General features: G+C 42.1%; 1 long non-coding RNA gene across 1 annotated transcript; it reads left to right on the top strand.

The window, feature by feature from the left end:
• Nucleotides 1-14,250: 14,250 nt before the first annotated feature.
• LOC137471327 (uncharacterized) lies at nt 14,251-37,666 on the top strand. Its single transcript, XR_010997528.1, has 3 exons — nt 14,251-14,414; nt 17,847-18,090; nt 37,231-37,666. It is a non-coding gene; the product is annotated as an uncharacterized lncRNA (long non-coding RNA).
• The last annotated feature ends 34,423 nt before the right edge of the window (nt 37,667-72,089 follow it).

Below are 72,089 nucleotides of genomic sequence, written 5' to 3'. Positions count from 1 at the left end.
ATTATGATGATTTTGATACTTGCATTGGTCTCATTAAAGACATCACAAAACAAAACAAACCTCCCCCAAACAATTGTGTGTCTAAATCACTTACATATGTTTCTTGTTCCAAATTATGTATGGGGTTGTTTTTTAATATCACTCTTGGCATGAGAGAAACTATGCTGGTAACATTGTTGGTACTGTTAGCCTAGAATGTTTTCAATGACACCAAGTTTATTGGGACAGACTGTGAATTACTTGTCCGTTCTTGAGAAGTCAAAGCTTAGTTGCTGATCAAAAGTTTAAAATATGACTTGTATTAGCAATGGGTTTTGATACTAATTCTTTCTTGTTACCATTAGGCAAGAAGCCAAAGAACTGGCAGTGCTGCAGCTCTGCTAACAGCTGCAGTTTGGAAGTCAGCTCCAGGCTTCTATTCTGGACTGAAATTCTCGAGTTTTTCAGATTTTTTTCCTTCCATTTTGGTGGGAATAAGTGAAAATAACTTTAGGCCAATCTGAAACAGATTCCTCCCTCCCCCTTTCTATTTTTTCTGGCCAGTTATTGAGCCAGCCAATCAGTTATTATGGAATTCTCCCTATTATGTTCCATATATATCCATAGTTCCTATGAGATTGTTCTCCATCACTCCACCCTCTTTCAATAGTCATGGACAAATGGTCATTGAATCAAAATATTTTTTTGGTGAAGTTTCTGCAAAAAAGCAGACTTTTACCTGTGAAACTATAGAAGATGAGAAAGTAATCCAAAATAGAAAATTTTACTGAGTTCAGCTCCAAACATACTGTATTTTTACAGATTGATCTATCCTTCCTTCCTGTTTTTGTGGACTTCATCAGCCCATCAATACTGTTCTTCTCTTCTGACTTCTCTCTAGACAATGTGGTGTGCAAGCCTATTAACCACACTCCACTGAAGTAGTGTTTATCCAATAGATAGGTCACCACTGGGTCAGGGAAAGAGGAGGAGAAAGATGTTTGCTGTGGGAAAAGATACCAGCATTCTCCAGGAGCCCACTGGTGATGTTTTCCACTTCATCAGCACACCGAGGTCAGAATTTTCCTTATGCAGGTGTGGGTGAAAAAAAATAGTTAGCAGTTAATCCAGGATGAATGCTATCAAATTCCCTTAACACAGAGTTATGCACTCAGGATAGACGTTCCCAGGACAGCAGACCAAATAGGTCATTTATCTCTGTTCAAAGATTCTTCAGGCTCCTTGTTCAGGACCTTTTGCTTACCGTAAAAGCAGTATGTGAAACCGTCTTGTTCCAGTGCCTGACAAAGGAGCCTGACCTATGGCCTCTGTAGCTTCCCACTGCTGTTCTTAGCTTCTCAGCAGATTCCCAGCAGTAGCTGTCTGAAGGTGTGCACCAGAACAGGTCCATGCTTTGTGGCCAACAGGGTCTTTCTCCAGAACAAATTCCTTTCTCCTTTTCCTGGCTAGGTGTTCACCTGAGCTCATTTCTTTACCTATACTGTCATTGCCTGGACTTTGTCTTCACTTAATCTCTTCAGTTAATGATCCTACCCAGTCTGAAAAGCCCAAGTGCTACAATTTATTATTATTTCTTTTGTTTTCTCCCTGACACTCTCTCCAAGTCCAGATCACAGGATCTCTCTGTATGGCCACATCTCCTTCTGTAGCTTATTGTCTTGCATCCAAACAACTGGTCCCTGTTTTCAGCTCAGTTGCTGCCTGTTGAACTCCTTTGTTGCTGGAAATAATCATGGAACCAGGGAGAATTAAACATTGGTAATACATAATATCGTAAGTACAGAACTGGCTTTACGGGTGTTTGTAAAAGGCATTTTATACATGTCTGGTCCACTTCTGCACTGTGTGTGAGCATGTATCACAGTATTATCTTCTGGTAAGCAAAATCTCTCTCTTTCCTTCTTTCCAACCTAGCTGTCAGTTGGATACAGAACCCCCCCACACACATCCCCCAGTTCCTTTGTGTTTTTTCACCAGAAAATTGGAAAAAGCAGGAACATGCCAAACATGAGTGAGTTGTGGGGATATGAAATTGTGCTAAGAACTTCTATGGAGCTTGTGTGAACTGTTAAAGGAGAATTTTGCTTTTGCAGTTTTTTTTTCCCACACCCCAAGTTACCTATAATTAGGGTAACGTTTTACATGAGTTTTTACTCTTCAGATGTAAAGGCTGTGTCAAACAAATACCAGGTCATTTCTCGAGAGCATGGGGTTTGGAGTTGCTTGTGCACAGATCTTGTAAGCATAAAAACACAAACAACAGCTTCTGCTTTAGAAACAGTCCAACCATTTTGCTGAAAAAAAATTAAAAACAATTTAGGCAAGGCTGTCAGGGTTAATTCAAACCAAGTGGTTACAGTCTGGCAAAAAAAATAACATGCGAGCAGGGAGCTCTTAGTACCAGGCTTCACCGTATGAAAGAAATTGGTTATTCTGGAGTGCCTGAAAACATCCAACAGTAAGAGTCCACCATGGATAGAGAGGCAACAAAGCCCCTGCTCTTCTGTGGTAGCTTTGCTTCCTGAAGGACAGATCTATTTCCAACTGTGATGAGTTCAAGTAAACTGCTTTTGTGGTATCCAATGTAATACTTTTAGTGGGTGCAAATCAGTCTGGTTGCAACTGCCCAAATTTTCTTTCCTGTATTCATTGTGGCTGGCGCTGGTGACACTCCATATTAAGGGGGAAGACCCAGTGAAGCATAGCATGGCCTTGCTTGTGTTATAAATGAATGCTCCAATTTATTAATTAAAGAAAATTTATTTAATGGTCCAAATATAAATTTAGAGAATAACAACAAAATGCCACTATCAAAAAAAGGTCAGTGCCAAGCCAGGGATTGGTGCTGGGTGAGACACAGGTTTGACTACTACAGCATAGGGTCCCCTATATTCAACCCGATTGTTCTGTCCGAGCGATTTTTATACGGTTTTTCTTGCCTGAGGCAAATTCCCTTTCTTCTTTTCTGGGCTGCACCTCTACATGGAGTTCTTTCACTGTGGCAAGTTGAACAGAAACTGTCCGATTGTGTTCCTGGAGTTCGGTATTCAGATGTATCTCCCTGATGGTTCTGGTTATCTCACTCTCAGCTACTTATCGCGTGTTCATAGTCCAGGCGTTCCTTGGACCACCTTGGAGAAGCACCGATTTCTGAGCTGGCAAATTAGGTCCTTTTCTCCCTGCTGCTAGCTGCTGTTTCGAAACACTGTGAAGCAACCTTCCCGTCCCCGGCTGGGGTGCTTAAAAAAACTTACAGGAATATTTCCTACCAATATAACATATTTCATACATCTATTTCTCACAAGCATGAATTATCTAAAATACACATAACACTTGTTTTCCTCATCTCTTAATTTTCCAGGCTGATAAATGTGGTAGACAAAATGCACACAATTACTGTTAAGATTTGCATCTGGAGCAGCTTAGAAACAGAATTTCCCTGCAACCATGAGGACTCAAGTCACTCATGAAAACCCAAGGCAGCCTCTGTGTTGGTCTTTGAGGCAGCACAGGTCAGCTTGGGGAAGTGCTCCTCTCTGGTACTGTGGTATCCTGGGTTGATCCCTCTCTAAATGCTAGTTTACCAGCACAGCTCTCGGCTGTCAGGCCCCCAACCAACACCTGTGAATATTGCACTTGCAAGGACATATCTCAGGATACTCTCGATGTGTCTAACAGCCTGCACTCCTGTCATCTTTTTTTCTTCCATATCAGACATTACCTTTTTTCTGACCATCACATTTCTTGCTTCTCTCCAATCTATCGAAACTCTCCATTTCACTTTCCCCTCTTTGTTCTTCTCCATGACCAGATGCTGCTTATACTTGTTTTGTTGTCCTATGGAGGAAGACAACACAGGACAAAAGGGCCGTTAAACTGTGAGATATGCTGTCATATTGTTAACCAGGCTGTGAACTCATCAGGTTTCAGAAGACAATGAAGCACTTTGAATATGATGCTTGGATAGCTTGGGGGAGAACAGTAGCTTTATGGAGGCTTTTGACTTTATTTCAGGTAGTTTACTTGGCTCTCAGCTGTTGCTTTTCCATTCCCAGCAACTCCCACCTCTGACTTCATCCTTGTAATGAACATAATTTCCGGGTGTTCCCCAGAGACATGGGCAGGGTCTTCCTAGTTTCCACGGCAACACTGGAATGGCTGCTGGCTCTAGCTGAGTACCGATATTGAAATGTTAATTAGCTAATTGCTCTGTTTGTTTTCTCTAAACTACCTGGAGATAACCTGCCTCCCCCCACCACACCTACATTCTGGGACTAAAATGCAAATAAGAAAACCCCCTGGAATAATGGGAGTATTTTTAGGGGATAAACACACCCCTAAATAAAGAACTAAACACAGTAGAGGGGGATAGACAAATGCTCTAGCTGAGGAAGAGGGAAACAAATCCCCTAATCAACTTTTGTCCGTCATCATCACCTAAAAAAGACCAGACTAGAATAGGCTGTGCAAGGTGGAGACGGAAAAGGCAGAGCCCCCAGGTGCTGCCACAAGGGAAGGAGGGGGGACAGCTGTTGTTCTGGACTTCAACAACAGACTCTGCACGCCACGCCTCCTCACCCTTTGGCCACCGGTTGTGCCACAGGGAAGAAGAAGGGACAGCTGCTGCTTTGGACTTCAGCACCTCCTTCAGACTCTGCACACTCGGCCACCTGGGAAAAGCTACAGCAGTGGGGGCAAGCTCCGTTCGGACCCCCTGCCCAGCTGTTCTTTTTAATAAAGAGCTGAACATTAATACAGGCATTAGCCCTGTTCATTTCAATTCTCAAACTTTCCTGTTTCACCCATGCTGTTTGCTTGCTGAGTTGCTTAGGCTGTTTGTATTAACACTGGTTGGACAAGTTTGGTTTTTTCCAGGACATATGCCAGTTGTGACAGAATTCTCTAACCCCCCCGAGTTAAAAATCAAAAGCCCTTCAAAGTTAGTAAACACAGTGGCCTTATGCCACCCCCAGACCCTTCTGCACACATTGGACTTCAGTGAAATAGTCTGTTGTCAGACCAGTCATCCAGCCTGCCCATGTTTCTTTTCCACAAACTTCACTTGTGGCCTTTTTCCTCAGGGGCACAGCACAACAAGCTCTCAAGACCCTCTCCAGCACAACACTCCTGCCCTGCTGAATCTACTCACACCCATGAGCTGGCAGCTGCTCAGAAATTCAAACTTCGGCTTTAATGAAAATTTTGAGGTGTTTTCTGGTGGGAACAAAAGCTCACTACAGCTGTTCCTTTTGGCTCAGTGACCTTTTCATCCCCTAAGTGCAGTCTTAAACCTCAAGCACCTCCAGCATTTAGGAGAGTGCTAGAAGCCACAAGAAAATGCAGTGTGGTGCCTGAAAACAACAGGAAAACAGATCAGACTATTCTTAAAAGACTGACCAAAACATCCTGGTGAGTCATGAAAGCACTAATGAGTCACACCCCAGGATGGGCTAAATAGTAGAAAAAAAGCTGCTTCTTTCAGTTCCCTGCTAGGACGAAAAAGATGATTCTTCATTACTGACTTGTTTCTTTTCCCTCTCCAATGAGTTACTAGCTGTAATTTATGATTAAACAATTCCTTTGGGAAATTATTCCTCATGGAAAAAGAATTATGAAAAGGAAAAGAGATTTCCTCTGCCTTCCCCATTCATCAAACCAATGAGAATAGCATTCAGAAAATTCTGATTTCATGAGACAGCCTAGCCTTTCCTTCTAATTTTCTTTGGCTGATTATTCTGAAAATGGATTGAGTGGCATCCCTGAGTCTTTCACACTGAACATTAGCAAAAAAGAAAGTTCTTTTACTATGAAGAACAGCTTACATTTCATGGTGACCTCTTGTCTTTGGCAAAAAGGGCTCTGCCGCAACTTTTCCAGAAGGCAGCCTTGCATTGTTTATGATAAGCAGTTTACCAGGATAGCTCTGTTTAAATGAAATTCTAGCAAAAATGTCCAGCTTCTGTGACCTGAATTCACTTCTGGCTATGCCTTATGCAGGCATATGTATAGCCAGAGTAAAGGATTGTTATTTTGGAGCAAAATGTACTGAAAGATGAGGTCAAGACAGAGTTCTAGCATCCACAGTCATGGTCTTCTACATTTCAAGAAGTGCTGAGAGGAACTTGTTTGTTCCTAACACTGTTGTGACTGTGTTCGTGGTGGTGTATATATGTGGAGGGCAGAATTAAATTGGAAGGGTGAATATTTTTACCAAAGAGCATTTAGAAAAAACATACAACAACCATAACCCTGCTGGAACTGGAGCTCCTTGGTAGGTGAAATGAACAGGGCTAATGCCTTTATTAATGTTCATCTCTTTATTAAAAAGATTAGCTGGGCAGGAGGCCCGACACGGACCTTGCCCCCGCTGTTGTAGCTTTCCCAGGTAGCCGGAAGGGAAGGAAGTGTGTGGAGTCTGTTGCTGAAGTCCAGAGCAGCAGCTGTCCTTTATTCTTTCCTTGTGGCACATCGGTAGTCGAAGAGTAAGGAGGCATGCAGAGTCTGTTGCTGAAGTCCAGAACAGCAGCTGTCCCCTCTCCTTCCCTTGTGGCAGTCCCCAGGAAGTTCTGTCTTTCTGTTTCCACTTCCCGCAACCTAGTCTAGTCTAGTTTTTTGAAGGTGATGTTGGCGGGCAAAAGTTGATTGGGGATGTGTTTCCCCTCTTCCTCATCTAGGGCATTTGTCTGGCCTCCTCTACTGTGTTTAGTTCTTTATTTAGGGGTGTCTTTATCCCCTAGAAACATTCCCATGATCCCAAGGGGTTTTTTATTTGCATTTTAGTCCCAGAATGGCAGCATGGGGGGGGGGGGGGGGGGCGGTGGGAGGCCAGTATCTCCAGGTAGTTTAGAGAAAACAAACAGAGCAATTAGCTAATTAACATTTCAATATCGGTATGGTACTCAGCTAGAGTAAGTAGTTGTTTCAGTGTTGCCATGGGAACTAGGAAGGCCCTGCCCAGGAGTATCAGGAACTTTGTTCATTACAGTAGGTAGGAATGTTATTTGTGACTTTTGTTGATATAGTCAGCCATTTGTACCTGCAAGATAAATTAGATACCTTCCTCCATCATCCAATGTTATGGGAAGCTGTTTTGCTGATCCATTGCAGAGAATGAAAACTTGGCTAACTTCAAGTCCAATGGACCAGTGTAAGAGTCTGATCAGTGATCCTGCAACTGGGCATATTTTTGTATGGTATTAGGGAAGATGAATGATGGCTGTGTTTGGGCAAATTGTTTCCATAATTTGAGAGAGAAAATCAGCTCATTGCTGATTCGGACTTTCTCATAAGCAATTTGAAAATTTTCTGTGGTTTCAACTGAAAAGCATTTGGAATCAAGGAGAAAATGCATGTTGATGCACATTGGATTTTGGTGAGCATCTGCTTAAAAAAGCAGTGATTCATAGTCATCCTGGCCCCATGGGGTCAGCTAATAAAACAGTTCACAATTTATTGGCAAGTTTGGGGCAAGTTCAATAATTCTTTTCTAGCTCATTAAAAAAAAAAAAAAAAAAACCACAAATTACAATATAATTACATGCACAGCAATAGTTCAGTCTAAGAGACTTCTTGAATGCCATTAGGAGACATATCATATCCAAATGCTGCTAATGTTAACTAAAACTTCAGAAGCCTGAGCCAAATGGAGAGACACAACTTTTCCTTCCTTCCTCCTTCTATTTTTCACTCTTTTCTTCATCACTGCAACTAAAAACAATGTGCCCTGCTTGCCTCATTTGCTAACTAAAACATGTATACCTGCTTGTTAAACTGTAATTTTAGCTTCACTTTGATTGATAGTTTGAGTAGGAAAGGTTTGAATTTTTGTCTTGTATAGACACATTCATATTGCATGGCAAGGCTGTTAAATGCTTTGCTTTTTTAGTCATCATGCAGACTGGAGCTTCCCCAGCGACTGGAAAAAGTTTAAATGAATTTAATGAATTTGGGCTTCATTCTCTTTTTTCCTAGTTTTTTAGTTAGGGCTTTAATAAAGCTGTGGCTGTTTTGGAATGGGGAGTGCATACCTTCTGAGTGAAGCAAAGCCAAAGCTGCAGCTGCAGCTTTCTTCCTATATGTGCTGCTCAGTAGGCTTGTGGGAACTTATGGAGCAGACTGCTGGGACTGCCAGGTGGGACGGCTCTGCTGTTGTTACTGGCATGGGCCCAGTTTAATACCTCATAGCTGAATGGAGGAGAGATGTTGAAGAGGTGTTACTAGAAAAACGTTTCTTTAAAATGGGAGCCCTGAAAACCAATGATTATGTTAATGTTTGTTCTAATTGTACACTCTGGAGCATCACATTAATACCCAAGGTGCAGACACTTTCTATTTTTAATTGTGTCCTGCCCACTTGTAGCCAGTTGGTCAAGTGCTTTACCTTTCTGCCAGTCCATAAAGGTTCTGGATACTTAGCCAACCACATGCACCTACTGTCTGCTGTGGGCTGGTGTACCAGGCACAGAAAGGACTTTTGTGACTTCTAATGAGGTACTAATAGTGCTGTGACAATGTTTTTTTCTTTGGTAGAAGTGGCAGGAATTGGTTTTTGAACTAGAGTTGCCTTGAGTCCGTTTTGCCTGGAGAGGTGTGGGGAACTATTTAGGTTCCTTTCTAAGAAGACTAATCAACAGCAGAGAGAGAAAGGGATAAAAGGCAATAGCCAAGTGGTCCAGAGTGAGTCTGAAGTGAGTATTCACTTACTGCTGCTTCTGAATAAGTGATGCAGAGCAGCACTGGCAGGACATAAATGGCCTTACTGGGTCAGGGTAATGGCCTGTAGGTGACTGTGGCTAGTACTGGATGCTTCAAGAAAGTGCATCTATAGATACCTTTTCAGCAGAGGCTCATACCTCAGCATCCGGACCATCGTGGCCCAGCAAACAGTGGATCTGCCATCCATCAATGTACTTCAGGAACACAGTGTAAATTTCTCACCACCACAACATTTTGTAGGCAATGAGTACTTGAACTAACCCCAATCCATTAGTCAGATACAGGAATGAGTTGTATATTTTTATAGTTGATTGTGTGAAAAATTTTCTTTGTCTTTTTTTTAGACTTGCAGACAGAAACTGTTACCAGACACTCAGTGTTTGTTTTACCAGAGGGATGTTTTTTTAAAAATCAGCTTCTCCATTAGAGACAAACTTCTACCTAGTCCTGCTGATGAGAATATCAATCCACTTGAGATAAAATTAGCTAGGATGTTGTAACCTCTTGTTAGCAATGTGGGTAGTAATATCTTCAGATCTTAAAACCAGATTTGGAACAGAATATCTGTCCAAGCCTCATACTGTGAAAAACAGTTTTTAAAATTAAAAAAGGTCTGAATGACTTTCACTGGACTGATACAGTTGAGCATCTCTCTGTTAGAAAAATGAATTTGTTGCATACTTTTTTGTATCTGACTGGGCTTTGTCCTTTTTGGGTATGCTTTTTTTTTTTTTGTCTTTCAGTACATTTTGTGTCGGAACCCAGAATGTCCCTTGGACACTCTTGGATGTTCCGGGCCCAGGTCAGAAGCATTTCAGACCCTGGAATGCAGCCACAGACCCCTGTGGCTTCGAACCTTATCCATGGAAAAATTTACCAACCTTGCAGGAAGAACAAGAAATCACAAAAGTTTAGATATTATAGTAGAAGTAGTCACAAAGTGAAGGGAAGAATTTTTGAGTGCTGTACAGGGGGTTTTAGGCCTTGTACAGAGGGGTCTGAGTTTTGTACATGGGGGTCAGAAGTTCTAAGATGGAGGGATTTGGGTGTGCCCTGTCTTTTTTCTTTCTTCTTCCTAACTTCCATGTTCTTGGTAATGTTGGCACTCACAGATTGGTTTAGAGTAGAAAGTCACTGTTCAATATAGGTGATGGGCATTGGGGAAAAACTATAAACATTTAACACGTAATGTATGATATAAAAGAAGGCACCAGCCCCCTGGGTGTCGGAGTGTGCCTTTGCCTGACTGTTGAACGTACCGCAGCAGTTCAGGAAGAAAGTCTTTTAGATAACATGCAATAAACTACCTTGAGACCAGACGACTGAAGACTACTGAAACCCTCTTTCTTTGGAGGCACGGGTTGGAAGAGAGACTTTTCCACCTTTCCAGGCCACCCCAATCAGGGAGTGATCCTGGACAATTTTGGTCCTCTCCAGCTGAACAGTTGATGTCTCCTTGAGTGTATAATTAAATGCAACAATCATGCACGTAAAGAAATCCTGGTTATAAGTGGGTGAAATCACAAGTCAGTTAATTTCCCTGCCTCCACTTCTTTGTAATCAGAAGATAATGTCACTCCAGAAAATGCAGAGGAGGCTCTGCTATCCATGGCATGTCGTGCCTACAGTTAGCACACATTTTAAATCACAGTTTTAGAGTTTATTTATACAGCTAAATGTCATATGTTTTAAAAAAATGAGTTTCTTCAGAAAGAAAAATTCTCCTCAGAGTGATTAATTAATAGAGGAAGACTCATTCCCAGAGTAACAGCCAGCTAGAATTATTCCAGGCCTTCTCTTGAAGTCAGTTACCTGTTGGAAAATCTGTTCAATCCACCAAGTTGGTCCAAGTTCAACAGCTTGAAATAATGAATGGGATATAGAAAGAAACAGTAAATTTTTCCTAATTGCTTGTGCATCTCACTGTAACATGTCAGTCACATTCAAAGACAACTAACTGTTTTGGGAGTTCAAAGGTAAAAAGAATAGGGTTTAAACAAACAGTGGCTTAGATGTTTTTCACAGCAAAACCGTTTGGTTTTTCCTAATGTGTATGAGCCTTCCCAAAAAAACAAGTGACATTGATGTTCTTAAAACATGTGGGACTTAACACTCACTATGGCATTTGTTGTCTCTTCAGCATCTTGCTTCAGATTGAATTTAACACGAAAGAAAATGGTTGTGCCATAGAGAACTATCACAAAATTGCAATTGCTGCTCTTCAGAATCCTCACCTCAGCTTGCAGGCAGCTGCAAAGCAGTCAGGCCCACCTGGATGCTCTGATCTCCCAAGAAAGCTTCCTTATTGTTTTTTTCCTGATCTTTCAGCTAATACATTTGTCTGGACCCAAAATAGCGGGATCAGTTTAACTATAGCTACGGTGAACTGCTTTGCTGGATAGTGACTACAGCTCAATATCTCTCCCAATTTAGGTTTGCTCATTGGCCCCAGCTCTCAGAGTTTCATTATGCAGCAATGGAGATATAAAAAAATAATTCACAGTGAATCTTGGCAAAGTGGCAACCAAGAAATTATTTTCCCTAGTAATTTTAAAAGCATCAACACAGTCAGTGTTAAGATAGTCTAAGAAACAGAGGGTAGAGGAAATAGCAGCATTTAAAAAGCTCAATGTCTCATGCTGGTGTTCATGGGGAGATGATATTTGTCTTTTGTTCATAAAAAGAACTGAGATTTAATAATTTCAAAATATTAATGGCATACTACATAAGCAGCAAATAAATATATTGACTAAAGCTGGGGACTGATCTTTTCCAGTGGATTCCTAACATGTTTAGTAAAAGGAAGAAATCGAACTGAAAGCATTTATGCAGTTGACAGGCCAGAAGAGCTCTGGTGGAGATGCTCTTGTCTCTGAAGTAAGTAAAATGTATTTGTAAAACTTTTTAAGTACAAACTTACACAATGAACTCTCCTGATTCTTAGGGTAAGCACGTTTGGGGCTTGTTTTGAGTTTTTTTGATTTATTTTTTGGGGAGGAGGTTATTTGGATTTGTTTGGGGTTTTTTTGGGTTTCTTTATCGTAGGTGGTGAATTTCCGACACAGAAGCAAGAAGAGTTCACCCAGGAAATTCAAAGCTATTCTTGACTATGAGTTATCAACTCATTGTCATGGTTTGTCCTTCTACTTAAAAAAGTAAAATCTATGTCAGGCACAGAGTAACTTAAAATTTTTTTGGAAGGAGCTACTTTTGGTTGTACTGTCAGGTCATTCGAAAGATGTTTTCAATATTAATTTGGGGGCAGAGGCAAATAGACTAGTTACATTTTCTAGTTTTCCTTTGGAGGAGAGAAGTTCGTAGTGCTCTTCCATCCAGTTATGATCTCTTTACTTGAGATCACATGTGTGTCCAGGGAAAATGAGGTGAAATGACACCAAAGAAGAGATGGCAGCTGAGAAGCAGCTGCTGGTTTGGAAAAGCATCAGGTGGGAGCCAGTGGGGCCAGGGCTGATGATGGGGCAATACAGGGATGAGGCAGATGTTGTGGGAGGTTCATATATATTTTATATATATATATAAAGAAAGAGAGAGAGAGAGAGAGATATTTATATCTCCAGACAACTAAAGTTCTCACTACAGCTAGGGAATGTACAGAATATTTTCTCTTCTGTGAACATACTCCTACTTCATGCTTTTCCTAAGACAAAAATCAATCCCCGTGTGACAAAGAAGTTTGTTTTGAGATATTTTTAACTTGTGGTAAAAAAAAAAAAAATCTGGTGCCATTTTTTGTTTTCTGTCTGTGCCTGTAAAATTAGAAGAACCCTATTGATTCACACAGCAGTGATGCATTTGTATTCTGAGGACGGTGAAACACAGTCACATGCTGCAGGCAGTGAGGGAAGACAAGCACACAATCAATATGATTGATAAGCAAGCTCCGGTTTAGTCAAAGATCCTGTCAGTTTATATAGTTTTCTACAAGAAAAGTCAGCAACAAGCTCTCATTGGTTATTTCATAAAGGGTCATTGTTACATGTTTCTTTTACTTGCGGTTGCAGCTGCAGCCAAGTTCTTCATCTTCTAGCTCGGTACATCTCATTTCGCTAGGTACATCTTGTTTCACATCCTGTTCTTGTACAACTCATATCTCAAGGATATGCTGTCTTTTGCTATCTGTACATGTGATGTGTGCTGTTCCCAGGCCAGGCACAGTGCTCGGTTCTGGGATCTTAAACGGGGATTGCTGGAACAATTGTTCCATTGACCCATGGCCCTGCTCCTGCAGCCATTTCCCAACAGTCACACAAAGGAAAACATATTTAATGAATCTACTTATATTAATTTGCCACCAATAGAGATTCTTTGTAACAAAATGGGTCATTGTTCACATGAAGGTTATGACTAAACCCAGCAAAATACATGTTCTATGCAGTAAGCACCAAAGGAGACAATGCTGTGCAGATTTCTGTGATTTATGGCGCTCTGTTCTATTGTCTCCAAGGTTTTACCTGATAAGAAAGGAAAATTCCAAGAGATGACAATGACCTCCTTCTGTTTCAGCTGCCCAGTTTTTTGGTATTGTTCGAAAAATGATTTCTCAGGCAGATACTACTCTGTTTTCAGTCATATAATTCTTGAAATATGCAAGAAATATTTAGGGAAGACCATAAATGAAAAGAAAAAGGACTACAGGACACACTTGAATATGCAACTAATTATTTTTGACTGCTTTTTCAAAAGGACTGTGCTTTCAGTAATAGCCTGCTTTTGTAGAGCATCTCTCAGATGGAGACTTCAAAATGTGGTAGGCAAATTGTCTCAACATGTCTATGGGCTAGGTAAGTAATATTAAACCCTTTCTACAGACAGAGAAAGCTGAACATCAGAGAGCCAAGAATATTGCTTTCCAGCTTTGGTGTTACAAAAGAACTGTCAAAGCAGAGAGTACTGTGTTAAATTTCACCCACTAGGTCCAATTTAGCCTCTTGCCTTTCCAGCAGAGGAGTCTGTTACAACTCCATCTTTGCAAGTCACAGGTTATAAGGCAGGGATGGATTGTTCTTTTCTAACATATACAACATGTATCTGAAGTTAACTGAAAGCTTCTAAGTTAAAGGTTTCATAAATATGTCAGAATGGATGTAGTCCCTCCTAAAGTTCCTCAGCTTGAGACTGTATAACCCACCATCATGTTGCTTGTGTTCACAGTGTGGGTAAACCCCCCAAGAATGTATGGCCCTACTAATGTTAGTAGTGTTTTTTACATATCACAGGCAACCTGGGTATGGATTACTGGGTGCATCTAATCAGCAACCTTACTTCATGCGGTTTCTCCAACAGATACTAAAAAAAAAAAAAAAGGCCAAAGACTAAAAGAAAGTTAAGTTCATGGTGAAAAGAGAAACATAAAAACACAGCAGTCTGTGAAGGCTAAAAGTCTAAAAGCAATTTTCAGTCCTCAGAATAAGTGTTTTTTCTATATGGAAGAGGATATATTTTGAGGTAGACTTGCTTAGTGGGATGGAAATATAATTTGATTACATTTCTTTGGTCCTCTCTTGCTGAAAAATGAAAAATAACCTGTTGTTCTGGACACCATAGGCTCCAGTTGGGATACACACAGATGGATTTACCCAGGAGTGCAATGTCTGCTGCAAGGGTTCTCTACAGCTTCAAGTTAATTGTGTGTAAATCCAGTCAGACTGCAAGGCCTCTCCCTCTGTTCTGTCCCACAGGTATTTTGGGTGCTCTGTTAATGCCTATCAGGACAAAACCAGCCTGTTTTTCACAGTATTTATGAGAGTTTCCATAGTTTCACAGTGTTTATGAGAGTGGCCTCGGAGCTGCAGACTCTGAGCTGCAGACGCACCAGTGGCAGCAGCCATTGATAAGAGGAGCCTGGAGGCTGCCCTAGCACGGAGAGGGTCGAGCCTTTCTTTCTGTTTGGCAAAAGCACCTCTGAAACAAGAGCTGACAGAGGTGTTGGAAGTGCACAGGCAAAGGGCAGGAGCAGGGAACTGCATGTGCAAAGCACTGGATAATGCTGTTGTTTCCAGCTTGGTGCTGCCTCCAGGGTGCTGCCAGGTGCCCTAAAGCAGGCAGAGCTGGTGGGAAACACCCCTGGCCTTTGCAACAAGCATATTGCAGTGACGATATTTATTCTCACCTGAGCAGAAGGCAGTGCTTTCTCAGGCTTGTCTGGAGCCATGGAAAAGAATTCCTGTAGGACCTCAGGCCTTTCTTGGGCTAATGTACTACTTGTATGCAAAGGTTTGCCTTTGCCCTGCCCATGCTAACACAAACCACACCACACATCAAGTTTATTCATGTAATAATTGTTCCACATACAGCCAGCCCAGGGATAAGGTGCTTACCATGCTATGGAATGCTACCCAAAACCATGCATGGTTTGGGTAAGCTGTAAGGATGTAAGGAGGGTGACTTAGACCCTACAAATTAAAAAGCACATTGAAAGCACAGGGTGGGTTGTGTGACAAGGAAAGGGGCTGGAAATGTCATTCCTTCTTTTAGAGCCTGTGAGACCCAGTCTTAGGGCTGGCAGAAAAGGGAAAAATCTCAGCAGGTTTTTAACACAGAGCTTATGCTTCAGAGTTCAAAGCTTTTTGAAAAGCCAAGTAGTGCAGTTGACAACAGTGCAGTTTTCTGAAGGAATCTGATTTTGGAAATAGGCCTGTTGAGAATACTTGAAAATCCCATTGGTTGTCTTTTTGGTGTACTTTCAGACACCCACAATCTCCCACTGAGAAGTTTTGTGAAGTTTGCATAGCCCAGAGGAGCTGCATGCAGGGGAGATTGCAGAGTTGGCTACAGGAGAGCTCATACTGAGGTATAGTCTTCCTCTGGCTGATGGGGTAGGTGGTGGGACCTTCTAACCCTGGGCCATGAGGATATGTGAGCTTTAGCATGCCCCATCTGAAAGAAAAAGTGGGATGAAAATGTAAACATTGATAAAGATATAGAGAGTAGTAAAAACGTTGCCTGGTACAGGTATAGACAAAGGTGAAAAGAGCTGTCCTGTGTATTTTGTGTATCCAAAATTTTTGATGTAAAACAGAAAAATAAATAGAAAAGTAGTAGTCCCCAGAGTTGCCAAGAGAAAGAAACAAGGTATCTGTTCATGTGTTCTGTGAACTGGTCTCCCTACTTTCACACTAATACCACAGCTCATGTGCTGCTGTGGGAAAGAAGGAGTTGAAAAGGATGAGAATGTCTTTAAACACCTTCAACAATTATGCTGCAGTGAGAGGTAAAATAAAGGAAAAAGAGAAGACCCCCTTCTTTCCCTCATATGTTTTTTTGTTTGTTTTTTTTTTTTTTTTTTCATTCCTTATTTAACATAGACAAATGAAAATTTGGGAATAATTACTCTCTGGAGTCAAGTTTTACTTTCATGATAGTTAGTAGATCTTAGTCTTTGTATAGAATTGGTTATACTAATAATTACTGTCTCCCCCCACACTTCACTCTTCTTCTGAACAGAAGAATGAAGTGGGGGCAACAGGACATGGTAGTTTTGAGTGTTTTGTTTCACAATATTGGATGCCTAAAAGAGGAAGCTCAACATGTTGCAAGTTAGTGGGAGCGGTTGCATTGTCTTCAGGGTTCACTGAAGAAGCTCTTAAGGAGGCAAAGAAAGAGGAAGTTGATTTTGAGTTTTTTGTCTCTTTCATGACTTGTTTAGGTCTCTCTAACACTTTTTGGGAGCTGTGTAGTTCCATCCAAAGTATGGTAATACAAAAGCACCAAAAAATACAAAGGTGAGCCATAAGCTCATTAATCCTGCCTGAAGAAAATAAAAGAATTAGCAAAGTCTATGATGGGCAGAAATAGCCAAACCAAATGTCACCTCTGTGAAGATAAATGTGCTGCAAACACCAAGAGCCTACAATATTATGACCTTTAAAAAACATATGTTTCATAAATGGAAAAATGAACTGAAGAAGCCGCCGGTGAAGCTATTGAGAAGTTGAACTGTTCGTTTATACACTAACATCACACAGGGTTTGCCAGCTGAGCCAGGAGGTGGAGCTGACAGGGTGTCCATGATTTCCTTTGCATACAAACCTGCATCAAAGCTAGTAGCCATGGGGAATGCCTAGTGCAGGACATGATTTTTTTGGTGCTTGTCAAAAAATTTTTTACAGTATTACAATTGCCTTTAGTGCCAGCCCCAACCATCAGCAGTGAGTCCAGTCACAGCATTGCTATTTGTCACTGCAAGGTATGGAACTGTGTGGAAAAGCCCAACCAGGAAAACAGAGCTGTAATGGTGAAAATGGGCAGAAGGAGGGGAGAGCAGACCATCAACCTTTGAGGTGGAGAGAGTTGTTTTAGCAGGTGCATCTTGCCAAAGCTAGGGGCAAGAGAAATGAGACGAAGCGCAGGCGGTGGGCTCTGGGCTAGTGGGAAATGAGCAGTGTGGCACTGTGCAATATTAAATGTGTGGATTCACCATGCCTGCCTGCAGGGCTCAGGGTTTTTCATGCAGAAGCAGGGATCAGGAATACAGCAGCTGCAATGCTGCTCTAACAAGCATTGATAAATGCCAGCTTTGTTAGTGTGTGTGGCAAGTTATCAGGAGCTCAGTGAATTCCTGTGCTTGGAGAGCCCCGCACTGGGAAGAAAATATGAGCTGTGAAGTAATAATGATAATAACAGGATTCAATGAGGCAGATGTAATCCATATTTCTTCAGCTGATCCTGGCTTGCAGCACCAACTCTGCTTGACAAAATTGTATTCACAGGGATAATTTCAGAAGTTGGTTTCAACAGCTGAGCTATAGTATGGCTCAGGCTAATCTAGAGCTGAAATACAGCAATTTTTTTTCTTGGAAGTCATATTTACAGAGTACTTAAGTGAGCCAAGTACCTTGAAACATTGTCTACAAGAAATAGTAGTTCGAGGAGAGGCTTCCCTCTCATTTTTAACACTTCTGAGTTAATTTTTGCTCTTTTAGCTTACGGTCAAAAAGCCTTGGTAGTGCTGAGCTTCATGCAAATGTGTATTTGTAGCAAGAACATAAGAGCCTGAGAATAGCAAATATTGACCCTCTGCTTGTCAACAGAAAAGGAAGTGCTAAACTGGCTGTGGGAAGATCAAATTTCATTTTCAAAATAAACATTTGTTGTATTCTTTCTGCTTTCAGCACGACTTGATATGTAGGTGCTAAGAGACTGGAATCTCTCCTGCTGCAGTTTGCCTCTGTGTGAGACATTGGTGACAAGTCATATTCTCTGGGATGTTCAGGATCGTGACAGGCACCACATACATTTCTTCTTCTGACCCACAATGCTATCTCTCAGGCTAGCTCCTGCAACTCAGCTGAAACACCCTTCTGTACCCTTTGGATACCCTGGAAAACACCCTGCAGGGCTTGGGCACTTCTGAAGGTGAGCTTTCCCATCTAGAGTTTTCAGGTCCGCTACGCTTCACTATCCATTCTGGACAAGAAATGTGAGCTATCTGTGGTGAAAATCCCTGTTATTTCAGTTAGAATAAAGTACAACATAAGCAGAACTAGTTATTTACAGCATGTACAGTAGGAAAATCAGTCACAGTTATTTGTGCAAGTTTTAAATGGAAAAAACCAACACATGTGCTTGGACCTTTGAGAATTCATCTCGTTGTGCCACCTGGCTGATGCGGTCCTGACTCATCTGTTGCTGGGGGCTTTACTTTCCTTCCTTAACTGTGGCCACAGTTCTCCAACAATTTGTCCTGGCATTAGCTCTCACCACAAAGAACAATCCTACCCCCTTTCTGTGCCTACCCACAGAGTCTTACCTTTCTATCTCCTTCTCTCTGGTGGCCTTGGACATGCTGTGAGGTCATGTACTGGTGAGGGCCAGACCACTCATCCATGTTGAGACTTGCCTTACTTTTTGTTGGTTTGAGTTTATCTTTCACTAGATCACTTCTTTCACCCTGTGGACTGTGAAGCTGCAGGAATACTTGGGGCAATACCAGCAAAGGGGCAGGTGAGGGGTAGGAATGAGAGGTGTCGGCTGGGCTGGGCTGGGGTGGTTTAAGGTCTCTATGAAATTGTGGCCTCACTGGGTTTCTGCCTGAAGTGTCTCCATGTTTGAGGCCAAATATTTGGTGTCAATCTATCAGCAGAGATATTTGATACAGTTGTCTAAATTAGTTAGATGTGTGGCTCTTGATGTAGAAAGGACGTGACAGTGATGAGCCACTTTGGGACAGCTTTCATTTGGAGAAAGATGGATCTGATGTGATAGTTGGAAATCTCAGAGGTGTGGGAACTATCCAGTGGGCAAGGTTCAAACTAAATATGGGGCTTGAACTCTCTCCTTAACTTCAGAGGCCTTCCCCTCCAAATAAATCTGAAGCCCATTTAATGTACTTACTACACCCATTGGCAGCTGCTATGCATAAAAGTTTGTGGTTATACTCCTGTCTGTTGGGCAGTAGATGCACAAACATGGGCATCAAATCCCTGCAAGATACAAGCTACACTTCTCCATGTACTATTGAATTGCCAGTCACTGACCAGCATGCCTTTGGTCACTTTGTTTTCCTACTGGACAAAAGCACTGTTTTGGTTTTTACTATGTAATTGTAAAGGTCAAGGCAGGTTGTTTTTCTACATCATCTTTTCAAGGGTAGCTGAAGCCACATGTGTTCCTAAAACTTGTTCTGGGGAAAATCTGGTAAATCTGTTTTAGTTTTTTGCCATCTAGACAGTACCCACCAACATCGTAGTCAAGATTTGCCAGTGAAGCTTAGGAAACTAGATGCGGACCACAATTTTCTTTTCTAATGTGAAAATATGGGTACTGTGAACCCGAGAGACAAAAAATATTGAGTAGTGTGAAGATGCCAATTTCCTCTAACTTCACTTGAAGTAATTGACCACATTAATATTTGGTCAGAAAGAGAGTTGCCCTAGCATTTTGTTTCAAATGTGTTGGATTCACAGAGACTAGCAGAAAAGATATGGGGAAAAATTTTGCAGGAATCACAGGAGGCTTGCTTAGGTTCACAACAAATTAGCAGACAACAGGTCTGCTCTGTTTCCCCAAAGCAGGCAGGCTGGGCAGCTAGTGGGGTGAGGGCTGTATATAAGGCAATGCAATTCCAAGGTATATACTAGGAATAACCTCTCAACAACTGCATTTGTAGACACAGGGAGACAAATACATCTCAGTCATATGTTTGCTGTTGGGGCTTTGAAAAATAAATATGAAACACATAGAGCATGTGAAATGGAAGAAGAGGTTTCAAGAGAATCAGTTTCACCTGGAAATGTATTGCCTGGCAACCCATGACTCAAGTCAGTTCAAGAGTCATAAAGATGCTGCTGCATGAAAGAAATACTAAAAAGAAAAACAGGAAAGTCATGGGAAATTTAATAAAAATTCTGGTGAAGCCATAATCCATGTTGCTGTAACATAAAAATACTGAGACTTGAGTAATGAAAAAAAAAAAGTCCCTATGTTTTTTTCTTTCTTTGCAAAGGTTCAGCTAATGAGTGGCTCAGCCTGATAGAAGCAAAGTCTGGCTGGGGCATAATTAATGTGAGTCACTACAACAAATTTTCAGATTTTCCTTGGGACTCTTCCTTACAGGATCTTTGTATTGGGAAAAGGAAAGGGATAAGGAAAAACTTGCATCAATATTCATATAGCTATAAATACAGATAAGATTATGCAACTGCAAGGGAATAACATTTGTCTCCCTTTGCATAAATGGGTGGTAAGAATACTTACAAGACAGAAGAAGTAAAGTGTAAGTCTGTGGTAAAAAAAGACCAGAAACTCTATACACATGAGATTTGAAGGCAGGAGAACTAGACAGGGAGTTTCATTGCTTCAGCCTTTTGGAAAAGGACTGACTCTACAGCTGTTCAGTGTATGATGCACACAGAGATCAGGTGTTTCCTTTCCAGCCCCTACATTTAGGATTTGAAATATCTCTTTATATTGGAAGATAATTTTGAAGAATGGATTGGGCCACAGCTGAGCCATTGTCTGAAGTTTGTAACTAAAAAAAAAAAAAAAAAACAAAAAAAAACCAAACCAACCAAAACCCAGCCCAAGAAAAAAAAACAGAAGGGGAAATTTAGGATCTCTCCTAACTGTCTAGCTGACACAAACCTGTTAGCCTTGAATCAAGTGATTCTCTATTTTTTTAATGTGAAATGTATTTAATGAATTAATAGATGTTACTTTTATGTCTCAAAGTTGATACCGAGTTTTACTCACTTTCTACTGAAAATCACAGTCTCCTAGGGCCAAGTGACTGGTCCTTTCCTGCCTCACATATTAAATATGATAGTCTTTCTCTTTCAGGAGAGCTGACCACACCCATAATGAGCACTTCTCAGAATCAGTCCTGCTGGGACTCTGTGCAAGTCACCTCAAATTAAAATTCCTTGTCAGAAAACAGCTCTGGAAAGGTAACAACAAATCCATCCATTATGAAGATAAATGCCTGGCAACAAAATTAGAGTCCAGTGGTCAGCTGGAAAGTACAGTTCAAAGGATCCTGGAGCATACTTGCTCTTAATTTGCATTGCTTTCTAACTCTGAAGAGCAAATGAAAATGTAACTGGTAAAACAAAGTTCCTGGAAAGAAACTCAAATTCCAGATGGCTGATGCCACCCAGGCACCAGCTGTGAGAAGGTAATAAACTCTGCTTTTAAAAAGAAATAGGCAGTGCCAAGCTGCTATTTCTGCAGTCGGGGCTTTTTTGTCTGATGAATTCAGTTGGTTTTAAGGGCCACACACATCCAGGGACTGCACAGTCCCAGTATGAGTATCCCCATCCCGATTGCCATCAGACTATGTAACATGTACTGAAAGAATTGTTATTTTGGTAGGAGTGAAACTTTTGTCAAGCAATGCCAAAGAGTAGCTGCAAGTCATTTGGGCACTGAATACATTTTCCCTGGAGACAAGAGCTCACAACACTTCAAGAGAATCCATAGCAGTCTCTGCAAGGTGAGAGATTGTCCTACCCAAATTTTGCCTAATTTTAAACAACTGCAGTTGTTGCCTTTTTTTATATTGACAAACTGTATTAACCATGAGGTGTATAGGGACATCCAATCCTTCAGATATTAGTTGACAGAGGGAAGGAGCAGGGAAGGGGAGGACTGGGGAGCAGGCAGGAGCTGTTTTCGAAGAAACATCTGGCTGTATCCTGAGGAGGTACATAGGGAAGCAGGGAGGGAAAATGAATTGTGTTGACTGTGGCACAGGGGAGAGGAGGCAGGAGAAACTGACAGTACAGCACAGAGGCTGAATGAATGGCTGCAATTTCAACACATGAATTTTTCAAAGGCAGACTTGCTTAGGAGCAGCACCTTATTTCTAGACATCAGGTATCAGAAAGAGCCAGGCATTCAGGTCCCTCTCAGCTAATAAATGGTTTGGGAGAGCCTTTAGACAGACACAATGGTCGGATCCTGACACTACTGAAGTAGAAGGGACTGTGTTTTGATGCTGGACCTCCTGTGTTTTGGACCTGCACGTCCAGGTCTGGAGACTGAGCCACGCTCAGTGCCAGCTGCACACCACTGTGCCAAGGCTGTTGCATCCTGAGTGCTGTGTGCAAGAGCCTGGTGAAACAGGTGGTGATGTGAGAGGGGAATGCCACACCTAAGCACACATGCTCCTATGCAATTACATGTGAACTGGTCTCTCCCTTGTGTCAAGCACAGCTCAGCAGTAGGAAACCAGGTCTCTCCAAGTTCCTAGATTTGCTAATGTTAGGTTGTACCAGACTATTCACACTAGAAAGGTATTGAAGGCATAGGACAGACTCTGAAAGGAGAACAGAAGAGATAAATGAGATGGTGAGGTTCCTATTCTGCTGCTGTTGTCACAGAAAGACAAACTAGCTACTGCTTGAAAGGACAGATTTCTGCCCCCCCTGACTAAGTCATACAGAGCCTGAAAAAAAGTGAGACTTTGAAGAATTACACATCATATAGAGTAGAACTTGCCCTGTTGTTTTTTTCAAAAAAAAAGTTTTCTTTGTTGTTCCTTTAAAGAAATAATTCTGGTGTTTTTGACAGAAAACTGCCTCTCTATTTTGACTCTCTACTATGAAGCCCCCTACCCTGCATCCATTTGCTGGGCTGTTTTTTGAAGAAAAGTTTTGAACTTTTGTTTTTCATTTGTAAGTCTAAGCCTATTCATTTAATTTCAGTTATATGTTTCAGACTGAACTGCAATAATGTCTGGTTTTCCTTTTTGACTTGTTTAGAAAAAATAGGTTTTGTTTAGCTCACCTTTGCCTTTGGTTGGAAACTTAAAGCTATCGGTATTTGCCAGCTTTAAGTGAAAATGAGCAAATATTCCTTAGCCACTGGGTGAGATCTGTAACTGGCTTGGAGCATTATAATCCTGGTGAAGTCAAAGGAATCAGACAGATTTATGCCAGATGGTTATCTGGACCTCCAAAGGAAATGAAATCAGTACCAGAGATTAAATTTACCATAAGTACAAGAAGACCTGCTTGCATTGCTAAGATTTTATCTGTGGTTCCTCAGAGGTAAATTTTGTCCAAGTCTCCACTACCAATGTTGTCACCTTCATGCTGAGCACTGTGCTTCAAACCAGCAATAAAATCCCTGGAGGCTTTTCCTGGAGGCTTTTGCTTTAGTCTTTGGGCCCAAGATTTGCACCACTGTTTATATGACCCTGGATTTTAAGTACTTAAAAGTATGAAGATCAGAATTAATCAAAATGAATGGGAAAATAATTGTTTTGGTTGATTATTTGTTGGAGGGTGGACACAATCGTAAAAGAAAATAATTGGGCTTTGCCAAAGAAAGCTTATATAACAGGGATATTTTTTTTACATGAATAGGAGCAAACTGTGGGGAAAGACTTCCTGAGGTACTGCATTTGCATAGGTGAGGAAACTTGTGGCTTGAAAAATGAAACCTGCGATTTATAAACGCAAAAGATTCCATGTCAATATTTTGTTCCCTTCAGTTTTTTTGTCAGTTTTTTTGTCAGTAATTACTTTGACAGTTCCTCTGAGTTTGAAGAGATGCAGGTTTTTACACGAATAGGAGCAAACTGTGGGGAAAGACTTCCTGAGGTACTGCATTTGCATAGGTGAGGAAACTTGTGGCTTGAAAAATGAAACCTGCGATTTATAAACGCAAAAGATTCCATGTCAATATTTTGTTCCCTTCAGTTTTTTGTCAGTTTTTTTGTCAGTAATTACTTTGACAGTTCCTTTGAGTTTGAAGAGATGCAGGTTTTTGGGCTGGCAGGATGTAATGTACTAGCTGATTTCCAAAGCTGTCACTGATATTTGATTTATATCTTCTATATTTTCTTTTTTGGACTAGCTAGTACCATCAAACTCCTGCCTGCCTTGGCTCTGAATGCAGCAGTCTCTTTTCAGGGTGGCTTGTCCTACATCATTTCAAAGAGGCTGCAGCTCTCCTTCTGTCTTGCCCTGTTATCAGTGAGTTTTAAAACCAAGAAGGACATTAGAATTGTGTCCAAACCTTGTGCTGGGGCACATGTTGAGCTCCAAGCACTCTTCCTAAACTTACTTTATGTTTTTAGCAGATGAGGCATCAAATGTGTGTCACTCACCATTGCTAATGGTGAAGATGGTCTTTGCCAGTTTGAGTAGCATGAGCATTTCTTTCACTGTAGCATTCTGTCCTTTTCTGGCTCTAAGTTATTTACATACTTGAAATTATTTAAAATTATAAGCACGGTGGAAAATATCTAGGATTTACAAATTGCTGTGAATTATTTCAAATTAGAGACAAAAGCAAGGAATGATGGCTCTTCGCTGTAGTATCAGCATGGTCACCAATTTCACGGACAAATCCCTTCATAAACTTGAAGTGCTGTACCAAGGCTTCCTTGTTGCTTCCCCTCCAAGCAGCACAGTGAAATCCCTTTTAGCAGGGTCGCAGGGAAGCATACTAGTGGTTTCTGGCATCCATGAAACAGGTGCAAATCAAACTTGCCTGTTTTCCAGGTAGATTCTTGTGCAAAAAACAACTAACTAGCATAGTTATAGCACAAAGCTATTTTGCTGACATAGAAAAGTGGGTGAATATTTTTAAGGATGACTTTATTTAAACATTTTGGAGCTGTGTTCATTAAAGTCATTGACAACTTTTTGAAGCATACAGCAAAAGACAGAAGGATTTGGGGACTTTTTGTCAATGCTGTTCCTGCAGTGCTGTGACTTCCTTAATCCTAGGGAATATCAGATCCAGCTGGCCTAAATATCCTTCACCATTTGTTTTTCTCTTCCTTTTTCTTACCCGTTTCCTCATTTCTCTATACCACCAGTGTACATTATATAGAATGAATAATGCGATGTTGCTAGGGCAGGGTGTGAAGGGCAGCTCTACAGGCTTTGGGATTATTTAGCATGAAGCTATTATCAGAAGGTGTTTCTAAAGAAAAAGTGTTTTCCTCACAGGCCTGGTAAATAAATAAAGAATTTCTGGTTGAATCTGTAAGTTCCTGCAGGGACATGTTGATCCTTTGTCTAGTGTTTGTTTTACCTGATTCCCACTGGAGCATATTGCTAGTACATGAGTAGATTGCTGTCATATGGCCCCAGACAAGTTGCTTCAGAGATGAGTTCTATAGCTCCTTGAGAAGGAAATTGTATTTATTCTTTGATAATAACATGTATATTTCTTGTAATTTGGGAGAGGTTACTTTATCTATGAAGCCTCTGACAGAGGTACTATTTTTTCACCAGCCAAGTTTTTCGACTCTATCAGTACCAAGGGAGCCAAATTTTCTCATTTTCCCTCTCTTTTCTTAGGTAAAGCACTTGCTCAAATGAAGGCAATACTGATGTGAATTTTGACTAACTGGGGAATTTTTTCATAGTAAATAAAATTTTGAGAACTAGATACTAGAAATGTAATGTTTCTATGCCTGTTTCTTCTTCCTTGCTTTAAAGCCAACAAGAAGACTAAGATGAGGGAATGCTGGGATGGGAAGCAGAAGTGGATGTGAATGACTCTGGGTCTGTAGCACTAACATAGACATTGGGTGCAACTGACCTTTAGTTGTAAATAGTCTCATAATTCCTGAAGCTCAGATGGGGTCATAACCCCGAATTTGGGAGTTACTGGACCAGTGCTCAGTGTCTGGGGAATGGAAGTGTCTCACTCCATCCTGGGCTAACACTTCCAGTAACTTGAAGGTGACCCGACAAAAGTCACTGGGGCTCTTTTGTTGGGGTACTGACAGGGCTAGAAAACTTTTGCTGCTCTGCTCACAATGTTACAAACCATAACTGGCCTGAAAAGGGTGACAGTGTGGGTGAAGGTGCTCTTCCTGACATAGGCAGCCCTACGATTTTAGAAACTGATGCTTAACCCCAACTTGTGCTCAAGAGCATTCTTTGGAGTGTGTAGGAAAAACAACTCTTTTCTTCATCTCACCATTCTTCCAGCTTGTGTTATGGTCTCACCCTGTTAAGGGCAGAATGTGCCCAGAGGACTGGTATATCTGCCATACCTCCAGAAGATAGCTCTAGCATATGAAACAGCAAGAATGACTAAATGACAAGGCACCCTCTATAAAATGCCTGTGAAGTCTCTGGTGGTGGCAAGGTGATTCTGGCTTGATACTGCCTCCTGGCTACCCAGGTCCCATGGGAAGCCACAGCTGTCACAGGAGCTCCCTGAACACCTTGGCTGATCTTGTTCTAAGGAGCAAGGGGAGTAAAAGGGCTTTGTAAGGCATTCATCTTCTGGGTTCAAGGCTGCTGAGGTCAGGGAAAATTACACTAATGGCAGGAAGACTAAATATTAATGTGTTTCAGAGGGGTTATCTTGTACAGTTATTTTCTTACAGAAGCTCTGGCCTTATTGGACACTCTGCTGTGTGTTCCTGTTAACTTAAGGTTTGCTTTTGATGGAGCATGCTTGCTGGTGTAAGTTCCACTACCTTTCTGCTCTAAATGGCTGATTTCACAAAGGAAACCTTTTAAAACATTAATAAGGTTGCTGTGATGAGCTTAACAAGTGAAGGAGTCCCTTAAATATCTGCCTTCCCAACATCTTGCAGCAATGAGGTCATGACTTTGGGAGTTATTTAAAGTAATACACTTTCAATTGCATCCTCTAGCTGGGATCTTCAGTAAAATTCCTTTCAAGGTGACCTTTGCACAGTTGTGTGTTGTATGGACAAGCCATGTTGTCACTGTTAATAAGGGCACTCATTGGAGAACTAGTATCACCCATGTTAGGTCTGCTGGCATCCTATAAAAATGCAGTGGCTGGGTAGGTGTCAGTATAACTGCAACAAGACTCTCCTCCCATGGAAAACAGTAGTAAAGTTCCTACTGTGCTTAAATTAGCTCGGGCTTCCTTGCTTAGTCTTTCATTGAGGGGCATGAGATGAGCAGCACTGGGGGGGCCACAGTTCTACCCTTTTGTCATGCAGTTTAAATACTGTGCTTGTCACTGCCCTCTTGTCTTTGACCAGAAAATCAGGGACAAAACTCCTCAGTGTAAAAGGAATATGTTTATTGCTTCAGAGTCTATCACACAGTCTTAAAGACTGATATGGAGGCAGAGCTGGTCTTCTCTGTTAACTGATTTTACATACCAAAACTGCCTCAAGGCTGGTGTGTGCCAGGCGGGGAGTCTGCTTTTCCTCAGCTGCTGGTTTTAGCCAGTTACTTACCTCTATGTAAGGCAAGTAGTTATGGAGAGATAACCAAATCAGAATAGTACTTTTCCATGCTTTGCACTCCCATTGACAGAAAAAAATACCAGTCACTTTTCAGAAAAGATTTTGACTGATAGATTTCTGTCTCCTCTCTGAACTTGGCTGCCAGTTGATGGCTGCTTCAGGAGCTGCTGTGATTATAGTTCAGTTCTTGTTGACAGCCATCTACCTTATAACCTCTGCAGCTGGCAGCATTGGTGGCAGGCACAGCAGAGATGTCCAGGACTGAAGGAGGAGGAAAAATAAACAGCACACTCAGAACAGGATGTGACCGTCCTGCTTCTATGATTCATATTCTGAGCAGCATCCCTTGGACCAGTACAGCCCAGTGACCAGGTTCTTGGCCCACTGGTTTCTCTTTGAGATCCAGGACACTTTCTGATATTAGTGTTATTCACAAGGAAACTGCTTTTGGCCTGTTTTTTCAGGAACTCCCACTCTTGGCTTTCTTGTGAAGTAAAAATTTCCGCTTCAGCAAGGGCTCGCAAAGAGGCTTTGTAGTGCTGCAACATTACCTGGGATTTTGATGTAAAAGTAATTTAAAATTAGAGGCTGCCTCATCTTACAGCATTTCCTTTAGAGCTGGTCTGTGCATTCATGAGAGAGAAATGTGGTGTCCACTTCCATACAGTGCCAAGGTCTCCCTCCTCCCATGCTGTCTTCTGCTTCAGCTTTTCAGTCAGCTTTAGCATTTTCTGGCTGCTGAATAGTTACAGAGCTTTGTCAGGGACCTTTTGGGATGTCACATCTCTGAGGGCACCAGGCTTCTCTCTTGCCCACTGACACCTCTTGTTTTCCTTTCCAGCATCTGAGTGCCTTCTAAGTAGATTTTTGTTCTTTTGAACAGCCAGAAAATTTTCAGCTGCTGCTACACAAACTTGACTGTTATTTTCATGCTCTTCTTGAATAGTTACCATCCTTATTTACAGCCCAGAGAATGAAAAAGGAAAGTAGAAGATACTTATTTGTAAGGGATGCAAGAGGAAAATGAGGTTTTATGGTGTACTCACAGTGTCAAAACCCTCTAACTTTTTCTAATGAGTAACTACCCAAACACAAGTTATGAAAACATACAGATGTCTTTTCCTTTGGTCTCTTCAACCTGTGAAATTGAGGATTCATCCATTTACCTGAAAATAAATAATTTTATGGCTATTTTTCTAATTGATTGCATGCCTTCTTTTGGAAAGACCAAATCCTTACAACTCCCAAGAGGCTCTGCTGCACCTGACAACAGTTATAGTTTATTTCCTTTTCCATAGCTAGGTTTAGCTCTTCATTTTTCTTCATCTAATCTCCCAGGCAGATGTCACAAGTAGTTCAGATGTTTGTGTTTTCTTCCTGCCTGTGTCACAAAGTTTGTAGAAATGAAGTGCAAGATTTTATATCAGATTTGTGAGACAAATACCAAAAGATTAAAGAAAACCAAAAATCCTCTCTGAAGCTTCCATGCCATTGAAATACTTACAGCAGAAGGTGGCTTTGCTGAGATAGAATTTATCAATCATCACAGAAATCTCTGCAAGGACTTGAATTTTTCATGTATGTCATGTGAGCTCCTTTTCCAAAAAGTACCATGTCACTAACTTGGCTGCTGACCTGCATTCATGTAGTTCTAGTGTCTGTGTTCCATGAAGATCTGCAAATAACCAATAAGATGGGCCTGCCTTCAGATTTTCGCAATGGAAATACATGGCTGGGGTAGCAGTCAAGGAAACTAACGGCTGTGGAAAGGCTGAACTGTCAGTAACAGAGCAAGAGTGAGCAAGGGAGGAGAAGTAAAAGCTGTTGACTGTCAATCACATGCTGACCTTGACATCTGTCTGTTCCTTTCCCATAGACAATGTTTTGCAGGAGAAGCAGCAGAGAAACAACTTTGAAGAATGTTACTTTGAGGGCTGCGAGCTGGCACGTTGGAAATGAATGTAGATGCTGGTGTATGGAAGCAGGAGGTGATTGCTTCATTCTGGGTCATTTGGCAAGGTGCTAACCCAAACCAGGCTGCAGGGGTGAATCTCACAGTCTCTGTAGGGCTGTATGGTCTGTCCATACCCCTGGGGAAGGCTAGGCACCCTGTAAAGTGATTGAATCTGCAAAACCAAATAAGGGGAAAATTTTAGGGTCACAAAATGTTCAAGAACTCCTTGACATGATTGCACTGCATGAGTTGAGAGAGAAAAAAAAGCCTGCCTGGAACAGAGCAGCAGATAAAAAAAGATCTGAACTCTCCAACAGTATCCTATATCAGATAATCTTTTTATATTACATTGATTTCCTTAGGCAGAAGATTAGGCACTTTTGAATGAACTGTAGTGATTTTAGTTTCTGCTATCCTTGCATATTGCTGCAATTATATGCATGGTCTCTTAGTTGCCCTGCTGCCATCACAGAGCTGAAAAATTTAATAATGGGTCAACCAAAACCTGCTTATTCTGTGTTTGTGTCTGATATCTCATGATCCCATGGAATGAGCACCTCTGATATGTAGATGGAATTAATTTCATACTCCTACCAAAACAAGATCGGCTTACCACTCATCAAAGACATTCCAAGGTGCATTTTAGATGGAATTTCTAGCGGCTTTTTCCTTCAGGTAAATTCTACTTTATTTGGACAAGTGTCTGTAAGTCCCTCGATGACTCTAGTGTGTCATCTAGTAGTGTCCTAAAGGCTGTTTTGAATTACTGAAAAAAATGTATCTGGTCTGTGTTCAAGGTGTTACAAATCAAAGGCAGCATTCAGACAAAACATCCTAGCTACAGGCTAGGCTGAAAGGATAACTCAGGAACTTAAATTCCAAAATTAGAGATTGAGCAAAGGAGTATTTTTATTAATTTTTAGGTGTTATGAGGGCATGCAACCTTTTTAGACTATATCCCTTGAAAGAAGAGGTATCACAATCTGCACCAATACTAGAAACAGCCCTAACAGCTGTATATTCTGGAGAGCTTGTTCAGGTTAGCATTTCTGCAAGTCACTGCATTGCACTGCTTGGATTTTTTTTTTTTTTTTTTTTTTTTTTTTTTTTTTTTGCCTGGCTTCAGCACACAAAGGGTGGCCAACCTCAGCTGCCCAGAGGATCTCAGTCACATGAGATGCTCTCATACTTTCTCACCAAGAGTTTCTACTCTCTATTAACTGATTGAATTTAATGAGAATTTTTCCACTGACCTCATGACTTTGATTTATACCCTTAGTACATAACACATTGTTTCAAATGTCAGTCTTAATATCCTTATTCAGTCTTGTCCCAGGTTGAAATACATGATGTTATTAATTTCCCATCTGTGAGAAGTTTCTTCTTGTATTTTCTACCTCCTCCTTATCTCTTATCTTCTTATCTTTCCCCCCCCCACCCCCGGGAAGATATCTGTTGTTAATGGCCCATTCAATGTCACTGCATGACTGTTGAAATTACATCATCCCATTGTGGGATGCTCCGCCCAGAGGGAGGAGACAAGTATTTCCTGACTGAACATAATCTGGGTCCCTGAAACCCAAGGCAGCTTCCCACTGGGAACAGCTGGTGTTTTCTCTACTGCACCGTCAGAGGCAGATTACACCCTTCTACCGGATCTGACAGAACCACATCTGCCACTTTAGGAAGACTGAGGCCATTCCAGTCTGGACTCCCACCACCACCCGAGTGTCAGGTTGTATTCTGACTCTGTCAGTGGTTGTTTTCTTTCCTTTTGTATTATTGCATGTGTTTAGTTTTTTTTTCCTTTCCCAATAAATTGTATTTCTGACTTGAAGTCTCTCACTGGTTTTGCCTTTTCAAACCAGAACATAATTTTGGCACCCAACGTGGGGCTCGAGGTACTGAGAAGTACCTATTCATTATGATGCTTAGGATGATTATATGGGTCTTATATCTGGCTCTCTATATTTTTCCGCACACAGGGCATTATCTGACGATTATAATGCTCCTGTGTAAAGCAGGGTATGGTATGAAAATTGCTTTAATGATCTATTATGTCTATAGCATGACAACCTCCAAGACAATGAACATAATTTGGAACATGTACTCAATTTTGTTTGCTTGTCCTAATCTAGGCTGCTACATCTGAGGCTTCAACAATTGCACTCAGCCCCTGGGGGGAGGGGTAAAGAATTACTTTTTCTAGCCTTTTAGGGTTGATCCAGCAGTTTTTGAAAAAGTTGAGTTCCCTCTGGATGCCAAGGACACCATAGTGTTGTTGTTGATTCTATTTTGTCTTCTCTACAGAGACTGCAACATGCTTAGGAACAAAGCACTACATGGTATGATGCAGCGTTTTCTTGAGGAAGAGGAAAAGAAAAACAAAGCAACAGCGTCCATGTCTACACAGACTGCCACAGAGGAGGAAAGAACCAATGCCAGACAACAACATCTATGCAGACTGACACAGAAAAAGAAAGAACTGAAAGCAAAACATGTGTCTGTATCTACACAGACTGTCACAGAAGAAGAAGAAATCGAAGGCGCCGTCAGCATCTCCACACAAACCGTCATCAAATCAGAACAGACTGAATCAATAGCAGTTGCTCCCGTTCAGAAAAAGAAATCAAAGAGCAAATCAGTCCGCATAGTGACTGATGAAGCTGCGGCAGGACCCTCACACCCCACGGAAGAGACAGAACCAGAAATCATCACTCGCTCTCTATCTCTAGGTGATCTGCGTGACCTGCAGAGGGAATTCACCCACCAGACAAACAAGTCCATCCTGACCTTGGCTGCTTTGCATCTGGGATGCTGCAGCCAATGACACTATTCTGGATGGAAGTGAGGCCAGGCAACTGGGAGCACTGTCCCAAGATGTAGTCATTGACCAGGGGATCGGGAGAACCCAAGAAACTCAGTCTCTGGCAGCGACTGCTGATGAGTGTGAGGGACAGATACCTTTGTAAAGAAGACCTCCAGGTGCACCAAGGAAAGTGGAGCACAATGGAACAAGGTATCCGATGCCTGAGGGAATTGGCTGTGCTGGAGATAATTTTCTCAGAAGATGAGATATTTCCTAAAAGCCCAGATTGTGTCCAGTGCACATCACAAATGTGGTTGATATTTGCACAGCTTGGACCAGAGATATATTCCCGTTACCTGGCAACACTGCACTGGAAAGAAGGTGAAGACAGAGTAGGCGTCTTGGCCAATAAACTAAGAATTTATGAGGACACTGTCACCGCCCCATATCGTACCCATGTCTCGTCCGTAGAAACAAAACTGGCTGAGCAAGTCCGGAGCTTGATTGAAGAGAGCCATCAGAAACTAAAAAAGGAACTCAAGGAAGAAGTCTACCACATCTCGCCAGAACCAACAAGAGTCTCTGCCATTAAGAGCTGGTGTACCCCAGCCAAGGAGAGAGGATACACTCCACGAGGTAGCCTCTGGTTTTTCCTTCAGGAGCATGGAGAAGACATGAGGAAGTGGGATGGAAAGCCCACCTCCTCCTTAGCAGCCCAGATACGTGAACTGAAAAGAGGAACACTTAACACAGGGAGCTCACCTAGAGTCAGTGCTGCTCCAGTCTCTGATACACAGAATTCCAGACAATATAGGAATGATGATATGACTGATCCTCTTGAAGGAACCTCAGGAACCTATTTACAGGAAGAGAGCAACGTGTACCACAACCAGGAATAGAGGGGTCCTGCCTCTAGCCAGGTAGAGGATAGGGACAATCGGAGCTATTGGACTGTGTGGATCCTATGGCCTGGCACATCTGACCCACAAAAATACACAGCTTTGGTTGACAGCGGTGCCCATTTGTATTATTGCATGTATTTAGGTTTTTTTTCCTTTCCTAATAAATTGTATTTCTGACTTGAAGATTCTCACTGGTTTTGCTTTTTCAAACCAGAACAAGTCTGCAGCTCTTCCAAGTTAAATACCAATAAAGACAGAGAAGGAAAAGATCCACAAGACAAGTTGAAGAGATTGTTCTGTGTCTGTTAGAGGCAACTCTTGACTAATGCAAAGAAGCAGTAGGAAAGGGTGTCTTTGGCCTAGGAATTCAGAGTCTGAGGGACTCTTTGCAGACAGACTGTTGCACAACTGAGTTATTTTCTATCAGAAATGGCAACTAAACTTCTCATGCAATAGTTAGACCAGTAAGAATGCTAACAGAATAAAAACCTTGTATGTTTATGTTAATTAACTCTGTCAACCACAGTATTTTTCTTCTATTTTTAGTGCGGTTTTCTGAAGAAATTAGCCTTATACAGTTACCATGGTTATCTGTCCATCTGTTGGTCCCTCCCACCCTGCTCCTCCACGTAATTTTTCCAATTGTCAGCAAATTTCAGCCAATCTGGAAAGAAAGGAATACTTCTCAAAGACATCAACATTTTTATTAATTTCATGAAGTCTGGTGGAAATTTTCCAAAGGCTTGATTAATGCCCCCTCAAGGTAAAGCTGTGATCGTTCAGCCATTGTCCTTTCATTTTGTCCCAAATGTACAAAAGCCATCTGCCCTCTTGTTGTGTGAAAGATATTAAGCCAGCTAGACCATAGGCTGTTTCTTGCTTGACTCAAAGCAATGGAAAAGTAAAGGTTTTGTGGGAGCCAAAGATGTCACTGGAGACTTGTAACTGTAGGGTGTCAGACAGGAAAGAGAAATAAATGAGACCACCAAGATGAATAGGTGACAGCAGTAAGGGAGAGATACCTATTAGGTGTCATTCACTGTCAGTTTTTCAGGGACATGACTATTTTTGAAGGATGAGTAAACATAAGAAAACCTGAGAATACTGTCAGTGAGGGGTGCAGAGTAAACCCAAATTTGTAACAGGGTGGTAGGAAGCTGGTTTCAGCAGTATTGTGGGGTTATGTAACAAATCCATAGGACACTGAGTTTCATTAGCTCAACTGCTGACAGAAAAACTTGTCTTAGTGAGCTTTTTGTTGGCAAGGTTAGACGAGGGAATGACTGAAGTTATTCAGAAAATATGCTCTCATTCAGAGGGAATGACTGAAGTTATTCAGAAAATATGCCCGAGATATCTTCCCGGGGGGGGGGAAAGATAAGAAGATAAGAGATAAGGCTCTTTGGCTATTTGGGGCTGTGCAATTTTACTGATAGAGATAGCAACTCTTTTTCATGACAAATTATGGCCAGAAAGCATAGCTACCCTCTGCTGCTGCCTTCCTGGCAGTACCCACTGGCTTTCCTTGATTCCCGGACTTAGTTCTTCTTAAAACGACAATTGTATTGCTGTGCCACAAAGGTGGAGCTGCAGTGATTAAATGGAGTCTTTGTGAGCAGCTCCTTGGATGATGCAAGGAGGACCCTGCTTTAGAACTATGTGGAAGCCTATACTTACTTGGATGGCAATCAGCATGCCTTGGTGGATGAAGCACTGGCTTGCTTGGTGTTGTTAAGGAGCTCCAAGAGTTAATTCAGTCCAGACAGTAAACAATGAATTGCTGACACTTTCAGCTCTGCAAGAGCTCAGAAATACCAGCATGCACATCTGAGCCATATCCGTGGAAGCACACAAGGATTACATTCTTTTGGTGATGGCTGCATTTTTATGTGAATAATCTGATGGGAGCCTGATGGTGTCCAACACATCCATTCTTGCCTTGTGGTTTTTTGCCATCTCAAATGTTGTTAGTTTTAATGGCACAATTATCCTTTGTATATTCAATTAGATATGTGGGTTGCATCCTGCCGCCCCCCCCCCCCCCCCCTTTTTTTTTTTTGGGTTATAATTAGTTTCCCTGAGAGGCAGCAGCTTTAATGCTTGGGTAGTTTTCTGAGAAGCTGGGACTGAAAGAAGCTTTTGGGAAATGACAATTATATGTCCATGGCTTTTATTTGGTATGCTTTATTTTAGTGTTTGTCTAGGCTGAAAGCTCTTGTTGACTGGCAGAAGATGCACTGAATCAATGAAATTAGGCAGTTTGGATGTCATGCCCTCCCAAATCATACAAAGGACTTGTATATTGACTGACAGTAAAAATGCAATTTTTTTGCTGAATTTATACAAATTACTAGTGAAAAAAAAAAGAATACTCCTTTCTCATATTCTCCAGGTCATTGATTGAATCCACATGAATTTTTGCTGAACTTTTATAGAAGTTTATATGCTATGAACAGAAAACTTTGTATTGTTTGTATCAAGATGTGTGTATCTTGGCAAGCAGAAAAAAAATTACTAGTGGCTTGGAAATGATCTTGAAATCTTCTTTTATATACCCCTTTCTGTTGTCAGCCCAAGGTGGCCCATGTCTATCTTGGGGATCTTGTGTTACCCCCACTCCAGGATTACCCATATGGATGCATAAGGATTCTGCTGTAGGTTTAAATAGTAGCAAAATAAAACATCTACAGAAACTTGTCAGAGATCATATAAGCTGTTATCTTTTGAAGGTTGATATTTGCAGTTAGTTGCCCTTGTGCTGTGTCTTGGTTTCATGTCATCATTGGGAAAAAACAATGAGAACAATTTTCAGTTTTTGAAGCTCTAGTGGAGATTCACTGAAGTGAGGGCTCCCAGCATCAAGAGAAAACCTGTGGGTTTTACCTGTAATTTATGGTGTCTTTTTGCCCAACAAATCTAAGGAAGAAGTTTTAAGAGCATATGAGAGGTCCTGTATGCCCTGCCTGAGTGGAAACTTTCATTATTAAACTGGACTGATTAAGAGAAGCATTTTATTTCCAGGACAGAATGGGGACACATCTCCCTTCATCTTCTCATAGTGCAGGGAGCAGCACTGGCTCCTGCCATGCTGATTAAGGCAGCTTCCATCCCTCCCTCCCATGGGACAGGCTGCTTGCTTGCCCACTGTGCTCCTTGCAATAGATACAATGGGGATAATGTGAAGTGTCGCTTCTCCTCAGCAGCTGCTTTGGCTACTGTGGGACCCCTAGGGAAAGTCAAGCACCGCCACCCCCTCTGCTCCCCTCACTTATGTCTCTGCCTGGCCCTGGCTGCTGAGGAGCAGCAGAGGGCCCCTGTGGGCCAGCATATTACTTGAATTAACAGAGAGAACAATCAGTACTTGTAAGTTGTTTCACCCCTCCAGTTAAACTCAGCTTCAAGCCAGGGCAAAGCCAGGGTTTCCATCACTTCTGGGAGTAACTATTTCTCTCCAAGAAAGCCCATAGCAGGTACAAAAGAAAAGAAAAAAAACAAAAAAAAACAAAAACAAAAAAACCCACTTGTAGGTCCCTTGGTTAATCCCTGGTTCTTGCTATTTTTTCTTTTTCTTTTTTATTTTTTTTTTTTTTAGGTATATTTGGGAATGATGTGTCTGTGCTAGTTTTACCTGTCTCTTGTGAAGGGTTTCCAATCCCTTATTTTAAATGAAGTGGTATTCCCAGATGAAAAGGCTAATCAACTGGCAAATGATATAATTTGTTTGCATAGATTCTGTGCTGCTAAAAGGTGGGGGTGGGGAGAGAAGAAAATTCCTTCACCATCTTGTACTTTTTACTTGTCAAATTGTATATGCTGTCAGTGAAGCTGTGCTCTGGAATGATCAGGGATGGTGTGGCCCCAAAAGGCTGTTGGTAGGGAAAAGGAGTCAGGACATCTGCCACTCTGGTTTGAAGGACTGTGCTACATAGTTCTCATTTTCTGCATGCATGATTAAAACTAAAGGAAAAAATAATCTTGGCTCTAGCAGTGGGAACCACACAGATGTAAACTGAATGCAACACTGATTTTATTTTTGCCTGTATGTCACAACTTCCTGTGACCTGAAGGACAGATTTGTCTCAGAGTTTTCTACAGCACAGGCAAAATTATTAGTTATTCTTTTCAGAAATAATGGAAGAAAAGTACCATATTCAGTGTTTCATGATACACTTTCTGTGTTTTACTTTAGGTGAGTCTAACAGCTTTCCAAAATCCCAGATCTGTTGGAGATTTTATCCATTCCTTCCTTGGAACTTGAGTATCCCAACCAAACTTTTTCCCAAACTGATTGATGTCACCTCTCATAAATCCAGCCAAGGCATAGGCACAGACCACGAGGAAAGCACACGTGACCATGTGTGCATTTATATATATTATATGGCCCTGTTTGGTCATGAGATTCATAGATGCCAGCTTCCTCCCCAGTCAGGGGACTCCATACGTGCATGGGCATTTCCAGAAACATTTCTGTTGTGTGATTAAACACAGATCATCTCTTTCTATGTTTCCTGAGGATGGATTCTCCTAGGGGTCCAAAAGCCCTGCCAGCTGGGTGGGTGCTTTGGGGCAGTATCATTGCTCCATGGCACTGCAGAGAGTATTTCCATTAGCTGTCCATGCCTCAATAGCCCACAGTCCCTTCTTATGTGTGTGGGCTCCTGCTCTATGGACATACCCTGCATTTTCACCTTCACACAGCGTGCAGGTATCAACAGGCATCAGCCTGGCACTAATTGCCTCCTTCAGAGACCTCGCAGCTGCCCAGCACAGCAGGTCTGTGCGGCTGTGCTGCAGCTCTGCACCAGCAGATGCGGAAAGCCTTAGCCTGAAAAGCCAGGCACTTCACATGGTGCCTTAACTTCAGGTTACCAGCATGAATAGGCTAGAGTTTCACTTCCAAGGAAATGAGTTCAAATTTCGGTTGCAGAGGGAATTATGTTTAAAGATCTCTTAAACCTTTGGGAAACTTTCCAGTTTCTGGGGTTATCACCCTCAGCCGAGTGCAGGGTTCTCTCTCAAGTTCTCTCTCAAGATGGGGCTTGTTCAAGGACTTTTAGGGATTTTTGTTTGCATGCTTGCTTTTTAAGTGGGACTCTTTCACAATTTAATTTAAGGTTGTTTGTTAAAGGTATCTGCTTTCAGAAGGTTGCTGAGAGTTTTTATGTAGAATAAGCTAAACATCTTTCCTCTTGTTTAAAAGGTACATGACACCAGAAAATGTATCTGGGAGAAGGAGTAAGATGCACAGTGAAGCATGTTGGCATAAGACACAGTTGATATATAACATTCAGAGGAATTTTTAAATTGACATTCTTTGGACTTTGCTTATTACATGAGTATTGCATTTTAGCTAGTGCAAAAAGGAATGGAAATATCTGGTGGTGTAGGCTGGTATAGCCATCTTTTTACTTGCTTTTGCATATCTCCCATGCTCAGAGGAATAGTCACGCTTTTGAAAAGGAGTTCATCCAGAAATGTAAGGTATTACAAATTCATCAGCCCCTGCCTGCACCTTGACATGTAAGTTTTGGAATCAACAGTTCTCCATTTATGACATAACAGGAACATATTTTATTCTGCTCTAGTAGCAGCACTCAACTGAATGTTACTGGCTTGTTGGGAAATTAGATTATTTGTCTAAAGCTCTAGGCAAGGGACACATTTTTAAAGTAAGAGTAGAGTGTTCAAATGATGCCAACATTAGCAATCTGTAAATTACAGATGAGGTGCACTGAGCAAACAGTTATCTCTCTAAATGCTTAAATTTCTGCACATTTTGGCAACTTCTTTAAAGAAGGCAAGAGCTGGACTGTCAGCACTGATTTTAGTTTTGCAGTGCTATGGCTTTCTATTTATAGTGGTCATGAAAGAGGTCCTGAAGGCAGCATTTCTTGTCAGTGAATTAAAGATTCCCTCATATCTGCAGTGTTTGCTTTAATTTGAATATTTGTCATGGTTAATGAAAGATAGTCTGAGGAAGAGGGAGTAAACAAAGATTTTTGGGTCTCATCAGCTTACTTGCATCTTCCTGTTAGTGGCCAAAATTAGAGCCCTGTTTGAGTGGCTACGATGCTCTGTGGATGCCAATGTGGGAAGCTGCTCATTGCTGAGGGGATGTCACTTTGTATGGTTATCTTACAGCCTTGCACGTTAATGTGGAGACTCTGGCCTATCTTGTTTATAGCAACTGATCAAATGTAAAGCACCTGCCTCAAATCTGAGATGGCTTCCTGATGTCACCCTAAGTGGAGCAGGAGATACGCCCAGCTAAATAGATGCAGTGCAGGGCTCTGGCTGTGCTTCCAGCTGTAGAGCTGCCCACTGCTCTCTGGTGCAGGAGCTGTTCTTGCAAACCAGCCAATCTCAAGTCACTTAATAAGCATCATAGACTTCTCATATTTAGTTGCCAATGTATACTTTTGGGCAACATTCACACTCTCCAGTGCCTGCTAATTAGTTTGTTTTCTTACACTTTCCTGGCATTTGGATTGGCACCAAAGCCCCAAAGGGAAGATTCTAGCTGTCAGAAAGTGAATATTTATAATGAGTGTAAGGTGTAGATGGAAACCACATAGTTGTCATACAGCAGCTATGACATAAAAGATGCTATTTCTTCCATGCTTTTTCCCATAAGGGAAAGAGATATTTTGGGAGGGCAGAAGATGTGATTACAGAAGACAGCTACATGGAAACCGTCACTGAATGCTCCACATGCTGAAATAGAGTAGTGTGCAGGAACAAGGCTGTGAGAAATATTTTAATAAATATTAAGTCCATGAATGAATAACAAAAATATATAAGTATTGATTAAACATGGCTGGCTAGCCTGTGTCACATTGTCAAGTTGAGAAACACAGGATTCAGAGTGGGAAGGTGAGGTTTTCCTCCTGGACCTGAAACTACTGTTCTCTAAGGCCTCAAATTGTACTTTCCTCTGATTTCATACCCTTCAGACCAGCAACATATGCCTCAGCTTCCTCATTTCTTAAATGCTTCAGTTTGCTAATATAATCCCTGACTGTTGATTATAAGTTATATATAGGATCCAGGACTGAATATTATGGAAGTCTGAGATATTAATTAACCATCATTGTTTTTAGGCTCCTGGCCCTTTTCTGAGTGACAGCAGACTTTGCAGCCCTATGGGAGCCTTGTATAGAGACCAAGATTCCCTTTCTGTGTCTGGGACTTCTCCCATCAGCCTCAGAGCCCTGGTGCTCAGGGCTTGCCTGCCTGCTGTGATGCCACCCCTGCTCCCAGGCCCTGCACCCTCACACCTAGTGCCAGGATCCTACAGGCAGTGTCAGCTGTTGGAATGGCTTGTTAATTAACTATAGGGCAGCAGCTCTTTAAATCTGGAATTTATCTTCATGCAGTCTGATGACCATACAGAGTAATCCTAGCACGCAGCATCTTTCTCCATAATGGTACCACATCATGGGTCTGTATATCAAGGAATCCTTTGCGCTCCCTGTTGTCAGTAGATATGGTGAGCCCTACCCAGTTGCTCCTGCAACATCCTGTTTTCCTCATGATGCTTCAGGGAATCTCTGCTATCTTCAGAAGTGCCCTTGAAATGGTTTAAGAGAAGGAAGTAAATCTATTTTAAATATGCTGTGCTACTGAAGATGATCTGAATAATGAAACAAGACAAAAGTGTGCAGGTGACTAGTAGAGGGCTAAGGACATAAAATAAGAGGCTGATGTACAGCTCATTTGGCACCTGCAAGTCCTCTGTGTTGAGTGCAAATTCTTGTGAGGCAGAAACCAACACCTCAAGCCTCCTTGCAAGCAGTGGAGTTGCAGGCAGGTGGTGGCGGTCATTTGTGTGACTGATTTTTCATGTCCCCACTGTGTAACTGCAGAAATACCAAGCTGTAGTCTCCGAGTCTGCTCTGGAAACAGAGACAGCCCTTCCCTGGGATGCAGTGGGAGGTGTGGGGGCTGCCTCCTGCTCAGTTTTAGCAAGAGGAACATCTCTACAGCTCCCCATACCACCTTCTGTAGAATGACAACCAACATATGACTTGGGATTGAAATCCTTGCAGCTGATGGAAAAACAATTAAGATCTCATTAAAATTCTACATAGAGAGCCAAGAAAAGGAAGATATGTCAGTGGAAAGGTGATACGTAGGACAGTACAGAGAATTCTCTTAAGTTAAGCCTGTCATTAGGCAGGAGCACAGAAGGTGCTAATTGTACAGTACATTTCATTCATCCCACAAAGAATAATTAACACTTTCCCTACTGCCTGCACTGAAAGGAATGGATTCAATACATATGCTCTCTTGTTAAGGCAGGAGTTGGCATATTCTGGGTCCTTATGTGAAGAAGAATTTTACTGCTGAGTTTCTTCACCTGCTGACTGTTGAAAAATGAAGCATTATTAATCATGTGAGAGAATGCTGATTTCATTAATGTCTTTGTGTGTTTTCATCTCTTGCTCTTACAGAAATTATTGACCCAAGAACAAGCATCAGAACAGGCTTTCAGGTAAACACAGGATTAAATACTACCCTAAATAGGGAAGAGCTGACCAGAGATTGCTCCTACCCTGGAAATCTGAATAGATGAACTGGAAGGGATGGAGAACAGTGCAAACAAGGACTTCTTGGGCCCGTGTGGACTTCCAGCAGCCTAGAAGGGTGCTGGAGATTTTTTCTTAAGATTTATTTCCAGGCTGATTCAGTTATTGACAGAGAAACTGGAACTTTTGCAATGGTAGACTGCCTTGCCACTCTGATCACTCCCAGTCCTGAGCAGTATTATTGTGACAGAGTGACAACTGTTTTGCAAAGCAAGTCTTAGCCCCACCAGGTCCAGTCTGAGTGTTTGCACAGAGCTTCACTTTGAAGTTTGCACTTGAGCCTCCCACACTCCTCATGAAATTGAACTAGAGGTGATAGTCTTCACTTCCTTTTGAACTTGAGAAGATGTCATTGCATCTTACTACCCAGCTGATGCTGTACTCCAGTGGTGACTATGCTTCAAGGCTGGGGTGAAGTGATCAATGTCCATGTAGTCCTTCTATTTCACAGAAATAATTCAGATTAACTAGTTAAGGATTACAAAGCAGTCTGGCATTGTTGGCTGCAAATTCTACAGAGAAAAATAAGACACTCTACACACTCTGATATTTTTGCCAGAGTCTCTGTAAGAGAAGGTATGTGTGTACAAGCTTGTGTACTACTGTGTTAACTGAAGTTCTTAATCCCAATTCCTGCCCAAAACAGCCCAAACAACCACGGGTTGGTCTGTCTGTGACTACACAGCCATTATTTGGACTTCAACCAGTCTATTTTCATTCATAGACTGCTCACCATCCATCTGTGAAGCTTATGTTCCTCTGAATGCACCAGGAAATAAAAAGGCAATGAAATGTGATAATCAGGCAGGGGGAAGGTAGGGAAGGAGATGCCTTTGGTGCTTTGCAGAAAGTTAAAGTGGATGTGGTTTCTGGTGGTGAGAGTGACTGAGTAGGTGCTGATGGTAGAATATTGGTAGGCCCAGAGGGATGTCTGTGAAGTGTGAGCAGTGGGGCTGTTCAGGGGTGAAAGCATGCAGACTGTCACTCTAGGAGATGCTCTGTCAAGCAATGAAGTAATCCTGGATTTTGGAGTCAAGGAGCTGTTGGCTTATAGGACCAGGAAAGCTTTTAGGTATAGATCCTCATCCTGGATGTCTCCAGACAGTCTTACAGAGTGACAGAAACAGCTAGAGAATTTCTTAGGCAAATGAGGAGCAATTACCTATCCCAAACTCTCCAACTGAGGTGCCTGTCTTGGTGTCATTCCCTTGTAAATTGAAACAGCAAACAAAGTCAATGAAACCAAAATCTGAAAGTTAATGATGAAAAAAACAGCAGGAATGGCAGGTCATAGCATTACAAAAGGACATTGTGATTTTAGACCCTATTACCATGTGTCAAATGGGTATATTCCATAAAAGTTGTGGATGAAACTCAGTTGCCAGTGTAAGGGAAGGAGGATCTCTGTTGATTTAGGGACAGGAGACCACCAGCTTCCAAAATTTTGTAAGTATCAGTGATTTTTGCATGCATAACAGAAAAAACGTCTCATGCTGGGCACCCAAATCCAGAGGCTGCTTTTAAACTTTGTTTTGTTTCTCTGGTTGAAGTGGAAGAAACATATCTAACATACAGTCCTTTCCTACAGGCACTTTGACTTGAAAGTTAATCATAGTTCTGGCCCCAGATGGTTTCAGTGAGTCTGCTTCTCTGTCAGTGGGAGTCCTAAAGGATACTTGATAGCTGTCCAAGCAAGTGCTTAAAAATTGAATCATAAAGGAAAAGTAACTAGATAGCATAATCCAGAATGATCACAAAGAAATGGAGGTAGAATTAAGTGTTTCAAGCCCTCAGCAGTGTCCCATAGATTTCACCTGAAATAGAGAGAAGTGTAAGGCATGCATGAAGAGTTACTCATAGGAGATGTGCACTGAAGATGTACCTTCATATTTTCATCAGGGAAATCCTGTAGAAAGATGCTTCCTGCTTTGCCATGGACAGGAATCTTAATACTACATGCTATGTAAAGAAATGTAAGCAAAATTTTTTTGGCCATATATATCATAATATCATATCATCATATCATATCATATCATATCATATCATATCATATCATCATATCATATCATATAATATCATATCATAATCTTATCATCATCCTATGTTATGTTTATACTGTATATGAACTTGTTGTACATACTTGTCTGTATGTATGTTTGTTTTGCAAATTAATTTACAAATAGCTAGCACTGTTTCCATACCAGAAGCCTTTGATAAGTCAAGGAGAATAGTGCAGGCTACTTACAGTCTCCGTATGTCCTCCCTGTAATCCTAGGCAAGATAAATATAGAAATCTCGAGGGCTGAGATGTGAGATGCAGTATTAATGAGCAAATGTAGAATTGGCCTCACTCAAAATATCATTAAGTCAACTGGTGAATTAAGATGGAGATGGAGCTTAGTGAAATCCTGCTGAGGTGGGGAGGGAGGGATTTGTGGTGTGTATGTGCTGCTGGGTCCCTTGCAGGCTTGCAGAAAGGCCAAAACCAATGAGGTCTGAGACTGTGGAAAGTTTCAAGTTATATGAAGCTTAATCCAAAGCTCAGTGAAGCTGAAGAAAATCCCCCATGGTGCATGAATATTGCATGTGTTGTGTGACTTCCTTTTTTTGAAGAGCAATTACCTCAGATGCAGGGACACAAGAATTCCACTAAACCTCAGTCTTACTCTGCATGAGGGTTACAATGGATAAGGAGGGAGGAAGAAGCTGCTTTTTCTCTCAAGGTGAATATGATATAGTTAATTTCTGGAACAATTTCTCGAGTCACATCCAAGGTCTACACTAAGTTACAAGAGATAAAGAAGATGAGAAGTCCATATGCAATACCTGCCATGAGCAACCAGAGAGGGAAACAGACATGACCCCTTGCCTCATCCTCACGGCATCTGTTCAGGAGCAGCAAACCATCACAGACAGTCAGCAACTGCATGTCTGTCTTGGATGCAACACATTCTGCCTCTTCTGGAACAAACTGTAAGCATGAAATAGTGCAATGTAAGTAAGACTATGAGTTTGCGGGCCCCAAGATGGGCAACTCCCTGGGGGCTCCCCTGGCAGGGGAGACCCTCCTGGAGCAGTTCTGTGACAGGAGCGAGAGATGCACAGGACTTTTTCGGTCTTCAGCTTCTGTTTATTGTTATCTTATCAAAACTTCAGCACGCCATCTGCACCAGACCCTGCGTGCAGGAAAAACAGCACAAAAATTGCTAACAATCTCTTGTTACAAGGCCTTTTAAGTCTAATCAAAAACTAAGCTACCCAATTAAGAAGTGACACCTAAATTATTTTCCTTTCTAACCCAATAACTGACCCCTAATGACCCGCAATGTGGATTTTTCTACCCAATTACGAGATACCACCTAAACCCAAGAAGAAAGAGGAAGAAGGAGAAAGAAGAAGGGAACTCAAGACAACACCCTATATCCTCCATCTTGAACCCATCTATAACATAGTAAAAATCCTAAAACCTAAATTTCTCACACATGTGACATTCTACACTACTATCTACAATCTCTACAATCTATTTCCCACTTTTGTGGTTTCTAGTTTACCTTGAGGCTTTGGAAGTTTTCTCCATGAATGAGGGTCAGTCAGTGCTCCCCTGGGGGTCAGGACACCCCAGAGCAGACAAAGAAATATTCCCAGTGCCCTGAGTTTCCACATAAGACCTTTAGTGAAGGTTGAGTTTTACAGCTACATGTACTAATGCCCTGTGAACATGTGTTTTGCTTTGCCATTGTAATAACCAATGGTATTTGGATATTGTTCTATCAGCACAGAACCTTACTGCTGCAGCCTGGAAAACCCTCTCTTTCTGTTAAGACTCCAAGAAGGACTGCTAGCCATGTATGTGACCGTTGGGCAAATGATACAGCCCAAGTCCATTGAGCAAACAGGCCAAGTAGGTACATGGAAATCAGCAAATTGTAATACACTACCCTGGGAATAAGTAACATGAAATGTGACACCTCTGGGGACCAAATGGTAGTGCAAAATATGCATGCAGAACTGTGAGCAACCCAAAGGGATAACCATCTGTACTTACAACATGCAATTAGTAATTTACAATTACTACTGCCATATTTTTGTTTAATATGTGGCTGAGGACAGATTTATTATTTGACTTCAACTTCTTAATGAATTGCAGCAATTCTGGCAGTTATTAATGTGAAAATGTATGTGCAGGATTTTATCTCTCAGTATCCAGTCTGGTTTTTATGTCTGCTATTTTATTCCTCTGTGATTGCTCTAGGATTGACTTTGCTTGACAATAGTTACAAGTTAAAACCAAGTTTTAATATATTTCTTGGCTTAAGCATAAGACTGAGGGCAGGGGTTGTTTCATTTATGATTTGTGTGGGTTTTTTTTCTCTCAATCTTCTGGTTTTTTTTCCTATTAATTTTTAATTCAGTTGCTCCAAGTCTTTGGCATATCGATCTGTTTCATATAAAAGGAATAATAGAAATTTTCCCTGAATAAGCAGCACTTGGTGATGTGTGTTCTATTTAGGCAAGAAGGAAGAATCCAAGAAGAAACAGTTCTTCCCAGGGAAGGGAAGAAATGTCACCAGTGAAACATTGCACTGCTATGAGGATCTCAGCCTAATGGGGCTGGTGGACAGGGGAATGTTGGCCTTTGCTGACAGTGAATGTCTCTTTTCGTTCCTGGAAGGATGCCTCCACTGTGGAGGAGAACAGTCAAAGCCAGAATCAATATCAGGGATTGAGGAAACTACAGGAAAAGAGGAATTTCTATTCTGCCTACAGCAGCGTGAGAAGATTGGGATTAGCTGCCTAAATCAAGGTCAGATGCTTTCTAAGAGAATATTAGAGGCATCATCTGGGGGGAAGAATCAGAGAATGGGTAAGGCTGGAACAGACCACAGTGGGTCACTTAGTCCAACCTCCCTGCACCATACTTAATTAAGCAAAGAACATACACACAAAAGGAATACAAAGCATTGACAAGTAGAAGATCTCTAATTGCTGAAGCAGTTACAAGCCACTAGGAGAAATGGGAAGAAGAAAACTACCTGATTGGAAAGTGGAGGTGGAGGAGATAATCTCAAGTCTGTCTGGGTTTTGTGTCTCTGATAGATTCAGGACTCAGCAGTTTGCTCGCACTACTACCTGAAGGCTCCCCTGTGGCATTATGAGGTCCTGATACTTTGTGCAGTTCCCCGCTGCCCTGCTGATCTTCTAGTGCCAATGTCTGGCAGAAAGCATTACGCAGATCCTGCCTTGTAAGGATCTTGGGACTTTCCAAAGGGCTCTGACCTGGTCAAGAGCAGACTGAGCTGAGGTGAAGGAAACCTGGACTTCAGATGCTGCAGATTTTCAACTTCAAAGCATCCTCGGGTGCACTCTAGCAAGCAGAGCCTAGACAGAGCCTGGGAGACCCAGTCCTTTGTGAGCTTTGCAGTGGTTAGTTATGGTGAGTGAATGTTCTGGGTCCTGTGGGTTTCCATGTACTTTCCAGTCTGATGATTCTGAACTCACAGAATTCAGCAAAGCCCATAAATGGGCTTTGCTGAAGTGGGAGACAGCTCAGACTAGATTTCTGCAATGCTGTATGAATGTTCCCTTACCCTTGTACCTCCATCCAGCCACCAGCCAAAAACTCTGTGTGAAATGGGTTCTTGATGTCAGTGTAGAGTGGCAGGTGATTCCCTTATAATTTGGGGTGAGTTGAGGATTTAATTGTGAAACTTCACAGACTGGAACTCTGAGGAGAAGGGAGAACATGCAATATTCTTTCAAAAGGTTGTAAAGTTTCCTTAACATCTACTCCCCAGAGCCATATGGAAAATTCACTAAGCCACCTAAATGCTTTCCAAAACTTTTGCTGCATGGAAGCATCCTCATGACTGCACTGCATGCTTTTAATTATAGTCAAAATTGGTATTTCCAATAATAATAATAAGCTGGTTGATTATGGTCATGAATTCCTGGCTGCAAGAAATAACAAAACTTTTTTTTTTCACATATTTTTCTAATGACAGGATAGAAAAGTCCTACCATTCTTGGACCAAAACATGAGTTAGGCTAATTCTAAAAATGAGAGAATGGAAAATTCTACTTTCAGCTCTTGAAAAATTATTTTAAAAATATGAAGTCACTGTGTAAAATATAATAGAGTAAGTGAACATAATCTTAGTGGCTCAGAGATACAAAGTAAACCTGTGGTACAGTGACTAGTAGCAGCCCTTTGGGTAGCTATTGCTTATCTCACAGTATATTGATGTCTCTACTAGGCCTGAACTTGTTAGACATGACACTCCAATCTCAGAGTAGATTACTGCAGTAGCTTTTTGCCTTTGGACATATAAATTCGATCATTCTAATTTCACCATAGATTAATTTTTATGATACATATAAATTCCCTGTTGTGTATATCAAAACCTGACCATGACCAGACTGTCAATACAGAGAATATGAGGACTTTTTGTAGTTCTTTCATACTGCTGGGCTTGCTTTTCTTTCCCAGCATTTGTATACATATTTTTATAAGGGAAGGAAATGATAGGAGCCTCATTATGTTGAAAGGCAAGAAAATATGAGAGTATTTGTATTGGTCTAATGTGGTGCAGAATAGCCTTTCAGAATTGAATAGAGTCATTCTCTTTTGTCTTGAACTGAGGCAGACTCAAAAAAGGAATATTGGCATTGCAGAAATTATTTCCACATGCATGAGCTGCCTAGGAAACATAGGCCGAGGAAAAGTTTACAGGGATCACAAGAGAGAAAAGAGTGAATTTTAAATACCTGGAGGAGAAAATACCAAGAAAACTTCTGCTGAAAGTTTAATCAACTTTCGCCTGAGCCTTCTGGCTTGAGGAATTTTGGATCCTGCTACCTGAAGGACTGGCCACATGCATTTTTTCATAAAGGCTTGCCTAGCTGTAGAGCACTGCTGACTCTCTGACTTCTTTAAAAGAAGACAAGGCCTGGCTCTGTTTCAGCATTGAACTCATTCACTGGTCTAGGCAATGGAGTAGCTCCAAAGAGGGATGAAAGAAGACTGCAAGTCATGAATGAGGGTGAGGGCAAAGATGAATCTGGTCATCTTCACTGAATGTTTTGGAGGGAGAGGTTTTTTTCTGAGAATGAAGAATGTCAGGAGACTTGGTAGCAGCTAGAGAAAATAGCACCTGTATAAAGTTGAATCCAAGTTCTTCTAAGAGGAAAACAGGACAAGAGACACCAAACACAATGTGGGAAATTCTTGCTTGTTATTAGGAATTTTTTTTTCACTGGAAGGGTGATGTAGCACTGGGCTTGATGACAGGAGAGTCTACAGGATCAGCCAACTTGGAGATAACCAGATATTGACTGGATGAAGCCCTGAACAAATGTGACCTCAGCAGGCCTTACACTGAGCAAGTAGTTTTCCCAAATAACCTATGGAGATCCCTTCCAGCCTGAATTATTCTGATTCTGGGCCAGATCCTACAGCTTGCAATAGAAGGACATTGGCTATCATGTTCGGGCATGGAGCAGTGTGAGTGTCTGACTCATTATTAGGTCGGAGTCACTCATGAATTCAGTGTATTTCATGATATAATGTCAAATTCTGTGGGGAACCTGACAGCTACAAACTTTCTGACTTTCCAAGGCAAGAGATTATTTGCTGACTCATATCACTAATAAATGCTGATATTTATTCTATCCAGCACTGTCAGATGATCCCTTTGAACTTTTCATGATGCTTTGAACCAGGGCAAAGAGCCTAGTTCCTGTTAAAAGGCAAAGGTGCTCTTTGGCCCAAATTTTCAAACCCTCCAGTTCTGTGGGAGGAACATCCACTCGATGATTATAAGTGAGTCCTTCTGTGTAGAGTCCCATTGAAATAAAAGACCATGGAAATTGGGACACTTACCCAGAATGCAGAAGTTTATGGGAAGGGACCGGACCACTCAGTGCACCTGACGGGACTTCATCGCATCTGCCACTCGGTCTAAGGCTCTCCGGGCGTCCGATGTCCGTGGACGAGGTGAAGCTAGATCGCTGTCCCCTTTGAGAAGGTTGAAGAGAGGCGCTAGCTCCTCCGTGGTGAGTCCTAGTAGTGGCCGGATCAATGTGATGGTCCCGCAGGTCTGTTGGATGTCTCGTAAGGTCCGAGGGTCTTCTCGAATAGAAAGAGTCTGTGGTGTTACGGTCCTTCCAGTTATTAAGTATCCCAATTATTTCCATGGCGCAGTCATTTGAATTTTATCTTGGGCTATTTGAAGCCCTGCATTTGTAATAGCCTGTATTGTCTTTGTAAGTGCCGCTTTAAGATAGGTGTCAGTGGCAGCTCATATTAAAACATCATCCATATAATGTAATATGATGGCTTCAGGAAAGGTTTTTCTGACAGGCGAGAGGACCTGTGCAACAAAAGTTTGGCAGATCATAGGAGAATTTTTCATTCCCTGAGGCAAAGTGGTCCACTGATACCTCTTATATGGTTCTCCGCGGTTGATGGATGGTATGGAGAACGCAAACCTGGGAGCATCTCTTGGGAACAGAGGGACATTAAAAAAGCAGTCTTTAATGTCGACGACTGCGAGCTGCCAATCTCTTGGGAGCATAGAGGGAGAGGGGAGACCAGGCTGAAGGGGACCCATGTCTTCAAGGACCTCGTTAACCTTACGCAGGTCCTGGAGCAGGCACCACAGTCCTTACCAGGTTTCTTTATTACAAAGACTGGCGTGTTCCAGGGACTGGTGGAAGGTCCAGTGTCCCAAACGCACCTGCTCCTCAACTAAACTTTGGAGTGCTTTTAATTTTTCTATAGGAAGGGGCCACTGATCCACCCACACCGGCGTATCGGATTTCCACTCTAAAGGTGGGGTGGTGCGCTCTGCAGTGGCCCATACTAAAAATCCCGTTTAGGGTCAGGAATATCAAGTCTGGCTCCCCACTGAGATAGAACATCTCTCCCCAACAGCATGATTTCTGATGCAACTACAAAGGGTCTAACCGTGGCAATTTGACCCTGGGGTCCCTCTATGGTTACCAGATGCTTGCTCCTTCTAGAGTTGACGGCTCCTCCCACTCCAGAGATTGTGCCACAAGGGGACACTAACTCCCAGTTGTGGGGCCACTTTGACTGAGGGAGGATGGTGACATCAGCTTCTGTGTCTGCCATCACCTTCAGGGAGATGGACTTTCCCTGAAAAGAAACAACAGATTTAATCAAAGGTCTCTCTTTGCATATGTTTTGAGTTAGAAACACATATGGATGGTGTTCTTCATTATAGTCCAAGTCCTGAGGGTCTAAAATATAGAGCAATGCAAAGGGTGATCCTTTGCACAATGAAAAAGGAGAATTAGTGCAGGTGACTGATACTGTAATTTCATTACCTGGGTCTATGCACACTACCTCAGGTAGAATAGTCAATTCCTCCGGGGTGTGTTGGCTGTCTCCTAACAACAGGATGGTCGTAGGTCGTTGATCATACGGCGGCGGCAGGAACCCTGCGGGCACACGTACCAGGTCCTCATCTGGAAACATGATGTGGATGGAGCTGGTGAGGATCCGACACAGATCTTGATTTAGGCAGTTTGTTCTGCGGAAGTAACGGAGGCCATCCTCATGGCTGCGCCGGTCTGCAGAAATGTACCGGGTGGGCAATGGTTCTCCTGAATGGTGGGGAGACCTGGGTGCTGTGATGGGCCATTTGTTGTCCTCGCGCGGCCCCTCGTCGCGCTTCACTGCCCATTTCCCGGCCAATGGTGTTGATCTTGATGAGGGTTCCTGTAACTGGATCTAGGATACTGGATGTTAACCGGGAAGGGGTGCTCCACCTGCCACCGAGGGCAGTCTGCCCGCATATGACCCAACTGGCCACATTTGAAACACCTGATATTATTCAGATTGACCATTGCTTCTCCAATTCCTTTGCTAACGGCTAATGCCACTGTATGTTCAATTGATGTCGCCTTAGAGCATGCCTCTACCATTTGGGAGATGGTAGGTTCAGGGTCTTGAGGCAATGCTCGGAGCACCTTTTTAGTCTCTGTGTTTGCATTGGACATAGCCATTTTACGAAGCAGTTCGTCCCTGGCTTCAATGTTGTCTATTTGTCTTTCTATGGCCTCTCTCAACCGGTCTATGAACCTTATAAAAGTTTCTTCTGGGCCTTGTATAATGGGTGCAAAGCTTTGGAGAGGGGTATTCCCATCAGGGATCTTAAGAAGCACTGTTTTGGCAGCGTCCCTGATCTCATCCAGCAGTGCGTTAGGTAACAAAATTTGATCTTGTGGGCTGCTGAACTCTCCCTCTCCCGCCAGGGCATCGACTCCTTCAGCCCCTTCTCCCAAAAGTGCTGACAGTTCATACTTTTTGAGAAGCAGTTTTAAAAGCTTCTTCCAGTGAATCTCTCATAAAAGGAGTTCCGCAGGGGAGAAGAGTGCTTTGGCTATGTATCTTAGATCATGCTGGATTAATGTATGTCCTGCAAATGTGAGGTCTAATACGTTTTTAAAAAATGGCGAATTGCGCCCATAGTCTTTTGCCGCTTTCCTAAGTTCTTTTACCTCCACATAAGGTAGCTGTTCCCACCTAGGCTCCTTCCCCTTTTTTAAAATTACTGGTGCCGCAAACGTCCCTAGATCTCTAGCGAGATCCAGGTCCCCATCCCGAATGGCCTCCTCCCTGATCTGGGCCCAGCCCCCCCAGACGTGATGATAGGTCGGGGGTCATCACTGTCTTCATCCTCATCAGAGGATGAAGCAGAATGCGCTAGAGCACGGAGCTTCTCTCTTACCAGTGAGTCCCGGTGACGGGAGACTCGGCAGGCCAAAATGGCTTGCTTCCGGCAGAGCCTACTTCCGGTTCTGGTAGCGTGGGAACCGGAAGTGGGAGGAGAGGAGGTGTGGCCTGACCCACCCCCCGGGGCGTGGCCTTCCCGTGGTTCTGTCCCACCCACAAGGGGCCCACCCAGGGGTGTGGTCTGGGAAGCAGGAGGGGAGGGTCCTGACGGCATGGGTGTTGACGCAATGATGGAGGAGGGATCCGACGCAGGAGCTGTACCCGACGGGGGAGGGAGTGATGGTGAAGTGGCGGGAACCCGAGTGAGGGGGAAAGCGCCATTTTGTGGTGTTTGACGACCAACCATGTGGCCGTCGCCATTTTGTGTAATACAATCACTATTTATACAACTGGGATTAAAACTGGGGTCAGGGGTTTTCGGATTGAGGGGAGCGGCAAGAGTCGTTTTGGGGTGGCCAGTCCCAGAACAAAAGAGGACAGAGTGGGATGGGAAGCAGCAGGGAGACGGCGGCAACCCTGTGCCTCTTGGCAGGATCTGTCTCCCAACCCACTCTTAGGGGAAGTGGGGTGAGGATTGGGGAGGGAGGAATGAGGGGTAGGAGAACCGGGGACCCAACTTCCCCTTTCCGATTTATATAACTTAAAAATAGAATCATATATAGGGAAAAAACATCCCACTCTAAAATTCCCCTTTACTTGTAAATCATATATATGTTTCCCAACTTTTCCCCAGAATAAAATAGAAGAAGCATCTCCCCGGGTAACATCGGGGAAATGGTCGAAAATAAAATTAACAAAAGCTTTCAACTCCCTCTTTTTAAAGGAAACATCCCCCAGCAAAAGGGCAGATTTAACTTGGACATAAAAATCCCGTCTAACCGGAGAGAGGCGATTACCCATTTTCTCTCTCGGTATGAATTCCCCCTTGAAACAAATGAAAATGGAAAAGAAAGAGCCTGGTCAAAAGCAACAGGCAGCATCGGCTGCACACTCACCACACGCAAGGACACCAGAGGACACAGGCAAGAGGAAAAGTGTTCCAAGGGGGTGGTGGATCTCTGCTGGTCCCGGAGAGTGCAAAGCTTCCCCTGAAGCTATTAGTAAAAATCCACGGCATGTCAGCAGGTCCGGAGCTGACAGTCTTCCGAAACGAAAGTGCAGCTGCTCCAGGGGCTGGTGCCGAATGACACTTTATATCCTTAGGAAGCCGGGTCACAGATCCAAAGGTCCTTTGGAGACGTTCAGGGCTGAATAAGTGAATATTCAGCCTGTTCGGGAGCCAGTTTGAGGCGTCCCGGACCTAGGTCCCGCGGGGAAACCCGCCGGTCGCTGGTCTGCAGGAGCCCCAGATGACTAAAGCTCGAATCCACCAAATAGACGGGTCGGCACACGGAGTGCTGCAGTTCTCAGAGGTTTATTCAAGGCAGGAAAAGGCAGGAAAAGGTAAAAGGAGCAAAGGGAGACAACCTCTTGAGAGGGGAGCTACCCTGAGTGCCTGAACTCCGAGGTCTGGGTGACCAGAGCCCTCAGAGCCCCCCCCCCGAAGGAGGGAATAGGGGTTATATCCGAGAGAGAGGAGGTGGGGTCGGGGTACATACATCCAATAGGGTAAGATCTTGTGGGAGGGATAGGGATAGTACGAACCAATGGGAGATAAGGGAAGGAGTGGTTACAAGGAGGGAACCAATAACAGAACTTAGAACAAAGAACTTTCCAGAACCTGGGATGGTATCATTGCTTAACTGACATTAACTGGGGAGGGTACACCAAATGATGGACATAGGGAACGGTGGGAATCTTATTACCATGCCCCTACACCACAGTAGTTTCCCATGGTAATCCCAGTAGATCTCTTCCGAGAACATGCTCCAGAACCTCACCAACCTGACTCTTCCGTCGCATGGAGGCGTCGGAAAAAGAAGAATACCACACCACCCAATCTCGTATCCCGAGTATTAATAACCCGCCGCTACTTCCCCATTCCCGATAACCATATATCTGCTGTACCTTCCCTTCCAATTTACCCTTCCTTTCCCTCTTACCATTTCTCTCGAACCTCCACCCTCTCCCACAAATAATGGGTTTTTACTTTTTATAAAATCCTAAAAGGATGGGAAGAAGTGGGAACAGGGAACTTATGTGGAACTTCATTAATTGACTTTCTTTTGTTATTATACTAGAACCACACAGGATATGTCCTCCCAGATGGCTGCTGTCATTACCTTCATACTTCCTATTTGGGTCCAAATGGCTAGAAGCTGGATGGTGCCACAACCAAGAGAAAACGTCTGGATCACACTTGCAAAGTCCCTACAACAGGACAATTTTTGCTTGGCCATGGGTAACGTGGACAATCCGCTCTCCACTTGCTTGGTGGGAATACCCCTGTCACCTAATGACTACCCTTATGCAGGTAAAAGACCCAATCCTGTGGACACCTGGGATGAGTGGACAAGGATATTGCCACATGCACCACAGGAGCCTCAGGAATTGGACTTACTAGGCTCCGCAAAAGCTATGTTCTGTGTGATGTTCTCCTATCAGCCCACACAACAAGATTGGACAGAAATAGCCAAATTCCATCCAGCGGGCTCACACAATATTAACACAAATGATGTCTCTCCTCATGATAGGAAATATAACGCTGCAAATTGGTGCAATTACACTAGTAACATTGTATCTAAGTCCTCTTCAATTTCCAGAGTGCTTCCGAAGGGAGTCTTTCTCATTTGTGGTGACAGGATGTGGGCAGGGATCCCGTCCAAGATCAAAGGAGGTCCCTGCAGCCTTGGCCAGTTGACTACACTAACCCCCAACAAAACCCAAATTATAAATTGGAAAAATGAAAAACAATTGGCTCGCCAAAAAAAATCTTACACAGAATTTGATCCAAACTGTGATTCCCAAATTTATAATTGGAATAACGCAAAGAGAGTTGCAGCGTCCATTTTTCTGCCTTGGTACGCAGCAGCGAAAGCTCTAGGAGAACTCTCTCATTTGGGGTGTTGGCTGAGCAAACAGGCCAACGCTACATCCGCCGCACTCTCCGACCTATTGGCGGATGAAGAAACCACCAGGCATGCCACCCTACAAAATCGAGCGTCAATCGATTTCCTGCTACTCACCCATGGTCACAGCTGTGAAGACTTTGAAGGACTATGCTGCTTTAATTTGTCTTCAAGAAGCACATCAATTCAAGCCCACATAAAGGAGATCCAGACACAGATAAAAGACATTAAGACAGAGGCTCAAGCTGTGGACCCAATCAACAAGATTCTTGCCCAATGGTGCATCCCAGGATGGGCGGCCACAATATTAAAAGGACTTGCCTGGATTTGTCTTATAATTTTTATTATTCATCTTGCTTTAATTTTCTTTAAGAAGACTATTGAGAAGAGTATCAGAAATGTTTATTTAGTTAATAACAAGGGGGGAGATGTGGGAGGAGGTCTCGAAAGAGATCTACTGGGATTACCATGGGAAACTACTGTGGTGTAGGGGCATGGTAATAAGATTCCCACCGTTCCCTATGTCCATCATTTGGTGTACCCTCCCCAGTTAATGTCAGTTAAGCAATGGTACCATCCCAGGTTCTGGAAAGTTCTTTGTTCTAAGTTCTGTTATTGGTTCCTTCCTTGTAACCACTCCTTCCCTTATCTCCCATTGGTTCGTACTATCCCTATCCCTCCCACAAGATCTTACCCTATTGGATGTATGTACCCCGACCCCACCTCCTCTCTCTCGGATATAACCCCTATTCCCTCCTTCGGGGGGGGGGCTCTGAGGGCTCTGGTCACCCAGACCTCGGAGTTCAGGCACTCAGGGTAGCTCCCCTCTCAAGAGGTTGTCTCCCTTTGCTCCTTTTACCTTTTCCTGCCTTTTCCTGCCTTGAATAAACCTCTGAGAACTGCAGCACTCCGTGTGCCGACCCGTCTATTTGGTGGATTCGAGCTTTAGTCATCTGGGGCTCCTGCAGACCAGCGACCGGCGGGTTTCCCCGCGGGACCTAGGTCCGGGACGCCTCACAGTTCCTCATCTGAAACTTGGTCTGCTGGGAAAAAGCGTCAAGCAGATGACAGTGGGATGGATCAAAGCAAATGCTCTGGGCTACACCCTGCTCTTGAGGGATGCTCTGGGGCAAAGATGTCTGTTGGTACTTCATCACAATGGTAATGCTCTAGGCTGCAATGGGTGAGTTGATGGATTGCTGTTTACATCAATATTTTCTGCTGAAAAGCAAAATTCAATGAGCAGCTCTGATATTTTATCTTATTTTTGTGGGAACACAGCCAGCATCGCCCATAATTCATACTACGGTATGATTAGGACTCTGGTATGTCACACAGCATTTCAAAACTGAGACTGACAACTTCTAAAACTAAGCTTAGTTAGGCATGTGTTTTGTTAACCATATTATGTACTTACAGCAGCATTTTATAACTGAAGAGCAAGATGACTTCTCATTATCTAGCTAGATAAGTGCCACTAACAAAAGAGCAGAAGAAGTTTAATTTGGTCAAAAATCCTTGTTTCAGTTATATTCAAAATATAGAATTTAATGGAAATGTGTTTTCATTTGCATTTCCATAGCATAGAAAGGAGGCTGAGACACCAACAGCAGTACCTTAGATTGCTGCAGCAGCTGCCTCTATGTTTGTACCCCAAAAACATTTCCTTGTCTTCTCATGCGTAAGTGCATGTGGTGCCCTGCGTGCAGACAGTTTGATTATTCCTGTCATGCCAAGCCTGGCAGAGATGTGGTGTTTCCTGCATGAGCTGCCATATCTTCCCAGCTCGCAAGTGAAAGACTAAACATTAAGCAGAGCCTAACAAGATTTCAATTCTGTAGCACTTTTTAATTTTCAGCAGTTTGTATTCTGCCATATACCCAACAGTCTTTCCTAAAGGAAAAGAGCAACATAATTAACGTGGGATAGATTTCATTCAGTGTACTCTGTTTCCTTCCATTATTGTACTTGCCAGAGGAACTATTTAGTGAGAAGCTTTGTCGTGGTATTTTGTACAATTCAAGTGTTTTTAGTTTGTCAGGGCTTTTTTTTATTTTTTTTTTTTGTTGGGGTTTTTTAAATTTGTTTTCAAGAAAGCACTACTTGAGAGGTTACATTTTCTGAAGCCATTGGATTTCAGTCATTTTAGATACATAGTGAGAATGGAGGAGACAGTAAGAACTAAAAAATATTATTTTTCCCATTACTGGTAAGAACATCCTCATCTGAATCCCATTAGAAGTGTAACTGCCTACACTAATAAAACAAACCAATATATAATCGCTACCAGTCTTAATGCTAGGGCTGAATGACCTAATTTAGTAACTCATTTATGATGCGTTTTAGTAGTGTGGCCTCTCTTGTGTTACCTGAGTAAATAGAACAGATGTAGATGCTTGCCAGAGGTTCAGAGTCTCATAAATTTGTCTTACAGGCTAACGTGAATATCCCTTTTAAATTCACTGGTCCTCACTTACTGGACTTAGTCTTCAAAGTGGGCATGAAAGCTAGAAATGCTATATTTATACTCACAGATCCAATTGTTGTAACTCAGATCAGTTGAACAGGAAGAATAAGCTACAGAAACAGGAGTAACACATAAATCACCTCTTTTATTATTAATTTTCTACTGGCTTTAATGAAGCTGTCTTCTTTATCATCTCAGACGTGGTGAAAAGTTATTGCACTGTCTTTCCAGAGGCCTTTTCAGTGTCTTACAGATCTAGTTACCTAATTGAGGGACAACTAGCTTAGAGATTAAGAGAACATTTGCTCTGTGATTTGTTTCTTTCTGTGGTTCCCTCTGAGATTTCTGTATTTTTTTCTTTATGAGGGTATCCATCTTCCATGGAAGTTGACTGTGTGCTTTGGAGTCCATTTGCTGAGGATGGTGAGCAAGAGCTGCTGTGTGTCAATAAAAGCAGATCCATGAAAAAAATCCAGTAGTTAATCCAGTTCTCCAAAAACAACCAATGAAAGTAAATTGATGTCACCCTTCAGCCCCTGTGCCATGAGGGTTCCCAGATGAAGGCAGGCAGTGCTTGTGTCTTGAGTAAATCCTGAGTGTGCTGATGGCTGGTCCAGTCTCACAGCAAAGCTACTGGGCACAGTCCACCAGCTATTTAGGTGGTATGGCACCTGTGTAAAAGGCAGCTGAGATGCTGGGTTTGGCAGAGACACCACAACATCCTTCTGTGCTTGAGAACAGTCACAAAACTTTCCAGGGGAATGGGACCCACCGAGGGTGACTGGTCTCATCATTGCTCAGCAGAATCTCTTTGCCAGTGGAAGAAATTATGACACGTGTCTCAAGATTTGGCTTTTTAATGCCAGTAATGTAATTTCTTCCTCTTTCAAAACTGATTCATTTGAAGCCCTAACTTGAGGCTGGTTTTCCATGAACACATTCTTTTTTTTTAATTAAGTCAGGTTTTCCAATTGCCTTCTTGATCAGTCTAATGAATTTTCCTCCTTTCCTGTCATCAAATGCATTTTCCCGGAGGATGGGACATCATCTCTGAAGGAAAATTATTCTTCTGTGAGAGAAAAAGTTTTAAATGAAGATTTTGAAAATGCCTGATGATTATGGGGTTCTCAATATTTCAGGTATTCTCGATATTTCAGTTCAAAACATTTTAAAATGACAGCAAATGCTGCTTACCTGCCCTCTGTTCCCTAATGCTGTTTATTTGAGGTGTCCTAAATTAGCAAACAAAACCATCATTCATTTTTAACCCAAAATATGTCTCAGACATTCAAGCATCTAATTCATCCTCAGTTCAGAATGTTGTCTGAATGTTGCCAAGCATGAAGTTTAAACAAACAGATAAATAAATAGTTGGCTCTTTTTAATAGGTTCTTGTTCTCTGAACTTTCCACGTTTGTGTTATCAATGTAATTCTTTTTGGAGAGAGACTTCTGTCTCTCCTTGCTTTCTAACTAACTAGCTAGTTTAAGGTGCTAAAAAAACTTGCACAACAGAAGGAATTTTACTAAATAAGATAACTCTGCCTACAGCCTTAGCCTAAGCATAGAGACCAGAGCCTACACTCACCTTGACTCTACATCCCAGCTAACACCAACTAGTCACTGTACAAGTGAGGTGGCAGATACTCTTCTGTACTTGCCTAATGCAAATCTTCATCTTTCTGCACAGCATCTCCTGTGATCAAGACTCAGTCCCTGTGGTGCCCAGCTGCTCATTTTTGCCCAGACATTCTGCGGGTCTCCATCATCTGTCTCAACATTCCATGGGAAAAGGACTGGGGGAGGTAACTTCCATGCTTCACATATGAGGCACAAATTACATCACTTTTTACCTGTCCTGCTTAATATAAATCAAGTATTTCCTTTTTGTAGATTTATTTTTTACTCTTGCTAGAAAATGGTGATATTAATGTTCTCTTCCTCCCTAGGCTTGAATACTCAAAGACACAGTGAGTTTTCACCAAATGTTCCTCAAAAAACAACTGAGTCTGAGAAATCCGCCTAGAAATCCAACACTTATGCAAGTGATCAGCCCTGCCAATCCACTGCAGACTGCAAACAGCCATAGACAGGATTCCAAAGAGTTAATGTCAAATAGCTCATTTTCTCTCATCTCTATACAAATTCCTGTCACGTTGCATTACATGTAAACAACTGAGAAACTTAATGACATGCCTTTCAGTCAAAAATTCATATGGCTTTTCAGTCTGAGCAGATTAATTGCAGTTTGTAACAATATGAAGTGATTCAATTTGAATAGAGTTTCTATTGTTCTTTGAGATAAAATATTTTATGTGAATGTAAAGCCAAGTTTTCTGCTGGCATGACTTTATTGACTTTTGTGGAAATATAAAATACTCATCTAAAATCCATAGTATATCATTGTTGGTGTGCTGCTACAGTAAAACAATTTATAAGCTTCCGTAAATTATATGTGCCAGATCAGATTCCAGACCCCATGGAAATGTCATTGTCAATGAAGCGAAGCAGTAGGAATATTTGGCTTTGAAGGAGACAATTCTGAATGACTCTTTTAGGTTTTTATAATTTTGAAGGGGTTTTCTATTTCCCTTTTTTCAGCATCCCTGTCTTCTTCTTGATGTCTTGCTCTTAAAATCTGCTTGTAATTCTCTTTAGTTTCATTCCTAGGTACTCTAGGGTCATTTCCCTATTCTTCCTACAGACATTGCTCTGGTGTTCTGTAGTCATCCCACATACCCAAGCCCAAAAGCCCTGCAACACTGCTTGCTGCCAATAGGGATAATGTGAGGGACTTCCATGAAACCTCTGTGAGTACATCCCTCACTGAACAATATGTACCTCAACTCTTTAGGATGCTTTTTGTTTTTTAACCTCCAATTCCTCTCCTCTCTTTTTTTAAAGCAAAATATTACAGAAAAGATATTTAAGTGGATAATGAATGCATGGTTTACTTTGTTGGTTTGTCTGTTTTGGTTTTGTTGGTTTTGGTTTGGTTTTTTTTTTTGTTTGTTTGTTTATTGTTTTCTTTCTTTTAATAATACCAGCTTTCTTTAGTTTAGTTTTCTTTGTATAGTTTTCCAGTTTGCAGAATAACATGTTTAGGGGTGATCATTGCTCAGAGAGGTCAGAAGTTGTTTGTGGTGTTTTGTATCCCATGGAAGTGCACTGGGAGGGGGATTGAAATTTTTTGTCAAATTTGTGTGCTTGCCAATGCAATTTCACTCTGTCCATGCTGCTGGACTAAAAACAAAGGTTGCAAATATTCTGCAGAAACTGCCAATGTCTGATTGTTTGGCATCCTACTTGTAATGAACAAAATTCTCAGGTGTTCCTGGGAACATGGGCAGGGCCTTCCTAGTTCCTATGGCAACACTGGAATGGCTGCTGGCTCTAGCTGAGTACCGATATTAAAATGTTAATTAGCTAATTGCTCTGTTTGTTTTCTCTAAACTACCTGGAGTTAACCTGCCTCCCCCACCCCCGCCGACATTCTGGGACTAAAATGCAAATAAAAAAAACCCCTCGGGATCATGGGAGTGTCTTTAGGGGATAAACACACCCCTAAATAAAGAACTAAAGACAGTAGAGGGGGCCAGACAAATGCCCTAGCTGAGGAAGAGGGAAACAAATCCCCTAATCAACTTTTGGCCGCCACCATCACCTAAAAAGTTAGACTAGACTAGGCTGTGGGAAGCGGAAACAGAAAGACAGAACTTCCTGGGGACTGCCACAAGGGAAGGAGAGGGGACAGCTGTTGTTCTGGACGTCAGCAACAGACTCTGCATGCCTCCTCACCCTTTGACTACCTGTATGCCACAAGGGAAGAATAAGGGACGGCTTCTACTCTGGACTTCAGCAACAGACTCTGCACACTTCCTTCCCTTTTGGCTACTGGGGAAGCTACAACAGTGGGGGCAAGGTCCGTGTCGGGCCCCCTGCCCAGCTGATCTTTTTAATAAAGAGATGAACATTAATAAAGGCATTAGCCCTGTTCATTTCACTACTGAGTGATCAATACTCCAACAGAGTTTCACTTCTGCAGGACTAGCACATTCTATAGGGCAGGCAAAGTTTTTAGTGTAATATTAAGAATATTACATTTAACTGTTACAATACTGCCTGACACAGGGGACCAAAGCAAAAACATCATATGGAAAAGGACAAAGCGCTGCACTTGGAGCTGAAGATGTGTCTATCGGAAAGAGGAAGCATGCAGTTCATGTCACCAGTGGGGTATGCTACATACAGATCACATTAAACCAGGCTGCAGAATTGAAGATGTCTAAGTCAACATGGTAAAATCCTGAAAACATGTTAATAAATGAGGAAAAAAATTGCATTATCAAAATACTGAGTCAAAGTTACTTTGGTATGTAATTTATGAAATTTACTTTGGTGTGTGTAGAAATAGTTTCTACATAGATTTTTCATCTGTGTCCATTTCTCAAAGGCTTTTTTTATATATCCGCTCAGAGTACATAGAAGCTTTTCGTTTTGATGGGAGCGATTTTGAAATACACTATTTTCACACTGCATGTAATAGCATGATTAGGAGGACAATTACTGCAAATTCTTTAATTTCTCGGTGTGAAGATCTCCAGGGGCAGCAGGAATTATTATTGTTACCCATGTGTTTTGTCACTTGAGGGTTGGGATTTTTAAATTTTGTTTATCTAGCCTATCTGCTTGTAAGGCATCACTCCTTAAGAAGTACCATTTTGGTCTCAGATTTCAGTCTCAGATCTGGGTGACCTAATTACTTTAAAGATTATTGAGGCTTCAAAGGCATGTAGCTCAAACTAATGAGAAGATGGGTACAGGAGATCAGATTTACTGTCTAGTCTTGAAAAATGCAGAATTTTTTTTTGTTTTGTTTTCTTTCAGAATTTTTTTCTTTAAAATAGATAAGAAAATTTTTTTCATTTTTAATAAGAAACTTGAAAATTGATGCCTAAAATCAATAAGCTACAATTCCTGTAAGAATGGCCTATCTGGAGCACCTGGGTGTATATCCTCAAGAGAGAGGCTAGAGAAAGTCGAGGGAAAAACCAGGAGCACATGATTGTGTCTGTATTGATTCATAGATCTCTTTGCCATCAATGCCATTATTCTGGTGGTGATATGGGCTGTTACAGCTAAGAGCAAAGAATGCAGAAAGTAAGGCGTTTGACTCTACAGCTAGAAATACACAAAGGTATAGTATTATGAGTATAGCAATAATCCAAAGACGAAAAAGGCTGAAGAAAAACAGGCTTTGGCTCCTGTAAGTTTTTTGGCCATCAAAAAACTTAAAATCAGCACACTTCATAGTGTGAAATTCTGCATCATGAAAATGGTCTGGGAGTAAATGAGGTGCAGTGGAAAGGAGAAAAAGATGCCAAAACTAAACTCAGAGATGCCACAAAATCAGGGGAAAAATCAAGGAGGAAGAGAGAACCCTGAGGGCAAGACAAATGGGAAATGGCCGGCAGAGCTAAAAAAAATTTCATACAACTCTACCCAAGACAAAGCCAGAAAAAGGCATTGAATAAAAGCAAGTGCAAGGCGATGGACCGAAGCATGTCACTTTGATCCCCACTGAAATCTTGCAAAATAGCAGAAAAAATCTCCCAAAGATTCTGGAAAGGAGATATGATCAATTGAAATGCCTTTCAGAAGATTAAAAAAAAAAAAAAAGAAAAGAAAAAAGTAAAATTGGAAAATGTAGAGAGCACGAGAAAATGGTCCCGGAGAAAACGAGGAGCAGGGGAAAGGAACAAAAGATGCCAAAAATAACCTCAGAAATGCGGCAAAATCAGGGGAAAAATCAAAGAGGAAGAGAGAACCCTGAGGTCAAGACAGACGGGAAATGGCAGGTAAAGCTACAAAACAATTTCCAAAACCTCCACCCAAGCCAAAGCCAGGAAAAGGCATGGCATGCCAGCAAGTGCAGGGCTATGGACCAAAGCTTGACACTTTGTTCCCCACCGAAATAGCAAGATTTCTTTTACTTACTCGAAACCGAGCTTTGTTTCCCCTGGGGAAGAGAAAAGGAAAACTTGCGGAACAGAAAAGAAAGGCTCCCAAAGGCTCTGGAAAGGACATACCATCAAGTGAATTGCCACTGAGAAAAAAAAAAAACAAAACCCACGATAATTTGGAAATGCAGTGAGCACAAGAAAATGGTCTTTGAGCCAACAAGGTGCAGTACAAAGGAACAAAAGATTCCACATCTATTGTCGGAGTTGCTGCAAAATCAGGCAAAAAATCAAAGAGGAAGAGAGAACCCTGAGGGCAAGACAGACGTGAAAGGGCAGGAAGAGCGAAAAAAAAAATTTCAAACAACTCTACCCAAGCCAAAGCCAGCAATAAGCATGGCATGCCAGGAGGTGCAGGGCCATGGACCAAAGCTTGCCACTTTGATCCTCATTAAAATCTTGCAAAACGGTAGAGAAAGTCTTCAAAAGGCTCTGGAAAGGAAATATGATCAGGTGAAATGCCACTGCGAAAAAAAAAAAAATCAATAAATGGAAATTGGGAAATGCTGTGATCAAAAGAAAATGTGCTGGGAGCATCTGAGATGCAGTGCAAAGGAGCAAAAGATGCCAAAATTAACGTTAGAAAAGCTCTCAAATAAATGGATAAGTCACAGAGGATGAGAGAACACTGAAGGCCAGACAGGAGTGAAATGGCAGGTAAAGCTAAATAACTATTTCCAAAACCTCCGTCCAAGCCAAAGCCAGTGAATGGCAAGGCATGTCAGAAAGTGCAGGGCCATGGACCAAAGATTGCCATTTGATCCTCATTGAAATCTTGCTAAACGATAGATAAAGTCTTCAAAAGGTTCTGGAAAGGAAATATGATCAAGTGAAATGCCACTGAGAAAAAGATCAATAAATGGAAATTGGGAAATGCAGTGAAGGGAAGAAAATGGTGTGGGAGAAACCGAGGTGCAGTGGAATGGAGGAAAAGATGCCAAAACTAACCTCAGTAGTCTTGCAAAATCAGGAGAAAAATCAAAGAGGAAGAGAGAACCCTGAGGGCAGGACTAACGTGAAATGGCAGGAAGAGCGAAAAAAAAATTTCATAGAACTCCACCCAAGCCAAAGCCAGGAAAAGGCATGGCATGCCAGCATGTGCAGAGACATGGACATGAAATTGCCATTTTGATCCTCATTGAAATCTTGCAAAATGGTAGAGAAAGTCTTCAAAAGGCTCTGGAAAGGAAATATGATCAAGTGAAATGCCACTGAGAAAATAAACCCAATAAATGGAAATTGGGAAATGCAGTGAGCACAAGAAAATATTCTGGGAGCAAACGAACTGCGGTGGAAAAGAGCAAAAGGAACCAACACTAACCTCAGAGATCTTGCAAAATGAGGAGAAAAATCAAAGAGGAAGAGAGAACCCTGAGGGCAAGACAGACGTGAAATGGCAGGAAGAGCGAAAAAAAAGTTTTTATACATTTCCAGCCAAGCCAAATCCAGGAAGAAGCATGACATGCCAGCAAGTGCAGGGCCATGGACCAAAGCTCGCCACTTTGATCTCCACTTAAACCGCAAGACTTCGCCTATTTTCCAGTAAGGGAGCGCTGTTTCTTTTTGGGAAAGGAAACGAAATCTGGCAGAACAGAAAAGAAAGGCTCCCAAAGGCTCTTGAAAGCAGATGCATTTAATTGAAACGCCTTTGAGAAGAAGAAAAAAAAACCAAAATGAAAGTTTGGAAATGCAGTGAGCACAAGAAAATGGTCTTTGAGCCAACAAGGTGCAGTGGAAAGGAGCAAAAGATGCCAAATCTATCATTGGAGTTGCTACAAAATCAGGCAAAAAATCAAAGAGGAAGAGGGAACCCTGAGGGCAAGACAGACGAGAAATGGCAGGAAGAGAGGAAAACAAAAAAAATTCAAGTAACTCCACCCAAGCCAAAACCAGGAAAACGCATGGCATGCCAGCAAGTGCAGGGCCATGGACATGAACTTGCCACTTTGATCCTCATTGAAATCTTGCAAAACGGTAGAGAAAGTCTTCAAAAGGCTCTGGAAAGGAAATATGATCAGGTGAAGTGCCACTGAGAAAAACAAACAATAAATGGAAATTGGGAAATGCAGTGAGCACAAGAAAATGAGCTTGGATGAAACGAACTGCGGTGGAAAAGAGCAAAAGATGCCAAAAGGAACCTCAGATATCTTGCAAAATGAGGAGAAAAATCAAAGAGGAAGATAGAACCCTGAGGGCAAGGCAGACATGAAATGGCAGGAAGAACGAAAAAAATTTTGACACAACTCCAGCCAAGCCAAAGCCAGGAAAAGCCATGGCATGCCAGCAAATGCAGGGCTATGGACCAAAGCTCGCCACTTTGATCTCCACTGAAACCGCAAGATTTCGCTTATTTTCCAGTAAGGGAGCGCTGTTTCCTTTTAGGAAAGGAAACAAAATCTGGTGGAACAGAAAAGAAAGGCTCCCAAAGGCTCTTGAAAGAAGATGCATTTTAGTGAATCGCCATTCAGAAAAAAAGGAAGCAAAAATAAAAAATGAAAATTTGGAAATGCAGAGAGCACGAGAAAATGGTCTTTGAGACCACAAGGTGCAGTGGAAAGGAGCAAAAGATGCCACATCTATTGTCGGAGTTGCTGCAAAATCAGGCAAAAAATCAAAGAGGAAGAGAGAACGCTGAGGGCAAGACAGACGTGAAATGGCAGGAATAGAAAGAAAAAAAAAAAAAGAAATTCAAATAACTCCACCCAAGCCAAAGCCAGGAAAAGGCATGGCATGCCAGCAAGTGCAAGGGCTATGGACATGAACTTGCCACTTTGATCCTCATTGAAATCTTGCAAAATGGTAGAGAAAGTCTTCAAAAGGCCCTGGAAAGGAAATGTGATCAGGTGAACTGCCACTGAGAAAAAAAAAAAAAAATCAATAAATGGAAATTGGGAAATGCCGTTAGCACAAGAAAATGAGATTGGGGGAAACGAACTGTGGTGGAAAAGAGCAAAATGTGCAAAAACTAACCTCAGAGATCTTGCAAAATGAGGAGAAAAATCAAAGAGGAAGAGAGAACCCTGAGGGCAAGACAGACATGAAATGGCAGGAAGAGCGAAAAAAAATTTTCATACAACTCCATGCAAGCCAAAGCCAGGAACAGGCATGGCATGCCAGCAAGTGCAGGGCCATGGACCAAAGCTTGCCACTTTGATCTCCTCTGCAATTGCATGATTTAGCATATTTTCCAGTAAGGGAGCTTTGTTTTCTTTTGGGAAAGGAAACGAAATCTTGCGGAACAGAAAAGAAAGGCTCCCAAAGGCTCTTGAAAGAAGATGCGTTTATGTGAAACGCCATTAAGAAAAAAAAAAAAAAGGAAAAATACAAACACGAAAATTTGGAAATGCAGTGAGCAGAAGAAATTGGTCTTTGAGTCAACAAGGTGCAGTGGAAAGGAGCAAAAGATGCCAAATCTAACCTCGGAGTTGCTGCAAAATCAGGCAAAAAAATCAAAGAGGAAGAGAGAACCCTGAGGGCAAGAAAGACGTGAAATGCCTGGAAGAGAGGAAATAAAAATTTCATACATCTCCAGCCAAGCCAAATCCAGGAACAGGCATGGCATGCCAGCAAGTGCAGGGCCATGGACCAAAGCTTGCCACTTTGATCCTCATTGAAATCTTGCAAAACGGTCAAGAATGTCTTCCAATGACTCGAAAACGGGAACATGAACAAGAGAATTGCCATTGGGAAAAGAAAAACAAAAAAGGAAAATCAGGAAATGCAGTGAGCAAAATGAAAAGGGTGTGGGAACAAACGAGGTGCAGTGGAATGGAGCAAAAGATGCCATAATTAATCACAGAGAGCTTGCAAAAAGGGGAGAAAAATCAAAGAGGAAGAGAGACCCCTGAGGGCAAGACAGAGGTGAAATGGCAGGTAAGGCTAAAAAATAATTTCCAAAATCTCTGCAGAAGCCAAAGGCAGTCAAAGCCATGGCATGCCAGCAAAAGAGCAGAGAAAGTCTTCAAAAGGCTCTGGAAAGGAAATATGATCAAGTGAAATGCCACTGAGAAAATAAATCAATAATTGGAAATTGGGAAATGCAGTGAGCACAAGAAAATGTGCTGGGAGCAAACAAACTGCAGTGGAAAAGAGCAAAAGATGCCAAAACTAACCTCAGTGAACTTGCAAAATGAGGAGAAAAATCAAAGAGGAAGAGAGACCCCTGAGGGCAAGACAGAGGTGAAATGGCAGGTCAAGCGAAAAAAAATTTTCATACAAATCCAGCCAAGCCAAAGCCAGGAACAGGCATTTCATGCCAGCAAGTGCAGGGCCATGGACCAAAGCTCGCCACTTTGATCTCCACTGAAATTGCATGATTTAGCATACTTTCCAGTAAGGGAGCTTTGTTTCTTTTTGGGAAAGGAAACGAAATCTTGCGGAACAGAAAAGAAAGGCTCCCAAAGTCTCTTGAAAGCAGATGCGTTTATGTGAAACGCCATTGAGAAAAATTAGAAAAAAAAACAAAATGAAAATTTGGAAATGCAGTGAGCACAAGCAAATGGTCATTGAGCCAACAAGGTGCCGTGGAAAGCAGCAAAAGATGGCAAATCTCACCTCGGAGTTGCTGCAAAATCAGGCAAAAAAATCAAAGAGGAAGAGAGTACCCTGAGGGCAAGACAGACATGAAATGGCAGGAGGAGTGAAAAAAAAAATTCAAGTATCTCCACCAAAGCCAAAGCCAGGAACAGGCATGGCATGCCAGCAAGTGCAGGGCCATGGACCAAAGCTTGCCACTTTGATCTAGCATACTTTCCAGTAAGGGAGCTTCGTTTCCTTTTGGGAAAGGAAACGAAATCTTGCGGAACAGAAAAGAAAGGCTCCCAAAGGCTCTTGAAAGAAGATGCATTTAAGTGAAACGCTATTCAGAAAAAAAAAATAAAAAACAAAATGAAAATTTGGAAATGCAGTGAGCACAAGCAAATGGTCTTTGAGCCATCAAGGTGCAGTGGAAAGGAGCAAAAGATTCCACATCTATTGTCGGAGTTGCTGTAAAATCAGGTAAAAAATGAAAGAGGAAGAGAGAACGCTGAGGGCAAGACAGACGTGATATGGCAGGAATAGAGGAAAAAAAAATTTTCAAATAACTCCACCCAAGCCAAAGCCAGGAAAAGGCATGGCATGCCAGCAAGTGCAGGGCCATGGACATGAACTTGCCGCTTTGATCCTCATTGAAATCTTGCAAAACGGTAGAGAAAGTCTTCAAAAGGCTCTGGAAAGGAAATATGATCAGGTGAAGTGCCACTGGGAAAAAAATAAAATCAATAAATGGAAATTGGGAAATGCAGTTAGCACAAGAAAATGAGTTTGGGGGAAATGAACTGTGGTGGAAAAGAGCAAAATGTGCAAAAACTAACCGCAGAGATCTTGCAAAATGAGGAGAAAAATCAAAGAGGAAGAGAGACCCCTGAGGGCAAGACAGACGTGAAAGGGCAGGTCGAGCGAAAAGAAACATTCATACAACTCCACCCAAGTGAAAGCCAGGAAAAGGCATGGCATGCCAGCAAGTGCAGGGCCATGGACCAACGCTTGCCATTTTGCTCTTCATTGAAATCTTGCAAAGCAATAGAGAAAGTCTTCAAAAGGCTCTTGAAAGAAAATATGATCAAGTGAAATGCCACTGAGAAAAAAATCAATAAATGGAAAATGGGAAATGCAGTGATCAAAAGAAAATGGTGTGGGAGCATCCGAGGTGCAGTGGAAAAGAGCAAAAGATGCCAAAACTAACCTCAGAGATCTTGCAATAAGAGGAGAAAAATCAAAGAGGAAGAGAGAACCGTGAGGACAAGACAGACATAAAATGGCTGGAAGAGAGGAAAAAAAATTATCAAATAACTCCACCCAAGCAAAATCCAGGAACAGGCATGGCATGCCAGCAAGTGCAGGGCCATGGACCAAAGCTTGCCACTTTGATCCTCATTGAAATCTTGCAAAAAGGTTATGAACACCTTCCAAAGACTTGGGAACGGGAACACGAACAAGAGAAATGCCATTGGGAAGAGGAAAACAAAAAAGGAAAATCAGGAAATGCAGTGAGCAAAATGAAAAGGGTGTGGGAACAAACGAGGTGCAGTGGAATGGAGCAAAAGATGCCATAATTAATCACAGAGAGCTTGCAAAAAGGGGAGAAAAATCAAAGAGGAAGAGAGAACCCTGAGGGCAAGACAGAGGTGAAATGGCAGGTCAAGCGAAAAAAAATTTTCATACAACTCCACCCAAGTGAAAACCAGGAACAGGCATGGCATGCCAGCAAGTGCAGGGCCATGGACCAAAGCTTGCCACTTTGATCTCCACTGAAATTGCATGATTTAGCATACTTTCCAGTAAGGGAGCTTTGTTTCCTTTTGGGAAAGGAAACGAAATCTTGCGGAACAGAAAAGAAAGGCTCCCAAAGGCTCTTGAAAGAAGATGCGTTTATGTGAAATGCTATTCAGAAAAAAAAAATAAAGAAAAATACAAAATGAAAATTTAGAAATGCAGTGAGCACAAGAATATGGTCTTTGCGCCATCAAGGTGCAGTGGAAAGGAGCAAAAGATGCCAAATCTATTGTCGGAGTTGCTGCAAAATCAGGCAAAAAATGAAAGAGGAAGAGAGAACCCTGAAAGCAAGACAGACGAGAAATGGCAGGAATAGAGGAAAAAAAAATTTTCAAATAACTCCACCCAAGCCAAAGCCAGGAAAAGGCATGGCATGCCAGCAAGTGCAGGGCCATGGACATGAACTTGCCACTTTGATCCTCATTGAAATCTTGCAAAACGGTAGAGAAAGTCTTCAAAAGGCTCTGGAAAGGAAATATGATCAGGTGAAGTGCCACTAAAAGAAAACCAATAAATGGAAAGTGGGAAATGCAGTGAGCACAAGAAAATGTGCTGGGAGCAAACAAACTGCGGTGGAAAAGAGCAAAAGATGCCAAAACTAACCTCAGTGGTCTCTCAAAATGAGGAGAAAAATCAAAGAGGAAGAGAGAACGCTGAGGGCAAGACAGAGGTGAAATGGCAGGTCGAGCGAAAAAAAAAAAATTCATACAACTCCAGCCAAGCCAAAGCCAGGAACAGGCATGGCATGCCAGCAACTGCCAGGCTATGGCCCAAAGCTTACCACTTTGATCCCCACTGAAATCTTGCAAAAGAGTAGGGAAAATCTTCCAAAGGCTCTGGAAAGGAAATATGATCAAGTGAAATGCCACTGAGAAAATAAATCAATAATTGGAAATTGGGAAATGCAGTGAGCACAAGAAAATGTGCTGGGAGCAAACAAACTGCAGTGGAAAAGAGCAAAAGATGCCAAAACTAACCTCAGTGATCTTGCAAAATGAGGAGAAAAATCAAAGAGGAAGATAGAACCCTGAGGGCAAAATAGAGGTGAAAGGGCAGGTCGAGCGAAAAAAAAAAAAAAAAAATTCAAACAACTCCAGCCAAGCCAAAGCCAGGAAAAGCCATGGCATGCCTTCAAATGCCGGGCCATGGACCAAAGCTCGCCACTTTGATCTCCACTTAAACCGCAAGATTTCGCCTATTTTCCAGTAAGGGAGCTTTGTTTCCTTTTGGGAAAGGAAACGAAATCTTGCGGAACAGAAAAGAAAGGCTCCCAGAGGCTCTTGAAAGAAGATGCATTTAAGTGAAACGCTATTCAGAAAAAAAAAAGTAAAAAACAAAATGAAAATTTGGAAATGCAGTGAGCACAAGCAAATGGTCTTTGAGCCAACAAGGTGCAGTGGAAAGGAGCAAAAGATGCCAAATCTATCCTCGGAGTTGCTGTAAAATCAGGTAAAAAATGAAAGAGGAAGAGAGAACCCTGAGGGCAAGACAGACGTGAAATGGCTGGAAGAGAGGAAAAAAAAAATTCATACAACTCCAGCCAAGCCAAAGCCAGGAACAGGCATGGCATGCCAGCAAGTGCAGGGCCATGGACCAAAGCTTGCCACTTTGATCCTCATTGAAATCTTGCAAAAAGGTTATGAACACCTCCAAAGACTTGGGAACGGGAACACGATCAAGAGAAATGCCATTGGGAAGAGAAAAACAAAAAAGGAAAATCAGGAAATGCAGTGAGCAAAATGAAAAGGGTGTGGGAACAAACGAGGTGCAGTGGAATGGAGCAAAAGATGCCATAAATAATCACAGAGAGCTTGCAGAAAGGGGAGAAATATCAAAGAGGAAGAGAGAACCCTGAGGGCGAGACAGAGGTGAAATGGCAGGTAAGGCTAAAA

Source organism: Anomalospiza imberbis, chromosome 3, assembly GCF_031753505.1.
Source record: "Anomalospiza imberbis isolate Cuckoo-Finch-1a 21T00152 chromosome 3, ASM3175350v1, whole genome shotgun sequence".
In the NCBI taxonomy this organism is placed as follows: Eukaryota; Metazoa; Chordata; class Aves; order Passeriformes; family Viduidae; genus Anomalospiza; species Anomalospiza imberbis.
Note: the sequence above shows the minus strand (reverse complement) of the source record. Positions and strands in the feature narration are given on the sequence as shown.